Here is a 72,089-nt window from a genome sequence, read left to right as displayed (position 1 = left end):
CATATTTTGAATTGAGGCCTAACCTGTCAGGAACAGAGGCACAGAGAATTATCTTTATTAAGACCTTACTCTCAGGGGATGCTCAGACCTGGGCGTATAATTTAGCGTCAGGGCATGAAGCACTCAGGTCAGTTGAGGAGTTTTTTAAATCCATGGCCATAATTTATGATGATCCAGACATTGCCTCTACCGCTGAATGGAAGTTGAAGACCTTGCGTCAAGGCAAGGATCCAGTGGAGGTTTATGCAGCTGAGTTCAGGAAGTGGTCGGTGTCGGCTAGGTGGGGGGCTTTTGCGTTGCTGGATTGTTTTCTATCATAGTTGTCAGACACAGTCTCTGAATTGATGTTGGGATACCCTGAACCGAAAACCATTGAGAAGGCAATCTCTTTGGCAGTACGGGTTGATCGTCGGGTACGATATCAAAAACAAACCCATGGTAAGGACAGGATCAGATATGTCTCCTATGCCACTCCTCCACCTGCCTCTCCACCACCTGAGCCAATGCAAATAGGTCAGTCTAAATTGACGCGGTCAGAGAGAAATCGCAGGAAGACAGAACAGCTCTGTTTATACTGTGCAGAGGAGGGTCATAGAGTGCAGAATTGTCCCAGGAAGTCGGGAAACGCTGCCGCCTAGGAGTAGTCAGAGGTAATACCCTAGGCGCGCAGTCTTTACCTCTACATAACAATCATCTGCTACTTCCCTGTTCTGTCACATGGGAAGATCAGACTGTCTCCACTGAAGCTTTCATTGATTCCGGTTCAACAGCTAATTTTATGGATTACGAGTTTGCTAAAAGATTGGGAATACCCATGCTCCCCTTGGATCAACCGATCCTGGTCACTGCTGTAGATGACTCTCCTCTGCAGAGTAGACACCCCTTATCCCGTACTCCAAGTTTGCAACTCAGTGTGGGGGTATTACATGGGGAGAATCTGCAATTTCTGGTTTTGCATATGGCAACCTCTACCATCATTCTTGGCATGCCCTGGTTACAAATTCACTCACCTCAGATAGACTGGGTTTCAGGTCAGCTAACGAGCTGGTCATCCTATTGTTATCATCATTGTTTAGCGAAAGAAACCTTGGGTAATACCAACATTCAGGTCAGGGGCGTAACTAGGCCCCACCGGGCCCCCCTGCAGATTTTCTGAGCGCCCCCCCCCCCCCCCCCCCCGGGGCCCGCTCGCGGCCGTTTTGTGGGTGCTGGAGGGGTGGCAGCATGAGGGGAAAGCCTTGCCCGCAGTCGGCGGGGAGAGGGGTAGTTCCCCCCTCTCCCTCACCTCGGGGCTCTCCCCTCTGCGCTCCCCTCCAGCTCGTAAGTGTCTGTGGGGCTGTGGTGGGCAGCGAGCGGCGGGCAGATACATACCTGCTTCCGTGCGTTCCATCGGAGACTTCTCCCTCTAGCGGCTGACATCACTTCCGGAAGTGACGTCAGCCGCTAGAGGGAGAAGTCTCCGATGGAACGCACGGAAGCAGGTATGTATCTGCCCGCCGCTTGCTGCCCACCACAGCCCCACAGACACTTATGAGCTGGAGGGGAGCGCAGAGGGGAGAGCCCCGAGGTGAGGGAGAGGGGGGAACTACTCCTCTCCCCGCCGACTGTGGGCAAGGCTTTCCCCTCATGCTGCCACCCCTCCAGCACCCACAAAACGGCCCCGAGCGGGCCCCAGGGGGGGGGCCGGGCCCCCCCGCGGGCGCAGGGGCTGCAGGGCCTATTCCTACGCCCCTGATTCAGGTTGAAGGTGTACTGAGACAATACGCAGAATTTGCTGGCGTTTTCTGTCCTAAGTCAGCGGACAAACTTCCCCCCCATCGTGCCTTCGATTGTCCCATCGATCTGAGATCTGGTTGTATGCCGCCCAGAGGTCATCTTTATAACCTGTCTGGGCCAGAGAAACTAGCTATGCAGGAATACATCAGGGAAAACTTGGCGAAAGGGTTCATTCGTCCCTCTCGTTCACCAGCAGGGGCAGGTTTCTTTTTTGTAAAGAAAAAAGACGGAGGCCTCCGTCCTTGTATTGATTATCGAGGCCTGAATAAGATCACAGTGAAAAAACGCTACCCTTTGCCATTGATTGACGATTTGTTCACGCAGGTGACCAACGGCAAGATTTTTTCCAAGTTAGATCTCAGGGGTGCATACAATCTAGTCCGTATCAGGGATGGTGACGAATGAAAGACGGCTTCAACACACCCGACGGGAATTACGAGTACCTGGTGATGCCCTTCGGGTTGTGCAATGCACCGGCCGTCTTCCAGGAGTTAATTAATGAGGTGTTCAGGGAAGTGTTGGGGAAGTTTGTTCTGGTCTACTTGGACAACATAATAATCTTTTCGTCCAATCTATCTGAACATCGCCAGCATGTCAGATGGGTATTAAAGAAGTTAAGACAGAATCAACTTTATGTCAAACTGGAGAAATGCCTCTTTGAGGTAGAGTCAGTAGCCTTCTTGAGGTACATTATCTCCACTTCTGGTCTCTCGATGGACCCAGGGGAAGTTTCTGCTGTCCTGGAGTGGCCTCAGCCTGTGGGGCTGAAGGCACTTCAGAGATTCCTGGGGTTTGCCAATTACTACAGAAGGTTCATTAAGGGGTACTCTACCATTATCTCCCCTCTCACCAGTCTCACCAGAAAAGGGGCTGACACTCATCACTGGTCACCGGAGGCTCATGCGGCCTTTTCAACCTTAAAAAAACTGTTTTGTTCTGCCCCGATACTGAGGCATGTTGATGTCGCCTTTCCCTTCATCGTGGAGATTGATGCCTCAGAGGTGGGGGTGGGAGCTGTGTTGTCTCAGAAGCAGGCATGGTCGGAAGAGCCAATTTCCGATTCCGCGGTAATTCCGCATACCGCCACTACCGAAATTCCGCTTCCGCTACATTCCGGTGGAATTCCGCTACATTCCGCGGAATTCCGCGGTATTCCGCCACGTGCACTTTCCGTATTTTTAAACGGACTTCCGTAATTTTTAAACGGATTTCCGTAAATTTAGGAGGAAACACTCAATCGCTCATTTGAAATATCTATTGTTAATAAAGTTGATTTGTATTTTGTAAATTTGGATAAAAAAAATGTTGAAACCGTTATTTTAGCGCAGTAACTCTCCGCTGATTATGATTGGTCAACTCATTCCGCATCTCCTGATTGGTCAATTCATTCCGATTCCGATTTTGCCGGAATTCCGAATTCCGGATTGCAAATTCCGAATTCCGGATTGCAAATTCCGAATTCCGCGGAACCATGCGGAAACCCCAATTCCGGCGGAATTTCGGAATTTTAGCTTCCGCGGAATTCGGAAGCCCATGCCTGCTCAGAAGTCAGGCTTGCAGGGCAAGCTGCACCCATGTGCCTACTTTTCTCGCAGATTTTCACCCGCCGAGAAAAAATATGACATCGGCAACCGGGAGCTCTTGGCCATCAAATTAGCTTTTGAGGAATGGCGACACTGGTTAGAGGGTGCAGAACACATTATCACAGTTTACACAGATCACAAAAATTTGGAGTATATAGAGGGGGCTAAGAGACTTAGCCCTCGCCAGGCCCGGTGGTCCCTGTTTTTTGCAAGATTTAGATTTGTAATCACGTATACTCCCGAAAGTAAGAATGTCAAGGCCGAAGCTCTCTCCAGGTGTTTTGAGCCCGAGTCAGTGCAGCCTGCAGACCCTGAGACCATCCTTCCCCCAAAGGTAGTTTTGGCAGCCACTGAGACATGGAGAGATTGGACAGCCACTTTGAGTCCCTACCAACAGGATGTTCCAGAGGGGAAGCCTGAGGGGGTCATGTTTGTGCCACTGCCTTTCCGCTTACAAATCCTACAATTCTTTCATTCTCACAAAAATGCTGGTCATCTTGGAGCCACCAGAACTCAGGATCTACTAGCTAGATGTGCCTGGTGGCCTACTTTGGCTACAGATTGTAAGGAGTTTGTAAGAGAGTGTGCGGTATGTGCGAGGAGTAAGCCCTCTCGTCAGGCCCCCGTTGGCACTTTACAGTCCTTGCCAGTCCCCAATGAACCCTGGACTCATATTTCCATGGATTTTGTGGGTGAACTCCCTCGGTCTGAAGGCAAGTCGGTCATTTGGTTGGTAGTGGACCGTTTCATTAAGATGGCACACTTTGTCCCTCTGAAAGGACTCCCCTCGGCCCAGGAATTGGCTGATCTCTTCATCCAACACATCTTCCGGCTGCATGACATTCCGGAAAATGTAGTGTCAGATCGGGGAGTCCAATTTGTTTCAAAGTTTTGGAGGGCCTTTTGCCATCAATTAGACATGGAACTTGCGTTCTCATCAGGCTATCACCCACAGACCAACGGTCAGACCGAGAGAGTTAACCAATCTCTGGAACAATTTCTCAGGTATTATGTTGCTGATGCGCAAACCGATTGGGTAAAGTTTTTGCCGTTTGCAGAGTTTGCGCACAACAACCTGAAGAGCTCTTCTTCTGGGTTCTCCCCATTCCAGGTGGTGTCAGGGAGATCACCTAAGTTTGCTCCCTTGCCGGTCGCATCTACTCCGTTTCCAGCTCTGGAGGACTGGCAAAGGGCCCTGAAAGAGATTTGGGAAATGGTTAAGAGGAACCTAGGGAAAGCTTTCCAAACCCAGAAGAAGCAAGCAGATAAACATCGGTCTATAGAGTGGAGTTTCTCTCCAGGAGATTTGGTGTGGGTGTCCACTCGTCACTTGGCCTTAAAGCAATTGTCACCCAAGCTGGGCCCTAAGTTTATAGGACCTTTTCCAGTGGCCAAGAAAATGAATAATGTCACGTATGCTGTTGATCTCCCAGCCAGTATGAAAGGTGTGAGATCATTCCATGTGTCCCTGTTAAAACCAGCAGTACAGGTGGACTCCTCTCCCCCCCCCCCCCCCCCCCCTGTGTTGGTGGACGACCAACCAGAGTATGAGATTGAAAAGATTCTGGATTCTCGCCTGGTGCAGAATTCTGTGCAGTATTTGGTCCACTTGAAGGGATATGGCATAGAGGACAGATCTTGGGTGCCAGATTGTCGCATGCATGCGGAAGAATTAAAGAAAGAGTGACTTACATCCTGGGAAGCCTGGTGGAAAGTGTCCGGAGTCCACTCCTCGGGGGGGTACTGTGATGGATTGCGGAGAAACCGCCGCACGTTCTGGCAGTGAGGCGGCGGAATCCGCGCACAAAGCGGTGGTTTCCCCGCAGCAGCATGCTTCTGGTTTGTCTGGACCTAGTAGTGCACACAGATGGAGAGCTACGCGCGCGCGCCGCAAGACAGGCTCTTTATGCCAATAGGAGAAGGGTCAGCTGATCGAGGCGGTCAGCTGATCCCAGCTCAGCAGGTGATTGGTTGATGGGAGCTGGGCGGCGCTGTGAAACGCTTTACTATATATATATCTCTTGCTGTTCAGTTGCTGGTTGTCTGGATTTGTGAATACCTATGTGTTAGCACTCAGACCTTAGTCAGATCCTTCAGTGTGGTGGAACCAGGAGGACCTGGGAATCCACACTTAGCCAGTTCACTGTATTATCTGTGTCATTTTCTAGCATAGTTCCAGGGTGCAGAGACCATGGACCTCACACCCCAGACTATGAATATTGTATATCATCTGTGTTATTCCTTAGACCAGTTCCAGGGTGTAGAGACCACGGACCTCACACCCCAGACTAGAAATATTGTATATCATCTGTGTTATTCCTTAGACCAGTTCCAGGGTGTAGAGACCACGGACCTCACACCCCAGACTAGGAATATTGTATATCATCTCTGTTATTCCTTAGACCAGTTCCAGGGTGTAGAGACCACGGACCTCACACCCCAGACTAGGAATATTGTATATCATCTGTGTTATTCCTTAGACCAGTCCCTGTGTGTGAGACCACGGACCTCACACTCAAGACTAGGCATTATTGGATATCTGTTTATGAATTGTATCTCTCCTGACTTCTCTTCTGGTTTCTGATTCGGTACCTTCGCACATCTGATCTACTGTTGCCGACCCTGCCTGTCCCTGGTTACCAAATCTGTCTCCTGTCTCTGTACTTTATCTGCCTGTGTGTTGCCGACCCGGCCTGCCCGACCCTTCTGGCTGTCACCCAACCTTTGGGTGCTCAGTCCTCCTGCAGGGGTCCCCTGCTCTTCAGAGGGGGGCCCTGCTGCAAAACCAGTCTGGGATTCTCCCTCCTGGAGCCCTTGACAGCAGTAGAGTCTTTCTCTACTTATTGGACCACCTGCTACCCCGGTGTTTCAATTCCTACTGTTACACAAAACACTTACACGCTTCAGGTGTCTAGAGGTTAGTACTATATCTGTATTATTGGTGATTCTGCAGATCATCCATAATCAGGTATAGATCTGTATTCTTGGTGATACTGCAGATCGCCAATAATCAGATTCTTTCTGGTTGCTGACACCTATCATTACAGTACAGCTAAGAAATAAAACATTAGGAGCAGAGACATAAGTCTAATATTGTTTCCAGTACAGGAAGAGTTAAGAAACTCCAGTTGTTATCTATGCAAAAAAGCCATTGAGCTCCATGACGTTCAAAGTCGCAGAGAGCCCTGTTTTCTGAAGCTTGTTATCTCAACTGTCAGTCCCTGTATTTTTTTTTCCTCTCCAGAGGACTGTCAATAGTTCACAAGACTGCCCTGTAAAAACATTTAGAATGCTGAGTAGTGTGTAAACTGCAAGTATTAGAGAATGATGCAATGTTATAAAAAACACTATATAACTGAAAATAAAAATATGAGAATATTTTTTTTGCTACTAATCTTCGAGTAATTATCCGTACTACACAACCAATTCATTATATCATAATTTTTTTTCCGCTTCAGTGTCTCTTTAAGTACTCTTAATATTTAACGCTCCCTTTCTTTAAAGGGAAGGTTCAGGGTAACCGTTAAAAAAATAAAAATCCATATCCACTTACCTGGGGCTTCCTCCAGCCAGTGGCAGGCAGGAGGTGCCCTCGCCGCCGCTCCAGAGGCTTCCGGTCGTCTTCGGTGGCCGACCCGACCTGGCCAGGCCGGCTGCCAGGTCGGGCTCTTCTGCGCTCCAAGGACGGGCTCTTCTGCGTCCCACGCGGGCGCGCTGACGTCATCGGACGTCCTCCGGGCTGTACTGTGCAGGCGCAGTAGTTCTTATTACTCTGCCATTTTCATATGGAGAGTAAAAAAACAGCAAACCCAGCAGATCTCCAATTTTCAAAGTCCACCAATGGGATTTCCAGAACTTCACAAAACTTTTTTAAATCATCTTTAGACCTCAAAGTTGCTGTTTTTCGATTCCATACAAACTTGCATTTAAACTAAACGGGAAACCCCACTTATACGTTGCACCCGCCTTTTTAAGTTTCTCCAATACTGGCCTCACTGGTTTTCAAATAGACAGACTTCTCCAGGACAAATCCGGAAACAAATTAATCACACTTCCGTCCATTTCTAAAGGACCATTACCTCGGGCCCTGTGCATTATCTCTTCCCTGTCAGGAAAATGCAATAATCTATAAATCACATCTCTTGGTCTTTTAGGGCCCTTTTCCACTAGCGGCGTTTGCGATGCTGTATCGCAAAACCACAAACCGCTAGTGATTTTTTAAATCGCTACGGTTTGCTAAATAACATAGGAATCGCGGTAGGTTATTTCCACTACCGCGATTCGTTTTTGGCTCAAACTCGATCTCGCTGCGGAGCGATATTTGCCGCGATTTTGCTATGCACACTACAGCATCGCAAAATCGTGAACGCAATCGCCGGAACTTTCCTGCATTTTGCGATTCAGCAATTGCTAGCGTTCAGCGTGAACGCTAGCAATTTCTAGTGGAAAAGGGCCCTTAGGATAATTTTTCTTAGGCCCCAGAGATCTATGCACTCTATCAATCTCAATCAGTCTGTCTGTCTGCATCAGAGTGTTAAAAATCTTCAATACCATATTTTTCAAATCCGATTCTCCAACAGATTCAGAAAGGCCTTTTAACCTAATATTTTGCCTGCGGTTTTGATTTAATAATCATCTAATTGGGTCAACAGCAAATCATATTGTTCATCTTGCAGATTAACTTTTGCAGACAAATTAGCAACAGCCTGCTCCACCTCCTCCTCCCTAACCTCCGCTGCTGCCACTCTCTGATCAATGTTTACAACATCACTCCTTAATTCCACCATTTCTTTATTATTATTATTATTATTTAGTATTTATATAGCGCTGTACAGAGAATATAGTCTTGTCACTAACTGTCCCTCAGAGGAGCTCACAATCTAATCCCTATAGCAGAAGATAATAAAAGGCCCTGAAAACAAGAAAAGGAGATCTGAGGACCCAGGAATTCTGTAAACCGTCAGTATCATTCAGGATGTCAGAGGTTGCCCAAGAGACGTATCAGTACCATTGTTACGACTCATGTATTTCCTTCTCCTGCCTACTGGTGGTAGTATTTACTTGGTCTATCCTGAACTTTCACCGTGCCACCAGCAGAGGGCTTTTTGGACATGTAGCAGCCCTGCAGTTCTGCCTTCCTCCAGCGGGTGGCCGTGTGCTACTTATGCAATAGACTTGCAGTTCAATGTCTGGCCTGCAGATGCCTCTAATGAGACTTATGTCAATTATCTCCAGCTGCTTCCTGCTTCAGGGCCTATATAAGTCTGCCCCTTCCTCCTAGTCACCTCTGTTACCTGATTCCTTGTGTTCTGTGATCTGATTACCTGTTGCTGAACCTTTGCTTGTCCTGACTCTGCTTCTGTTTATTCCTCTGTACCTCGTATGTATCTGATTACCCGTTGCTGACTCTGATATTCCGTTTTGACCTGTCTTTGCCTGCTCCCTTTGATACCGCGTTATTGTATATCTTTTTGCTTGTACATATTTGTATATATATATCTCCTACACGCCGTTTGTAAATAGATAGATAGTCAGGGTTTTGGTTATATGTGTGCACACTGTTTTGTTTGGTTTGCGGGAGATTCACTGTATATATTGTTTGCATATGTTATTTGCATGATTTGGTTCTTAATAAACACCTTTTTGCACATTCCTGTTTCAGTGTCAGTGTTTCTGCAAACTGTGGTCATTCCTTGCAATACCTGTTTATTGTTCCGTAACAACCAGGCTTTTCCTCATAAGTCTTATTATAGAAGAGACCAATGACTTCAGAAGTGTGAGGAGCACTCCTGGCTGGTGATGTAGAGCAGTGTTTCTCAACATTTTATAAGTGTGTACCCCTTTTAAAACCCTGTACTCATCGAGTACCCCCTAGCATAGTAAACATGATCACAAGTACCCCTTGACAAATATATATTTAATCGTAGTACATGATAATTGGTTCTAAACAATGTGCAAGCATTTATTATTGTTTTAATTAGCTAAAATACTAATTTGATGATGTTTAAATAAGAATTATAATTTTCTAAATCTCTAAATTTGTTATTCTTGGTTAAGTATATCAAGCCCGAGTACCCCCTGGACCCATCAGAAGTACCCCCTGGGGTACGCGTACCGCATGTTGAGAACCTAGGATGTAGAGCATCTAGTAAAGTGATTTGAGCAGGATCTCCAGAAAATTCTCCAGTGGTTTAGCCCTTGTGACATCCGGTGCTCACCAAATTCTATGGAATTAAGTTTTCCGCGATTGCCGGAATTTGGTGGTTCCGTTTTGTCGCACCGGAACGGAATTGCTATAGCGCTATGGCGGAATTTCCTCGGAGCGATGCGGAATTCCGCCGGAATGCAAATTTTTGTAAGCCAATCACAAGGAAGCCCCTAGAAGAAGCTTAAAGTGAAAACAACAGAATTTCTGCATGAAAATAGGAATTTCTGCACCAATCAGAGGCTTACAAAAACCACCTAAACGGATTTCTGCATGAAAATAGGAATTATTTCAGCAGCAATTACAGTCTTAACAAAAACCAATCAAACCTATGTCAGCAACCAGCTCCCTAGCTATCTTACCTATCCCAACCATTTTGTATAGGTCCCAAAGCTTACGCGACACCTCCTGCGACGCCAAAACCACTGCCAGGTTCCAAAGCTTACGCGACACCTCCTGCGGCGCCAAAACTACCGCCATGGAACCACCGCCAGGTCCCAAAGCTTACGCGACACCTCCTGCGGCACCAAAACCACTGCCATGGGACCACCGCCAGGTCCCATGGCTTAAGTGACACCTCCTGCAGCACAAAAACGGCCACCATGGGACCACCGCTAGGTCCCATGGCTTAAGTGACACCTTCTGCGGTGCCAAAATGACCACCATGGGACCACCGCTAGGTCCCATGGCTTAAGCAACATCTCCTGCTGCAAAATTTAAAAAATGACCGGGGAAACAGCCACTAGGTCCCATGGGCTACCATTTAGCATAAACAAGGTTTCATTTGCGATTATTTTTCTGCCAGAATGCGGAATTCCTTGGAAATCCACAAAATTCCGTGGAAATGTAATGGCAACGGAATTTAGCGCTGGCGGAATTCCGGAATTACGGCGGAACGGAATTTGCTCTTTCCGATCATCCCTAGTCACTGCAGAAGCATCTCCTAGTCCCGGAGTAGTGGAGAAGAGGATGGGGTAGCAGCATATCGCTGCTACCCTATCCTCCTGGATCTTCAGGGGAAGATCCAGGAGCTAAGGTAGATAAGTATCATCCAGCCTCTTTATGGAAAGATCTCTCTAAATGTTCAGTTAACTTCTCCATGTCTGCTAAAGTAGCCAAAGATCTCACCCATTCACGCCAATCCACCTCCTCCTCATCCTCTGAATCAGCTCTGGTCAGCATTTTCCTTATTTTAGCAGACTCCTGGGCAGGCAGATTTTCAATTGCAACACCTTAATCTGCACCAGATAACTCAGCAGGTACCTCCACCATCTACACTGCACCTCCAGCTGAATCTTTTGCCTTCTCTTCCATAAAGCCTCTAATGTCAGCAGCCTGTGAATTGCTGTTACTGTTTCCTTTTGATCTCCCCTGTGGCATAATTCTGTGCCTGACCAATCGCACCAGATTACCCACACTCTGTCCGCTCCAAGTCTTTCAGGGATCCAGCGACCTCCTCACTCCCTGCAGTATGCTAAGGGCTTCCGGGGACACCAGTGATTCAAAACCGCCGCCGCATGCGGCGGCTCTCTGTTACTTCCAGGAGGCGGGGCGGGACTTGGCCAAAGCGCCTCACGTCATCACGCAACCTGTAACTCCCCCATGACGTTCACCAGGGACTTTTCTAATATGTATGTCATGAGGGTATATTACTGTTAATTTTGCAAATAAAGTCTTGTAATAAGTGAAATAGTACTAAAAATCCCTAAACAGAAAAAATACACCTTTATTTCCAGATAAAATATTACCACCATACATTGTACTAGGAACACATTTTAAACGTTGTAATAACCGGGACAAATGGGCAAATAAAATGTGTGGGTTTTATCGAAGCGCATTTTATTTTAAAACTATAATGGCTGAAAACTGAGAAATAATGATTTTTTTCTTTTTTCTCTTATTTTTCCCTTTACAATGCATATAAAATAAAATAATTCTTAGCAAAAAGTACCACCCAAAGAAAGCGTAAATTGCAGCGAAAAAAACAATATATAGATCATTTCAGTGTGATAAGTAACAATAAAGTTATCACTGGATGAATAGTTGGAGCACTGAAATGTGAAAATTGTTTTGGTTTTTAACCTCCTTGGCGGTTAATTTTTTCTGCAAAAATTGCAGAATTCCAAATTTTATTTATTTATTTTTTTTTTTTAATGTTTCATGTAAAGCTACCAGAGTGGTAGCTACATGAAACACCACTAGAGGGCGCATGTGGCCCTCTAGTCCGATCGTCGCCGGCATCTATAGCAAACAGGGGAACGCGTATATAACGCGTTCCCCTGTTTGGCTTCTCCTGTCGCCATGGCGACGATCGGGATGACGTCATGGACGTCAGCCGACGTCCTGACGTCAGGCACACCCGATCCAGCCCATAGCGCTGCCCGGAACTCATTGATCCGGGCAGCGCAGGGCTCTGGCGGGGGGGGGGCCCCTCTTCAGCCGCTGCGTGCGGCCGATCGCCGTAGAGCGGCGGCGATCAAGCTGTGCGCGCGGCTAGCAAAGTGCTGGCTGCGCGCACAGCAATTTACAGAATAATAATCGGGCTTACCGCCAGGGAGGTTAAGGGAAAAAAACAGCGATCCTGAAGTGGTTAAAGATCTTCCGAGGTGACAGATTAAATCTACTGTAGCTTTACTTACCTGGGGCTTCTTCCAGCCTATAGAAATCATTTGTGTCCCTTGTTACAGCTCTGGTCTTCTTTGGGGTACCGCAGGCAGCTTTTAAGGAACGCCAACCCCCGATGGGTCAGCGTCTTCTGCGCATGCGATTGCCCCGTGCGAGAACACGCCCACATCACTGGGAGCGTACTGCGTCTGTGCATGCACTCCTTAGATCCTTAGAAGCTGCCAGTAGGATCCAGGAGAGGACCAGAGCTGCGTCGAGGCACACAACTGACTTCTAGGGGCTGGAGACTTAGAGAAGGACTTGGCAATAATCGTTCATAACAAGTTGAAGAGAACCTGTACTGAGTAAAATTATTTAAAATAAACACATGAGGTAACTTCAAATGAACATTACATAGTTACCTCGCCATCAGTTCCTCTCAGAAGCTCACCATTTTCTTCTTACAGTGATCCCTTCCAGTTCTGACAACATTTTGTCAGAACTGAAAAATATCAGTTGCTGTCAGTTATATATCAGTTGCTGTCAGTTACAGCTGAGAGGAGAACTGATGTGTCCATGCTTCCCTATGGCTTAAGTGGGCGATGTTACAGCTGAGCAGAAAGCTGTTATGGGGTAATAGCCATTTTCAAAATGGAGGACGGAGAATTCCATTGATCACAGTGGACAAGCAGGACGCAATAGAGGAAAAATAGATTGAGGAGTAGACTACACAGGAGGTTAGGATGACTTGTGTATGTTTATTTTGACTTTTAATTTTCAGTTCAGGTTTTCTTTAAGCAACTATATACAATGCTATGCATCAGCAGCTAAAGCAGATACAATTCTGTTTTCACCATCTATTTAGGAAGGGGGTCTTTACATTAAGGGTGGTTAAAATGTAGCATATTTTACCACAGAAAGCAGTTATGGCAAATTCTATATCTGCATTTAAAGTGGTCTTGGATGCTTTCCTTGTATTGAAGGACATCCATGGCTACAGTTACTAGGTAATTCCCAGCAGTGTTGATTCAGGGTTTTTGATCTGACTGTTATGGGTAAGGAAGGATTTTCTATTCCTTTAGGCTGGTTTCACAGTGGGACGTTAAAGTCCCACGTTACAGCAGCCAGTAACGCAGCCTAACTCACAGCACTGTAAAATCAATTGTGCTGTTCACAGTGCACATGTTGCATTAGATAGTAATGCAGCACGTTTAAACAAAGTACTGCATGCTGTACGGTATACTCGGCTAAGCAGCGTTAGACTGCTTTCACGTGCTCAGTAATGTTTGAGGAGGAGGTCTCCTCCCCTCCTCCTCCTCCTCCGCCAGCCACATGGCTAATTAATATTCACTGCACTGCAGAGACTTGTGGTAGGACTGTAGTGTTGTCCGGATCATGAACGAATCATTCATTTGAGCCGGAACTTTTTTGTGAGTCGAATCATCCGGATCATCACAATGAAAGATTCGGTTCACAGTGGATGTCTATCTGGAAGAAACAGGAACATACAGAATGTACAGTGCAGGGACTTTTTTTTTTATTAAACAAAGCTTAGGTAGCATACAAGGAAAATAAATAAGATAAAAGTATGCCAGTAAGTCAAAATAACATCACATAGCATACAGTAATAATAAATAAAATAAAAGTATGCAATACAAATAATAACATAAAGAAAACAGGGAATAGTCTATCCCAAAAATTACATAATTCCATTGGCATATAATATCTTACAATCAACATAATATAAACTGAAACAATGTGTGCCATATAATACTGCACAAAGAAACTTAGGAACAGGCTGTTCCATATGAAACAACAATCAAAAATACCCAAATAGCTGTTGAGGGAGCACCATACATTCACATACAACCAACTGGACAACCAGACAAAAAAGAAAAATAAAACCACATAACATCAACCACCACCCAAAGACATAGGTCAATACCTACATCACAACATCCAAAAATAAAAACAAAACAAAAAAAAACCACCACCTACAAAGTAAAATACAGCACCTACACTACACCATACACTCCCCATGCATACCTCGGGACTTTTACGCCCGTCAAAAAAAAAATAAAAAAAAATAATAATAAACAAACACATAAGGACTAAAGACACTACATAGCCCGAGACTAAAAATGGTGACCCTGGTGTACAGGGATGCTGGCACAATCGCGACATAGCTGACATATAACAATATTGGCACCAGATAGGTTTTAATCAGGTCAACCCTTTCCCTGAAGATCAAACTCCAACCTCTCCAGCGAACTACTTTCCTGTCGACATCAGACAGCTTGCTCTCCCAATTTTGCAGGCCATAATCGCCTGGGCCGAATTTGATGCCAAGAATTTTGATTTCTTCTTGAGGCATGGGAAAAGGTCTGGGAAGTCTAAAGGACTCTCCAACTTTACCCATCCAAAATGTCTCACATTTATCTGGATTGATCTTTGAACCAGACGCCAACGAGTACCTAGTGATCTCTTCAGCAACCACCAACGCCTCCTTTGCATCTGAGACCACCACAGTAACATCGTCGGCGTAGGCCACCACCTTCAAAGATTAGCTACCAGAGATGCCAGCCGGAACCCCACTAAGCACGCTGCCCTCTAGCCTCCTTACGAAGGGGTCGATGGCAAACACGTACAGCAGGGAACATCCCTGGCGGACCCCCAAGCTCACCTCAAAAGGCCGGCCGACCCATCCATTGATCAACATGAAACTTTCTGCCTCCCTGTACAAAGTTCACAGCCAATCAACAAACCTCCCCTGCAAACCATACAAAGTAAGTAGTCGCTATAGGTACTCATGATTGATCCGATCAAAGGCCTTAGACTGGTCCAACGTCAGAAGGTACTTTCCCCAACCTTCAGCCCTGCACCGTTCCAGGACCTCCCGGACAGCCAACAGTGCTGAGGGCGTACTCCTACCCACAACAGAGCAGTGCTGATGGCGAGAAAGTACATCTGTCACCTGGGACAACCGCCAGAACAAAATTTTCGCCAGGATCTTCCTGTCGACGTTGAGAAGGCTGATGGGACGCCAATTCTCAATCATCTCAGGGTCACAACCTTTTGACAGCAGGATCACTGCAGATTGCCTCATGGAGGGTGGTAACTGGCCCTCGGCAAGACAGTCATTAAAAGCACCAGCCAATTGAGGGGCCAAGATGGACACGAAGGCCTTGTAAAACTCGGCCGTCAGTCCATCCGGACCCGGAGTCTTTTTGGGCGCAAAGCCACCAATGGCTCTCGCTACTTCATCTGCAGTGATCTCTGTAGTCAAGTCTATGGCAGAGATATCAACATCTTCCAGACCCGGTGTGGAGACCAAGAAGTCTTCCTTTCTCGTCTGGTCAAGTGGCTTCTCCCCAAACAGGTCAGCGTAAAACCCTCTAGCAATGTCTAGGATCTCTGACCTGGACTTTGCCAGAGACCCCGAGGCATCCCTGAGACCGATGACCGTCTTAAGCGCTGCACTTTGTTTGAAACTCTGGTAGGGATCCGGAGAGCGGTATTTACCATGATCCCTTTCCAGAGCCTAAGAAGCCAGCCGGTCAAACTGCTGCCGCTTAAGGCGAAGTTTGACCTCGGAGATCTCCCCCGGATCCCCGCCCTCAGAGACGAGGACAGTCAACCTCTCCCTTAGACGTTGGTAAGCTAAGTTTCTATCAAGACTCTTATGGGACGCTAGACCCTTGAAACATCTAACAGCACGTTTTTGACCTCCTCCCACCACTCAGACCTATTATCAAAGCAGTCCAGGATGGAGACCTGTGCCTGAAAAAACTCCTCAAAGGATTGTCTCACCTCCTCTTCCAGTAGCAAAGTCGAATTCATCCTCCAAATACCCCGGCCTCTGGGAGGAGCATCTGAAGCATTCAAGCCTACCGACAGAATAAGGTGATCCTAGAACTCCACCGCCAACAACTTGGGAGTTGAAGTGATGAGGCCCTCTGAAACAAAAAATCTATCTATTCTAGACCTAGCACTACCTCTGTAAAAGGGGAACCCCGTGAGATCTGGGGAGTGACGAACGTGCACATCCACCAGATCCGCCTCACTAACTAACTTAACTAAGTACTTACCATCTACACCTATCTGGACCTGGGCCCTTGCCCTGTCCTTGGCCCTAGTGACGGTGTTGAAATCACCACCCAGGATCACAGGATAGGCTGAAAAAAGGAATGGCCTGATCTGCATGAAGAGGCGCTTTCTCTCTCCCCGAGACCCGGGGTTGGCATAGATGTTAATTAGCCTGAGATCCTGCCCCCTCATGCAGACGTCTAAGACCAGACACCCACCCATCTCTACCTCAATTACTCGCCGGCACGTTACCATGTCGGCCCTAAAGAGGACCGCCACACCACTACCAGGCTCTCCCGCAAGAGACCAAAAACTCGGACCAGACACCCAGTTCCTCTTGGCCAACCAGAGGTCAGCCACAGAGGTGAGCCTGGTCTCCTGCAGGAAAAACACATCAGCCTCATGGGCAGCCAAAATCGAGAAAGCCAATTTTCGAGCTCTGGTCATTTTAATGCTGGCAACGTTGATCGTTGCCAACATGAGTGGTGGGGGAACAGCCATCAGAATAATTAAGGTTTCCCTTCATACTTCTTTTGACAAGTTACAAAAACCAAAAGCAAATAAACAACATCAACAAAAAAATAAAACACATAAACACACGGGACAATGCCCCCTCAAACAGTCTCTGTGGCCTCGACTATCATCTCCTCCTCTTCCGGGGAAAGAGGGGAGGTAGCCAAGAGGTCGAATCTATTCGAGAGTTTTAAACCCTCTTATTTCTCCAGTCTCCTCTGGGCAATCTCCTGCCTCAAAGACCCTCTCTCTACCTCAGTGTAGGCACGAGGCAAAGTCTTAGGCCCAGCTTTCTTTTTCTTGGTCTTAAATCTTTCAGCTAAATATTCCCTCTCTTCAGCCGTCAGGTGTTCCCTTCCACGTGAGGTAGAAGCGGCATCCGTTGGCTCGGGGGGGGGGGGGGGCAAAAGCAACCCCAGAGGGAAGGGAAGCATTTCCCCCATCAATGGGAGAAATGAGGGGAGGTATAGGGGAGGGAAGGGAGAGGTCAGGAGGAGGATCACCAGAGGGGGCAGGAGGGGCGGGGAGGGTGGGGAGATGATCAACGGAAGAAAGGGGGGGAGGGGGAAGGACCGGGGCAGGGGAAGAGAGGGAAGAGGGCTTGGCAGCCTTAGAAGGATTTTGCCTCCTGGGCAGAGGAATAGGAGTATTAGTTGGGGGATTTTCTGAAGTAGGCAGAGGGGCCTTAGTTCCCCCACCTCTTCTATACCCCCCAGACCTGGTAGGCCTGGGTCGCTGCTCCTTGGGAGGAGAGTCCCCGCCACGAGCAGCATCCCGAATGTAAGTTGACGACCTGGGTCCAGATTGCCCTACAAGGGCCACGCTGGCTGAAGGAGGAACAGAGGAGGGAGCAACAGAGGATGGGTCGACAGCATACTCTAACACATCAAGGAGAGACATGGACTGGGGGGAAACACTAGGATCAGACACAGAGACATTCTGCCCCTCCTCCATACGAGCCAACATGGCCCTCTTGAGATCCGAGGGCATAGTGTTCCAGGAGAACGGGCACGCCGTGTATGGGTGACCATACTCGAAACAAAAGTTGCACTTTATGCGTTTGCATGTAGAGGCCGTGTGCCCGAACTCCTGGCACCTGCTGCACCTCGGATCCGGGCATCCGCTCGCCAAATGACCCCGCCTGCCACAATTATTACAGGTCCTGGGCTGACCGGTGTAAAAAGTGACCACCTTGTCCCGCCCTATGAGGGTGGAACGGGGAATATGGGTGACGACCCCCTCCTTAATGCGGAGTTTGATCGCCACCTCATACTCCCCCCACCAAATCCCCAGGTCATCCAGGACTCTGTGAGGCGGGGACATGAGGTCCGCGTAGTGCTGGACCCAAGTCATCAAGTCACCTACCGGGATGCTCTCGTTCTGTACCACTATGTGCGCCTTCCTCTCCAACGACTGCCTAGAAAGAGGTACTACAGCAAAACCATGCCAAAGCCCATTTACAGATTCTCCTAACCTCTTTTCCAAAAACGCCTCCATCCATTGTTGGGAAAGGAAGGATACATCATAGTAGGGCGGTGGATCCCCTGGAGCCAGGATTGCGAATAAATCGGCGGACCTAAACCCCAGGGCACACAAACTCCCTCTTGGTGGGAATCGCAGAGGCGTGTTCCCACTTCAGGCGTACCACATTCCGCCGGCCTGGGGTATAGGCCTCCAATTCTGTCTCCAGGGGAGCCAGGACCCTCCTCCCAGAAGCAGCACTCCTGACTGCTCTTGAATAGGAAACCGGCCTAGTAGCAGACACACCCCCAGCTGGGGCCGCCATGGAGGCAAGGGCCTCCGGTCTTGCGGCAGGCCCCAGTCCTGGGAAGCCCACCCTTATGACACTTTCAAGTTCAGGAAGTGCCACTTCACTTCCTCCAGTTTTCTCTGCACCTCCCTCATCCATCCCACCAGCCACCCCCACACACACCTCGGCAGTGGAAACAGGGATGGAAACGGGGGGGGGGGGGGGGAGGAGGCTCACACCTTGGGGGTAGAGTTGGGAGACCTGTTAGTTGAACTGCAGCCGAACTGTGACGTCACACACATGCACAGAGAGTGCCCGGCAACGGGAGCGCGATCTAGGACGCGCTCCGCCGGGCCAGCGCAGACGTACTACTCCGGGTCATTGCGACCCGGAAGTAGTAAGAGCCACAGCGACATGACAGGTTGGGCAGCCGAACAGTTCGGCTGCAGTTCAACTAACAGTTCGCCCAACTCTACTTGGGGGCATTAGGGCCCAATCCAAATATGGTCGCCATGAAATTCTGCCTGCCTTGAAAATCAAAAACTTTGAATAATTCATTTTGCAGGGAAAGTCCTATCCTGCTAGTCATTTCACCCAGTCTGCTTCCCTAGTAAAATGATTCAAATGATTTGTTTTAAAGATCCGGATCTTTTCAATGATCCGATTCAAATAATCCGAATCCTTAAAAAGATCCGGACTTCCTATCACTAACCTGGAGCGGCTGTTTTGAGAGCTGCATAACGCAGCTCAATCTGACGTTCAACTTCAACACCACCATACGTTGCGTTAGGGGCACATTATGCGACCATAACGTCCCCTAAAACGCAACGTCTTGGTGTGTAAGTAGCCTTAAGGCTGGTTTCACAGTGGGACGTTAACAGTGGCGTAGCTAAGGAGCTGTGGGCCCCGATGCAAGTTTTACATGGGGCCCCCCAAGCACTGTATACATGACAATTGATACGGCGCACCAAAACCTGCCAATGGCAACTACAGTGTCAGAATTGCAAGAAGGGGATGGGGAACAGTTTGTTAGTGATTACCACTATTCAATGTATCTATAGAAGTGATTATTGTGAGCACAGGACCAATAGAGAGCTAATACTGTAGTTGAGGCAGGGACCTTCGGGGCCCCTGTGGCCCAAGGGCCCCGATGCGGTCGCTACCCCTGCACCCCCTATTGCTACGCCCCTGGACGTTAAAGTCCCACGTTACAGCAGCCAGTAACGCAGCCTTACTCACAGTACTGTAAAATCAATTGTGCTGTTCACAGTGCGCACGTTGCGTTACATTGTAACGCAGCACGTTTAAAAAAAGTGCTGCATGCTGTACGTTATACTGGGCTAAGCAGCATTAGACTGTTTGCACATGCTCAGTAATGTTGGAGGAGGAGGTCTACCCTCCTCCTCCTCCTCTGCAGCCAGCCACATGGCTAATTAATATTCACTGCACTGCAGAGACTCGTGGTGGGACTTTAGTGTTGTCCGGATCATGAACGAATCATTCATTTGATCCGGATCTTTTTTGTGAGTCGAATCATCCGGATCATCACAATGAAAGATACGGTTCACAGTGGATGTCTGTCTGGAAGAAACAGGAACATACAGAATGTACAGTGCAGGGTCCTGTCCTGCTAGTCATTTCACCCAGTCTGCTTCCCTAGTAAAATGATTCAAATGATTCGGTTCAAAGATCCGGATCTTTTCAATGATCCGATTCAAATGATCCGAATCCTTAAAAAGACCCAGACTTCCTATCACTAACCTGGAGCGGCTGCTTTGAGAGCTGCATAACGCAGCTTAAAGGGATACTGTATGGGGGTCGGGGGAAAATGAGTTGAACTTACCCAGGGCTTCTAATGGTCCCCCGCAGACATCCTGTGCCCGTGCAGCCACTTACTGATGCTCCGGCCCCGCCTCCGGTTCACTTCTGGAACTTCAGACTTTAAAGTCTGAAAACCACTGCGCCTGCGTTGCCGTGTTCTCGCTCCTGCTGATGTCACCAGGAGCGTACTGCACAGTCGCAGACCATACTGGGCCCACGCAGTACGCTCCTGGTGACATCAGTGGGAGCGAGGACATGGCAATGCAGGCACAGTGGTTTTCAGACTTTAAAGTCTGAAATTCCAGAAGTGAACCGGAGGCGGGGCTGGAGCATCGGGGAGTGGCTGCGCAGGCACAGAATGTCTGCGGGGGAACATTAGAAGCCCCGGGTAAGTTCAACTCATTTTCCCCCGACCCCGTACAGTATCCCTTTAATCTGACGTCCAACTTCACCACTACCATACGTTGCGTTAGGGGCACGTTATGCGACCATAACGTCCCCTAAAACGCAACGTCTTGGTGTGTAAGTAGCCTAAAGGATACCTTGGCCCATAAAAGAAACTAAAAGGAAAGGGGAGCAGGCATGTGTGGTGGGCTCTCCTCATGCCCACCACTCCCCCCGTTCTTCTCTGTGACCCCACGTTTTCGTGCATGGACCCTCCGAAGCTACTTCCTGGTCAGGAGGGTCAGGGAACACTGCGCAGGCACTGCCCGGCGAATAAAAACTTTAAAGTGACACTGAAGCGAAAAAGAACTTATGAGATATAATAAATTGTATGTGTAGTATGGATAATTAATAGAGCATTAGTAGCAAATAAAAGAGTCTCATATTTTTATTTTCAGACTCATAGCTTTTTTAAAACATTGCATCATTCTGTCATATTTGCAAATTACACTCACACTTTGTATTTTAAACTGTAAAACAGAGCAGAGCTAATCAGGGCAGTTTCTAGACTAAAATACACCCAAGGCGAGAGTGTAAAAATTGCACCCCCCCCCACGTGGAGCCAGGTATAGGTACCTGCAGTATAGGTTAGCCAGGTCTAGTTAAACTCAGTATAGGTAGCCAGCTATATGTCCCCCCAGTATACGTAGCCAGGCATAGGTGCCCCAGTATAGTTGCCCCCAGTATAGGTTAGCCAGGTATGTGCCTCCAGTATAGGTAGCAAGTATAGTTGCCGCAGTATAGGTTAGATAGGCAGGTGCCCCGGTATAGGTTAGATAGGTAGGTGTCCCCAGTACAGGTTAGCTAGGTGGGTGCCTCCAATATAGGTAGCCAGAATAGTTGTCCCCAGCATAGCTTAGAAAGGTAGGTGCCCCCAGTATAGGTAAGTTAGGTAGGTTCCTCCAATATAGGTAGCCAGTATAGTTGCCACCAGTATAGGTTAGATAGGTAGGTGCCCCCAGTATAAGTTGTATAGGTAGGTGCCCCCAGTATAGGTAAGTTAGGTAGGTTCCTCCAATATAGGTAGCCAGTATAGTTGCCACCAGTATAGGATAGATCGGTAGGTGCCCCCCAGTATAGGTTAGATAGGTAGGTGCCCCCAGTATAGGCTAGATAGGTAGGAGCCCCCAGTAATGGTTAGATTGGTAGGTGCCCCCAGTATAGGTTAGATAGGTAGGTGTCCACAATATAGGTTAGATTGGTAGGTGCCCCCCTGTACAGGTTAGATAGGTAGGTGCCCCAGTATAAGTTGGATAGGTAGGTGCCCCCAGTATATGCTAGATAGGTAGGTACCCCGAGTATAGGTTAGATAGGTAGCTGCCCCCAGTATAGGTTAGATAGGTAGGTGCCTGCAATACAGGTTACATAGCTAGGTTCAACTAGTACAGGTTAGATAGGTAGGTGCCCCCAGTATAGGTTAGATAGATAGCTGCCCCCATTATAGGTTAGATAGGTAGGTGCCCGCAATATAGGTTAGTTAGGTAGGTGCCCCCCCCCCCCCCATAATGGAGGGGGGAGTCAGCCACGGGGAGGAAGTAGAGTGCTAAAGTGCTAAACAGGAAGTAGAGTGTATATACCGCGGCTATGCAGGGGAGGAGACCAGCGGCAAGTGATCGGCGGTTGGAACGCAGGAAGGTGAGTTGCTGTATACAATGCTTCCTGCTGCACTCACTCTGCAGCAGAGGGGGAGCACAGAGGGCGGCCTGGGGAGAGGAAGGGAGGGAGAGGTCGGGCCGCCCTCCCCACCGCTGCAGCCCCCTCCATCACGGCTCCCCCCTCCGTCAGCACTCAGGGCAGCCACACGGGCCGCACGCCCCCAGAAACGGGGCTGGAGGTAATGACCCTGTGAACTTCCCTGTAGTAAAACCTTATCTAAATATGTTCCTGACTCTTTCTTAGATGTTTAATTGCTTCAGAAAACAGCACTGTAGTCACCTCAAGTTGGGTTGGAGAGCTCAGAGAAGCTCTTTTGCATAGATAAAAACTGAAGTCTCTTAACTCTTCCTGTACTGGAAAACAACATGAAAATCATTTCTTTGCTACTAACGCTCTATTTCTTAGCTGTATTGCACATATAATTCATTAAATCATACGTTTATTTTTGCTTGAGGTAGGTTTCACACTATGAATTGGCGTCAACTGTGTGGTGCCAGCTTAGCAGGAAGTGACGCTCACTTCCTGTGGCCAACACGATCACGTTCGCGTAAACGTATTGCTAAAAATACAGTTCCGCGCAGGCGTGACGCATTAAACTTGTGTCGGGTTTTCACACACTCGCGCATTGCCATGACTTACATGACTTGCGGTCTGCCGCACGGCACTGCAGGTTGCCGCAGAACTGTGCGGTAAAGTAGATTTGTCCGAGCGCCAGGGATGCGGCAAAAACGTAATTTCCATTGCATCGCGCCGTACTGCGTAGGTATGAAAGTCCCCATAGACTTTTATTACCTTGCAGTGGGGTGGGGTAAAAATACCGCACCACCTCAGTGTGAAAGGCCCCTCAGGTTTGCTTTAAAGAGACTCTGTAACAAAAATTGCATCCTGTTTTTTATCATCCTACAAAGTTCCAAAAGCTATTCTAATGTGTTGTGGCTTACTGCAGCACTTTCTACTATAACAGTCTCTGTAATAAATCAATGTATCTTTCCCCTGTCAGACTTGTCGGCCTGTGTCTGGAAGGCTGCCAAGTTCTTCAGTGTTGTGGTTCTGTGATGAATCTCCCCCCTCCAGGCCCCTCTCTGCACACTGCCTGTGTGTTATTTAGATTATGGCAGATTCTCTCTTCTCTCTTATCTTTTACAAGCTGGATAAATTGTCCTCTGAGCTGGCTGGGCTTTCACATACTGAGGATTACAGACAAGGGCAAAGCTGTTTGCAAGAAGAAAAGAGCAGCCTGAAACTTCAGTGCATGAGAGCAGAAGGGGGAAAGAAACACACAATGATCTCTTGAGATACAAAAGGAAGGGTGTATACAGCCTGCTTGTGTATGGATGTATTTTCTATGTGTGGACATGCTGTACATCAACCTACTTCCTGTTTTGGTGGCCATTTTGTTTGTTTATAAACAAACTTTTTAAAACTGTTTTTAACCACTTTTAATGCGGCGGGGAGCGGCGAAATTGTGACAGAGGGTAATAGGAGATGTCCCCTAACGCACTGGTATGTTTACTTTTGTGCGATTTTAACAATACAGATTCTCTTTAACCTCCTTGGCGGTATGAAAAATACCGCCAGGAGGGAGCGCAGCAGTTTTTTAAAAAAAATTTTTTTTAATCATGTAGCGAGCCGAGGGCTCGCTACATGATAGCCGCTGCTGAGCGGCATCCCCCCGCCCGCTTCGATCGCCTTCGGCGATCTCCGATCAGGAAATCCCGTTCATAGAACGGGATTTCCTGGAGGGCTTCCCCCGTCGCCATGGCGACGGGGCGGGATGACGTCACCGACGTCACTGACGTCGGGACGTCATTGGGAGTCCCGGGCCACCCCTCGGCGCTGCCTGGCACTGATTGGCCAGGCAGCGCTGGGGTCTGGAGGGGGGGGGGGGGCCCGCGCCGCAGCAGATAGCGGCGTTCGGGCAGGGGCCGGCGGCGATCAGAGTGCTGGCGCAGCTAGCAAAGTGCTAGCTGCGTCCAGCAAAACAAAAATTATGAAAATCGGACCAGCAGGGCCTGAGCGGCACCCTCCGGCGGCTTACCCCGTGTAACACACGGGGTTACCGCCAAGGAGGTTAAGGAGTTTAGAGGACCGCTTGAAAAGCCTTGGCAGGCTGCATTTGGCCTGCAGGCCAGCTTTGGACACCCCTGCACTATGTGGTTACTCTTCAATACTGCATACTACACTCACCTAAAGGATTATTAGGAACACCATACTAATACGGTGTTTGACTCCCTTTCACCTTCAGAACTGCCTTAACCACCTCCCTAGCGGTATGGACAGATATATCCATCCATAAATACATGCTGTGAACAGTATAAACGTGCATACACATCAATACTCTCCTACACTGTATACTAGACCCTTGCTTTACACATGTTGGCAAGTTACAGGAAAAAAAGTTTTAAAAATAAATTGTATCACTTTTTTCACAGAAATCCTGGGAAAATTGAACGACAGGGAGGTTAATTCTATGTGGCATTGATTCAACAAGGTGCTGAAAGCATTGTTTAGAAATGTTGGCCCATATTGATAGGATAGCATCTTGCAGTTGATGGAGATTTGTGGGATGCACATCCAGGGTACGAAACTCCCTTTCCATCACATCCCAAAGATGCTCTATTGGGTTGAGATCTGGTAACTGTGGGCTCCATTTTAGTACAGTGAACTCATTGTCATGTTCAAGAAACCAATTTGAAATGATTTGAGCTTTGTGACATGGTGCATTATCCTGCTGGAAATAGCCATCAGAAGATGGGTACATGGTGGTCATGAAGGGATGGACATGGTCAGAAACAATGCTCAGGTAGCCCGTGGCATTTAAACGATGCCCAATTGGCACTAAGGGGCCTAAAGTGTGCCAAGAAAACATCCCCCACACCATTACACCACCACCCCCCGCCTGCACAGTGGTAACAAGGCATGATGGATCCCTGTTCTCATTCTGTTTACGCCAAATTCTGACCCTATAGAGACTCATCAGACCAGGCAACATTTTTCCAGTCTTCAACTGTCCAATTTTGGTGAGCTCGTGCAAATTGTAGCCTCTTTTTTCTATTTGTAGTGGAGATGAGTGGTACCCGGTGGGGTCTTCTGCTGTTGTAACCCATCCGCCTCAAGTTTGTGCATGTAGTGGCTTCACAAATGCTTTGCTGCATACCTCAATTGTAACGAGTGGTTATTTCAGTCAACGTTGCTCTTCTATCAGCTTGAATCAGTTGGCACATTCTCCTCTGACCTCTAGCATCAACAAGGCATTTTCGTGCACAGGCAGCATACTGGATGTTTTTCCCTTTTCACACCATACTTTGTAAACCCTAGAAATGGTTGTGCATGAAAATCCCAGTAACAAAGCAGATTGTGAAATACTCAGACCGGCCCATCTGGCACCAACAACCATGCCACACTCAAAATTGCTTAAATCACCTTTCTTTCCCATTCTGACATTCAGATGGAGTTCAGGAGATTGTCTTCACCAGGACCACACCCCTAAATGCATTGAAGCAACTGCCATGTGATTGGTTGATTAGATAATTGCATTAATGAGAAATTGAACAGGTGTTCCTAATAATCTTTTAGGTAAGTGTAGTTTCCACATGAAAAGTAATTTACCTTTCCTGTCACTCTGGGCTCAAAGATCCCTTCTGTCACTACCTAGGTCTACCTTGCTAATGACATCACGAATCGTCCTTTTGTAGGAGGTACACATTTAAACAAACCTGAAAACTGTGGGTCATTCTGGATTATCAGCCTATGCTGGTTAACAGCCCTTTTGATCATGTGTGACTGCATAGCTCACAACTGTGCCTCCTTTGGAAGGACAGTCCCTCTTTGAGAACCCTGTCCCTCTGTCCCTCTTTCCCCCTCATTTCTCCCTCTTTCAGGACTGATGTACAGATCTGTGTAACTATATGAAAAATGCATTTAATTGACTCTAAACTTTATGGCCATCCTTTAAATTGATATATTTAATATTTTCAACTGTTAATATGAAGGATAATGAACCAGGATTGAAAGAAGCATTGTGGTTTGAATTATATAACAACATATTTTCCTAATAAACCCTTTATGGTATGCGTGATTAGGGGTGTGCCAGGGGTGTGGCTTAAGTGTCCCTCTTTCTTAACTCAAAACGTTGGGAGGTATATGACTGCTTACTGTACCTCTGTACACGAGAAATTCTCTTCCCACGGACTCTATGATTTGTACTTCTTTCTAGACCTCTCTCACGTATTACACTTTTCTCACCTCAAATATTTGTTCAGGTTTACTTTTTTATAGCCCTTACTTTCAACGTATTGATAAGTTTCTGTCCAGCTACTCTATACCTGTGACTATAGAGGAAATATGATGGGCCCTCAAAAACTGACCCTTAGCAGAGCTGGTGCTCCCATAGGGTAAGACCAGGCAATTGCCCAGGGCCCCAAGCTGCTTAGGGGCACCACAAGCCAGGGACTGTACAGGTCACAAGTTTACTGTAATGAAAATATAAGGGGCCCCACGTTATTTTTTGCTCAGGGCCCCATTTTACCTAAAACTGTCCCTGACCCTTAGGGAAACCCTTCACAACATTGAGTGCATGAATACTGTTGACACACAGTAAATTATTATGATCTGTGGTTTTGTTGTACAAACTGGCAACAAGGGCAGCATTGGCCTTGATTATCGACACATCCAGATAGCTGATAGTATAAAAATACCATTTGGCAGTCCATTTTATAGTGGGACTAGGCCTAAGGCCTAAGGACCTTCGCCATCCCCCCCCCCCCCCCTCGCTCTGCTATCCCTTTCATTAGCACACGCCTGCGCACGCACACATACACACTCCCTTCTGGAGCTGTCTTCCTCTGCTGCGTGTCATTCTCCCCCCCCCCCCCCCCAGCTCTTGGAAGGGTCTCTGCATCCCTGCACATGTACATAACGGAAAAAGCACTGACACAGGGAGATGGGACACTTGCCTATTAGTAGGTAGGATGTATCTCATAGGCTCTTGCACCATCTGATTCAGCAATTCTAGTCTTTTGCTGTAGATGTGTGAAACGGAAAAAGCACTGCCACAGGGACATGGGACACTTGCCTATTAGTAGGTAGGATGTATCTCATAGGCTCTTGCACCATCTGATTCAGCAATTCTAGTCTTTTGCTGTAGATGTGTGAATCCTTCCTAAACCGTACACTGTTTCCATAGATTTCCCTCAGTAATCTCTATAAGCAGCTTTGTGTATGCTAAAAGAAGACAAAGACAAACACTTATATAGCGCTTTTCTCCTGGCAGACTCAAAGCGCCAGAGCTGCAGCCACTAGGACGCGCTCTATAGGCAGTAGCAGTGTTAGGGAGACTTGCCTAAGGTCTCCTGCTGAATAGGTGCTGGCTTACTGAACAGGCAGAGCCAAGATTCGAACCCTGGTCTCCCATGTCAGAGGCAGAGCCCTTAACCATTACGCTGGTAGACTACCTTTGGATAGTAGCTATAGAAAGAGGCCACTGAGGATCCTTTCACACGGTGCATGTTACATTGTTAAGATCGCAACACAATGGTGTTGAATATTTGCATCATGCGTTAGATGTGCAGTGCAACCATACAGTACAGTGTACTTATTCACGCCTGTAAATGCGCATGTTGTGCACAGGCACAGCGCATGTTACATTGCAGTAAGATCACAACACAACCGTGCTGAAAATTTGCATCATACATTATATGTGCAGTGCAACCATACAGTACAATGTAATTATTCACTATGACTGGAAAAGTGCACATTGCCTGGTAAACGCACAGCAGGGGTGTAGCAATAGGTGGTGCAGAGGTAGCAACCGCATTAGGGCCCTTGGGCGAGAGGGACCCCGAAGGACCCTCTCTCAACTACAGTATTAGCTCTCTATTGGTCATGTGCTCATAATAATCACTTCTATAGATACTTTGAATAGTGGTAATCATTAACAAACTGTTCCCCATCCCCTTTTTGCACCTCTGACACGGTAGTTGCCATTGCCAGGTTTTGGTGCACCGTATCAATGGTTATGTATAGAGTGGTTGAGGGGCCCCATTGTAAAACTTGCATCGGGGCCCCCAGCTCCTTAGCTACGCCACTGACGCACAGCATGCTGTGTGTTACTCCGTCGGGACCTGCTGTTCTGCACTCAATGTGAAAGCATCATAGGAAATATCATTAATGATATAGTTTGTTGCAACAGATTATATGCAGTGGCGTAGCTTAAAAGCCGTGGGCCCCAGTCCAAGTTTATCATTGGGGCCCCACTAGCATGCTATAGAAAACAATTTATACGGCACACCAAAACCAATCAAGGACAAGCACAGTGTCAGGCTCCCTGCACACTGCAAATCCGTTTTCCGATTCCGATTCCGATTCCGTTTCCGATTCCGATTCCGTTTCCGATTTTCCTTGAATACATTCAACAGAAAAACGGATCAAAAAACGCAGCATGCAGTTAAGATTAAAAATCTGAATCGGAATCGGATGTAAAAACAGATTAAAAATCTGAATCTGAATCTGATTTGCTTGCAGTGTGCAAGAGGCCTTAATGATCACTACTATTCAAATCACCTATAGAAGAAAATAATATCAGCACAGGACTAATAAAGAGCTAATACTGTGTTTGAGGGGTGGGCCCATTGAGGCCCCTCTTGCCCAAGGGTCCCGATGCGGTCGCTACCTCTGCACCCCCTATTGCTATGCCACTGATTATATGTGAGAGGACCCTAAGGCCAGAAACCCACTAGGAGTGCTTTTCTGAGCGCTTTGTGATTTGAAAAGCTCTTGCTAATGTAATGCTATGGGTGTGATTCCACTTGAGCGATGTTATTTTATAAAAATCCCCCATAGCATTGCATTAGTAAGAGATTTTTCAAATCACTAGCGCTTAGAAAGCGCTCCTAGTGGGTTTCCGGCCTTAATCTGCACATTGTGCTTCCAATTTTCAGGATGTAATAAAAATTATTTCTAACAGTAGGTTATGAGATTTGGCCTCAGAAAGTAATCGTGTCTTATTTTTAGCTGTAGATACACATATGATGTTTTTTTTACGTATTTTATGGTAAATCCTAAACAGCCTCGAATCTCGGAGAGGCCCATAGCGAGAAGTGGAAGTGCCGCCAAGGGGGCGCTGTGTCTCTCCTGCTCGCGGACTCTATGGCTGTGCAGAGGGCAAAGCATAATAAGGAAGTGGAGAGAAGCGGAAGTGGAATCATCACCAACAACAACACGGAACAACACAGAGACAGACGCTACGATCTCAGGCTCACCGGCGGCATGAATAATAAAGGCGAGTACGGTAGGGTGGGCTGCGGGGGTTATAGAGTGTGGGGTGCGGGGAAAGGGCCCCTGTCACTGCGGTCGGTGAAGCCGGCCCGAGGCGGCAATGGCGGGGTAGGGGGGCAGGGACCCCGGGGAGCGGACTGGATGTTGGGCGCAGATGCCATTTCCTTATAAGCGGAGCGTGACTGGCTCTAGCCGTGGAGATCCCAGCATGCTTTGCGGCATCCCCAGCACTGACCCCCCCTGCACCTGCTGTGCGGGCTGGGAAAGGTGGCGGACTGCCTGTCTAGTCATCGGGGTTGCGCACAGTCTGACTACATCTGGCCGCCCAATCCTGTAGGATATTAGCCCGTCTCTGTAGCATGGAGGCCTACGTAACCGTTCTGTGCAAAGTATATAAAGTGTGCTCTTTTATGCCAAATAGAGATGGAGAGATTTAGGAGACGTCATAATGATATAGTTTAGTCGAGATTACAGTGCTTGGATGAAAAGATGTCTGCAGGATATCTGCAGACAGGTGAGCTCATATTCGCTTCACCCAATTTTCATTAATTTACAAACCCATATTAGAGGTGCTGTCATTTTGTTTAGCCCTATGAAAAAATCTGATTCTACCCCACTAATTAAGATGCCATACACTCATGGATTTTAACATTTGAATCCCTGCAAATTTGATTCATGGGTTGGAAATAGATTCCCCAAAAAAGGCAGTTCTATAGAATTTTGACCAAAAATATAGATTGGACAGGATGGAAAATTTAGGTCAATAGGCTCTATTCTCAATCACACATGCGGTAAGAGATTTTTTTTATTTTATTTTTTTTACCGCTAGATTACAGCCAGTGATAATTTCCGCATTTTTTCCACATCCACTAAAAATGTTCCCGCATGTTTCCCGCATGCGGGAACAATGTGTAAAAAGATTTGGGAAACATGCGTAATTACATAGTGAACATCCGGAAACCATGTGAGGAAAAAAGGTGGCATAAAAAAAAAATTGTCCAAAGATTTTTTTAAAGCCCAGCAAACACAGCACTCAAGACTCCAGACTCCATTTAAGTAAATGGGAAGTGAAATATATCACTAAGTACTAGTAGGTGATAAAAAAAAAAATCGGTAGTTAAGTCAGAAATAAGGCGCCCCTTTTTTTTTATGAATTTTGATTTTTTTTGCAGGAACTACCGACTTTTGCGGACTTTTACAGCATTTTTTACGCATGCGGGTAATTAATGAGTAAACTTTTACGCATGCGGTAAATGTTCATGCGTGCAATTTTGTAAATGTAATGTAAATGGTAGATTGCTGGCCCCTAGAGCTGCACAGTGCAACAATGCAGTTTGATTGATTTTTCCATAGATTCCCTGCTGGGATCTATTGGAAATTGATGTGCAGTGTGTGGTAGAAAACGATTCCTTCTGAATCAATTCTTTTCAGAAAGGAATCAATCCTTCTTGAACATTGGGTGGAAATCTATAAGTGTATGGCCAGCTTTAGTCACTGCCAGTGAATGAGATACTCGAGGGGAGTTTGATCTGACTGCATGTTTAAATTGCAGTGCCTGTAGGTAGCATAAGGCCCTGATGACAAATCTGTTAAAAATAAGCACCAATCAAGCATGTCAAACTCCCACTGAGACCTCAATGAACAACAGGTGTGCTTAGTTGCATGATTCACACTTCTACAGCTGGTCATTGCGTTAAGTGGTCAAACCAAAAGGTTTTGCAAAGTGTTGCTCAGAGTCCCTAAAGTGGCATAATGTTTGAAACTGCTTTTTATGTTAAAAACATTTAAGTTATAATCCATCCAAAATATGAGGTCTGGATGTTTGACTCATTTTCTGGCTTTTTGCTGTTTTCGGGCATACTTTGACTACGTTCATGTTTTTTCAGCTGCTTTAGGAATTTTTTTTTTCTAAAACTAGGACCATTGTGCCAACAGTGATAGGTATGAAGACTTGAAAACTTAAACAAGGTCTTGTCATTAGAATCTTTGAGATGTTTCTCACTTTTACCTGCACAGATAGAGCTTTCTACAAATAAAACATTGCCGTATGTAGCTCTTATGTGTTTTTCTGATTGCTATCTGATTTGACTTTTGGCAGTCTTGTGATGGAAAGAAAACGCATTGGAACAAAATTCTGGGCAGTTGCCAATATATAAAATCCAAATCCCTACCATGCCTAATAAAAGTGTATCACACTTTATGCAGCACTGTGCAAAAGTCTTAGGCTCTTACAAAAACATATTGTAAAGTGAGGAGATGCTTTAAGAAATTATGCTTTTCAAAATAGATTTTATGTATCAAATAAAAACCTGCAAATTGCATAAATAGAAAAAAAGAAAAAACAACTGTAAATGAAATCAATATTTAGTAAGGCAGGCCTTGTATCAGTGCTCCCAGGTACAATTGCACACAGATTTTAACCTGCTGAGCGGTCTGGACGAGCTCAGCTCGTCCAACACCGCCAGAGGCTGCCGCTCAGGCCCTGCTGGGCCGATTTGCACCAAATAAAAAGCAGCACACGCAGCCGGCACTTTGCCAGCCGCGTGTGCTGCCTGATCGCCGCTGCAGTGCGGCAATCCGCCGCGTGCAGCGGCGAAAGAGGGTCCCCCCAGCCGCCCGAGCCCAGCGTAGCCGGAACAAACAGTTCCGGCCAGCGCTAAGGGCTGGATCGGAGGCGGCTGACGTCAAGACGTCGGCTGACGTCCATGACGTCACTCCGCTCGTCGCCATGGCGACGAGGGAAGCGAAACACGGAGGGCCGCTCATTGCGGCCTTCCGTGTTATCTCTTGCCGCCGGAGGCGATCGGAAGATCGCCTCCGGAGCGCCCTCTAGTGGGCTTTCATGCAGCCAACTTTCAGTTGGCTGCATGAAATAGTTTTTTTTTAATTTAAAAAAAACCCTCCCGCAGCCACCCTGGCGATTTAATCAGAACGCCAGGGTGGTTAAAGCAATAAAAATAATGTAGGTTGAAACCAGATAATTAAATCATAGAGAATCAGCTGGTTTCTCAACGTGTGGTACTAGTGCCCCAGGAGGTACTTCTGATGGGTCCAGGGGGTACTCGGGTTGGATATAGCCAATTAAGTGTAATACATTTAGAGTCTTAAAGGAAAGGTTCAGGGAGGGTGGAGGAAAAATAAAAATCAATTTCCACTTACCTGGGGCTTCCTCCAGCCCGTGGCAGGCAGGAGGTGCCCTCGCCGCCGCTCCGCAGGCTCCCGGTGGTCTCCGGTGGCCGACCTGGCCAGGCCGGCTGCCAGGTCGGGCTCTTCTGCGCTCCAAGTCCTGGTACTTCTGCGTCCCACGCCGGCGCTCTGACGTCATCGGACGTCCGCCGGGCTGTACTGCGCATGCGCAGAACTACTGCGCATGCGCAGTACAGCCCGGCGGACGTCCGATGACGTCAGAGCGCCGGCGTGGGACGCAGAAGTACCAGGACTTGGAGCGCAGAAGAGCCCGACCTGGCAGCCGGCCAGGTCGGGTCGGCCACCGGAGACCACCGGGAGCCTGCGGAGCGGCGGCGAGGGCACCTCCTGCCTGCCACGGGCTGGAGGAAGCCCCAGGTAAGTGGAAATTGATTTTTATTTTTCCTCCACCCTCCCTGAACCTTCCCTTTAAGGCCCAAACCCACTATGCGATTTTTAGACAACTGCCAATGTTTTTTTTAAGCAATCATTTCTACAATCTCGCGATGTGGGAACAGGCGAGGGAATATTCGAATGACGCCTAGCATTGCATCAGTTCTTTAAGATCGCCGACTACTCCTGCACAAAGTACCATGATCGCTTGAACATTTGTGCTGTTGCGTATACCTGATGGCTGGATCATGGAGTGCTTGTCGCGGGACGTCGCTGTGATCCATCTTCCTGGGTGGGGAGTAGGGTTTTCAGTTTCAGTTCGCTCCAGCTTACATCCACACACCCACCCAGCAACTTCTGAACTGGCAGGCAGGTAGAGATCCAGTATCACTGCAGTCACATGACAATTGGGAGCTCTAGTGGCCAGTTTAGAAGCTGACACAGGGACTGGAGTTGGAGTGAGGATAGATAGTTATCTGGCAAGCTCTAACGTGCCATCTGAATTGGGGGGGGGGGGGGGGGGGAATCAACTAATTGATGGATTGCAGCTTCTGTCCTATTTTTATGCAAAAAATGTGTGTCTCTTATGCTCGGGGATGTATGGTATGTTTATTTTGAACTATTCACTACATTATTTTTGCATTCCAACTGTGCAGCAATTTTTCACAAGTTTCTAAAAACCTATACATTTATTGTGTAAGTGTTCGTGTTCTCCCCAGTAAATTGTCAATCTAGTCTTATGTTGCAATCACAGGTGATCTCTGTATTCCCTGGGGCTGCAGCCTCCACATTCCATGTTAATGACCTGGCACCCTTAGAACCTAATTAAGGGCGTGTGTCCTGGAATCCTCCACGGTGCCACCTCTTACACGGGGGTGTGAGACAGGCAGGAACAGTGTTCCAGTGGTTCCTAGTGACTATACCAGCTAAAGTATAGTGTTTGACTTTATCCATCATATAGGTTATAGGATCTTTATACTGTTGTGAGAGTTATCTTTTATTTAAAAAAAAGTCCATCAAATTTCACAGCACTGTACAGGTAGTCCCTGACTTACGAACGACCCGCCGATACGAACGGCATGGATTCTGTGTTTCCATGGGGACAAGCCAATTTTTTTTTTTTTCAACTTGGACTTGTAGTTTTTGAAAAAGTCGATTTTAAAAAAAATTCAAAGAAAAAAATGGCTTTTAAACATGCATGTACAGAGAGCAGATGTGACACAGAGGGGGACACTGGAGGCACAGAGGAGGTACAGGGGACAGAGATGGCACAGTGCTCCGACGTAAGAACAGATTCAGGTTAAAGGGGAATTTCAGCCTAAACAAACATACTGTCATTAAGTTACATTAGTTATGTTAATTAGAATAGATAGGTAATATGTTTTACCCACCCTGTTTTAAAAGAACAGGCAAATGTTTGTGTTTCATGGGGGCTGCCATCTTTGTCATGATGGCAGCCATCTTTTTGGTTGAAAGGAGGTGACAAGGAGCAGGAGACACAGTTCCAACTGTCCTGTGTCCTGATAACCCCTCCCAGCTGCACACGCTAGGCTTCAAATGTCAAATTCAAAATGTGAAAAAAAAATTTGCACCAAAACAGCAGAACGAGAGCAACAACAACAGAAATCCCATCATGCTTTGCAAAGCATCAGGGGAAAAAAGCCCGGGCAGTTTTCTGCTGTGCAGCTTAAAATGAGGCTTGGATAAGAGAAACAAAGTTCTGATGCTGTGAAACACCAGGCCTTTTCAGTGCTGCTGAGTCGATTTTTAGTCCGGAGGTTCACTTTAAGAACGAACCTACAGTCCCTATCTTATTTGTTAACCGGGGACTACCTGTATACAATTCAGAAGGGGTTCCAACTTTAACTTTTAATACAAAAGCTATGAGTGAGCTCCCCTCAGTCATTTTCACATACATCCATTTTTGTTTACACATCTTGTGCAGCTTTCAAAAGATAATTTTTTTTTTTATTTTTTTTTTGCACTGTTGAAGATATGTGAATGTCAATAGTGCTGACTCACTGCTTTTCCTTGCTTTGCCACTCAAGTCTAAATACTTACTCTCAACAGCGCTTGAAGTGAAATATAACCTTTTAGCGTCTGAAGTAAGCTTCAGGTGTTACTTCGATTTATAAGCCTACAGCAGGGATGTTGAACTCCAGTCCTCAGGGGCTCTGTATGCTTGGCATGTTTATATACAAATGCTACCTTTTTACTCAGAAAATATTCTCTTGATTTGTCTTGATTAGCATTGTGATCTGCCTGACACTGTAAGTAAAGGCCCATACACACGTCGGATTTTTTCAAACGACGGGTCGTTTGGACTCCAAATCGGGCGTGTGTACAGTCTGTCGTTCAGCGGTCTTGAGTGATCCGCCTGGCACAACTTTTCAAAGTTAATGTTCATAATTACTATTATTTTTTATGGGATTTCCAGAAGTCCTCCAGGACAGGACTAATGAGAGAAAGCTCTACCTCATAGGGACATCTGATAAAGAATAGTTTAAAAGGCCTCCCCCAGCTTGCACCTTTTTGGATTCAAATGAGGAAATTTTGCCACAAACTTCTGACAGTCAAATGCACAGTTTTTATTGACTGGTTTCCATCCAAGAAAAATTCTGTCTGCCATAATCAGAATTGGGCTCTGTGTACCCCCTTCCCTGTGAGGGTCTGAAACAAGTCATGTCTAAAAAGACTAATGCTAGGTACACACTGAATTTCTCGTCAGATCGTCGGGTCAAAATTTCCGACATGTCTGTTGTGCTCCTGATCAATTTTGTGCAGTAGTGATCTGAAACTCGATCCCATTATGGGAAGCAGATTGGACATTTTGGGAATTATCGTTTCTACCTGTCAATCTGATGGGAAATTTCTGCCCTCAACCATCGTTTCTGCATTTTGCAGTACCCTGTGAATTGCAAATAAAGTCCTTGCTCCATCATTGACCACAGTCCCTGAAAAATCAGACTCTACATGAGTGCCCCTATCTACAAGACTTGCATCCATGTCGTCACTTACATTTGATGAGGACAAATCGATTCTACCCTCACTCAGGGCTGGTGCACACCAGATCAGTTCTGGAGCGTTTTTTAAAACACTTGCAGGGGGAAAACCGCTTGGCTAATGAAAGTAAATGGGCTGCTGCACACCAGAGTGGGTCGTATTTCCCCAAAACGCAAACTCCTGTCCTGCAGCATTTTTTAGATATCTGAGGCGCTTCTACCTCAATGTTAAGTATAGGAAAGTGGAAAACCGCTCTGAACAACGTTAGATCAGAGCAGTTTTTCAAGCGGTTTGGTTACAGAAGCTGTGCAGTAACAGCTTTACTGTAACAAGATATAAAATCTCTGAATTGCTCTGAAAATCTGCTTCACAAACCTCTAGCGTTTTGCGGATCTGATAGAGGTTTTTGGTGTGCACTGGCCCTAAGATTGTGTCCACCATTCTAGGGTAATTGAAAACATACTAAAACTGTTCTATCCATAGACTCCATTATCATGTCCCATTGGAATAGGATACATTGTAGTGCTCTGCTTCTTGCTTGGGCCCGTTTTATCGGTGGGATGAAAGATATTTTAATTTTCCCAGCAGAGACATGGCCTATCTGAGTTAAGGGTTTTTTTTTTCTCCTGAAAACCAAGAGCTGTCCCCATAACTGCATGTGCACACTATTACCTAGTGGTAAAAATGATGTCTGCTCCACTGAATCAAAAACTATTCCCAGAAAACACTGGTATTTTTCCTATACAAAATGTATATACTGCATGCCATGCCAAGCAGCTGCGCAGAGCTTGTGGTTTGCAGATATTGGCGCTCACTTACAAGAAATTGATTCTGCTGATCATGTGGGTATAGCTGGCCATACACTAGGCCGATTCCCTGCCGATCGACAGCAGATTTGATCACTGGGATCGAATCTGCTGTCACATCGTTCACGCTGCACGCTAAATTTCGATCTATTTCGTCCCGAAATAGATCGATCACTCCGTGCGGTTAATTACCATCGATCGCCCGCGGGTAGGGAGTGCGTCGCTAGCGGCGTTGGAGTGCCCGACGACCAACGCAATAGAGTGGCAATACATTACCTGCTCCGCCGGCGCGACTCACCCCGGTCACCGCTGCTCCGTCTCCGCTCTGGTCTGGTCTCCGGGTCTGGCATGCTTCACTTCTTCTAGCCCGGCAGGAAGTTTAAACAGTAGAGGGCGCTCTACTGTTTAAACTTCCTGCCGCGCAGGAAGAAGTGAAGCATGCCGGGCCCGGAGACCAGAGCGGAGAAGACAGCGGAGACCTGGGGACTGGAGTCGCGCCGGCCAGAGCAGGTAATGTATGCAGCACCACCACCTCCACAGATTGTGAACGGTTCACAATCTGTTTGCAGTAAGGGCAGCCATACGATCCCTCTCTGATCAGATTCGATCAGAAAGGGATCTATCTGTTGGTCGAATCTGATGGCAAATCGACCAGTGTATGGCTACCTTAGGAGTCTATTCCTTGCAGGCAGAGAACTCGGTCAGGCTCCCCAGAGCCATGATAGGATAAGCTGTGTGTCCAGTGAAGTGCTGCTGATGCTTATCATGACAGATCAGGAGGGCTGGCTCCAACAAAAACACTAAATGCCTGACACACATATACAGGACTGTAGAGCTCACATTATACTGCTGCTCTCCTGTATCCAGGCTGTGTATTGAGCGTGACTTGCTGGTGTCATGTGCGCTGCTCTTAGGGCTTACATTCGGGGGGGAATGTCTTATATTTCAAGCATGCTAGGAATTCCTGCTAGGGCTTATTCTCAGGGGATGTCTTAGGGGAAACAAGCTAGGTGTCCTCAAAACTATAAAAATATAAAGGCCCATGTTCAATTACCTTTGCTCCTGATTTCTCTCAAAACTCAAAAACTACTAAAAATAGGGTAAACAATATCAAACTTATTTTGTGTGTTATTGCTCTCTCTCTATGGGCTGGTGCACACCGAGCGGCTTTTTCAGCGTTTCAGCGGATTTGCTTGGTCAATGTATCTCAATGGGGTGGTGCACACCAGAGCGGGAGGCGTTTTGCAGAAACGAAAAATGCAGGAGTGAGGCATTTTTTGGATTTCGGATGCGTTTCTGCCTCAATGTTAAGTATAGGAAAAACGCAAACCGCTCTGAAAAACGCCTGTTCAGAGCGGTTTTGTGCCGGCGTTTTTGTTACAGAAGCTGTTCAGTAACAGCTTTACTGTAACAATATATGAAATGTACTATACTGAAATCCGCTAAGGCAATCCGCAAAACGCTAGCAAAATGCCATAGAAAACTAAGAAAAAGCGTTTCAAAATCTGCTAGCATTTTGCGGATCTGCTAGCGGGTTTTGGTGTGCACCAGGCCTATAAGGTGGAAAAACATCCCTGTGAGAGAACTCCAGGGAAGGACTTAAATAAGGGCCAAAGAATCTCTAAACATTTTAAATGTAACTCTCATTTCATATTGAAATGTTTAGATAATTCTTAAGGGGCCCAAACACTGGTCGATTTCAGCGATTGCAAATCGATGCACGATCGAATGATCAAAATCACCTGCAAATCGATCAATTCATTCTGAAATCTATTGGTAATCTGTTCCTAGTGTGGGGCACACATCAGACAGATTCCTTTCAGATTCGACCTGACAGGCATCTGACAGAAATCTATCTGATGGTCGAATCTGCTGCAAATATAGAAGTGTATGGCCACCTTTAGTGATACAGTACTTCCGTCGTTACTTTATTAGCATAGCCAAGACATAAAGGTTTCAGGTAAGAGAAGGATAAAGTTTTTTTTCCTCACACTCCAACAGCTGGTGCTTATCATTCTGGCATCGGGCAGTTTGGTGCAGGGAGAGCCGAATGACTGCTCTCCCTGCTGCTACTAAACTCGTCGGTGGCGTATTCCCTCCAAGTTGTTGTAGCAACTTGGAGAGAGATGTTATTCGGGGTCTGGCAAATGCCAGAGCCCCAAATTACCATTACACGGGGCAGCATTGCTGCTATGATGGCACTCAGCACCGAAATGAACTTTTTTTTTTTTTTTTTTTTTTTTTTTTTTTTTGGTTTTTTTTAAATTTATTTTTTAACTTTTTGGGGACCGACGTAGGTTGAATCTACGTCCAGCAGGTGGTGCTGCCGTCCTGACTGGACGTTGATTTAACGTCCGCGCTAACGCACTGTCCAGACGCGATCGTGCGCACCGGAGAGGGGAGATTAAGCAGTCATGACAGCTGACCTCTCCCCTCAGTGATCAGCAGCCATCGCATATCTGCTGATCACGTGATCACTATGATCGCCGGCGGATCACAGTGATCACTTTGACAGCTGCAGCGGCAGGGGGGAAAGAAGAGAATCCACTCACCTCCCTGCAGTTCCTGGGACGATTGCCACTCACCACCGCTCTTGCCGGCATCTCTGCTCGTTGTGACGTAAGTCCCGGGCTGCGGCTTGATGACGTCAGTACGAGCGGGGATGTGGGAGAGAGCGGTGGTGTCTGCAGCGGCTCATCGCTGGAGCCTGGAAGGTGAGTCAAAGCTGCTGCTGAAAGGGGGGGACACCTGGCCACAAAGGGGGACACAGCCCAGAAAGCCCAGCAACAGGATCTGGCTGCCTGACCCCAACCCCTCCCCCCCCCCCCAAACGCGCACCCCTCTCTCCCATGGAAAAGTGCCTGGTCCTCAAGGGGGGGGGTGTTAGGCGGCCTGTCCTGAAAGGGTTAATGAACTGCTTTGACAACAACGATGTTTGGTCTTGTGTGGATTTGTTTGGAGCTGTTCCAGTGTCCTAAAAGGGCCCATACACCTAATGATTTTCCCGCCAATATACAGCAGATTCGATCACTGTGGTCAAATCTGCTGTGAAATCGTTGTGCAAATGCTGACTGAATGATCGTTTTCCGTCCGAAACCGATCATTCCCGTCGATCCGTCCATGCGGAAGATATTGCTCGTCTGCCTGTGGGTCGGAAGTGCGTCGATGGCGGCGTTCGAAAGTCCGACGACTGATGCTAGCGGAAATACATTACCTGCTCCGCCGGCGCGTGTCCCCGCTGCTCCTTCTCCGTTGGGTTCCGGCATGCTTCCCTTCTTCCTGTCCCGACAGGAAGTTTAAACAGAGCGCCCTCTACTGTTTAAACTTCCCTGGACAGGAATTGAAGCTGGAGCCGAGCGCGGAGAAGAAGACAGCGGAGACCAGGGGACTCGCGCCGACCGGATCAGGTAATGTATGCAGTGGCGGCAGCTTCACAGATGGTGAATCGATTTCATGCTGAAATCGATTCACAAGCTGTTTGCAGTAAAGACAGCTATACGATCCCTCTCTGATCAGATACGATCAGAGAGGGATCTGTTGGTCGATCTGATGGCAGTGTATGGCCACTTTAAGAAGTAAAACCAAACTGTACTTCCATAAGTAAACAGAGGACAGTAACAGGATTCTCACAAACCTCTCCTTCTGCACTCTGAGGGCCCTTTTACACTTAATGAGTTTTAATGTGTTCTGTTCTTTTGTGTTTTTGCATCCGCAAAAAAGTATGCTGCATGCTTTTTTTTGCAGATACTAAAATCTTTTTCACAATGCACTGCTATGAAAAGTAAAAAAATGCATTAAAACCCAACGGAACACATTAAGTGTAAAAGGGCATTTGAGGGCTGGACCCTGGCCGTAAGTGGGGGGGGGGGGGGGGGGGGAGTGATGCTGCGGTAACACTGGGGTAAGAACGCAAAATATACACACCGTCTATAATATATGCAGTGTTCCTAGCATTTTATATACAGCCTAATATAAAAAGGCAATGTGTCCCTGGCAGGCAGTTCCTTAAATACTAGTGTTCATCACTCACCTGGCAGTCTTTCTATCCCTTTGCCAGAATTCATCTAAAAATCTTTCAAGGATATTGGATGTTTTTACTTTCAGGGTCCTGGATGAGCTGCCGTTAGCTCTAAAGCTAAAGCTCACCTCCAGCAATAGAACGCCATCTAAACTCAGTGCAGAAAGTGTCCTGGCCCACATTTGAACCCGGAGACCTAGCACTGCAAGACCAAAGTGCTATACACTAAGCCAGGTGCATATGTGCCTATTTTTTAATGTATTTTTTTACACTTAACATTCCCTTAAATTGCAAGAGGCAGAATGCGACACAGCTCTTCAACACTCAGGATATCCAAGTCGTGCATAAGTGTCTTCCGAGCTTTTTTTTTTTTTTAAAGATCCAGAATGCTGCTCTTTTTCACTCCCTTGTTTGTGAAACAGATGGGGCATAGTGTACAGCACTTGGCCTCTGTGTGTGTGTGTGTGTGTGACTGTAAACCTGATTAAGACAGTTTCAGCCTATAGCAAGACTGTCCCGAGTGCAGGAAATGGCCATTGGCTGAACTCTGGACCATGTACTTGAAAAGTGATTTATTCGTCAGCTACGCAGACATGAACAAGCTCTGCACCTGAGTTCCTACACAGATGTAGGAAAACACAAGTGCCAGAGCAGGGGTTTAAAGTATGTAGAACCAAATGACTTTGACCTTTTTAAATGAAATATTTATCCACCAGAAAAAGTCACATGCTCGCATCTGGAGAGGGAAGGCTTGGGATCCTATAGAGCAGGGGTCAGGAACCTTTTTGGTTGAGCGCCATACAATATGTTTCAAACTGGGACAGTGCGCATGTGCAGCAGAGGGCCATGTTGCCATGGTGATGTGTACACAGTTGATTCGGCGGGCAGCGGAAGTGTCAGACACGTCTAAATCTTCTCTTGGGTTTCAGCAACATCAGCAATTGAGAGCCAGAGAGGAGAAATGCCAACTAACAGCTTGTACAATTAGCTAGCTGACTTGGGGGTTGATTCACATTGTAGGATGAGATCCCTGCACTTTGGCCCAATAGGCAGCCTATTAGGCCAATCAAAGTACGGGGATCTCTTCCTATAAAGTCACTGGACCTGACAGGGTCCAGAGTGGGACAATTGGAGCAGCCATTCGTTTTGGGGTACCGTGTGTAAGTTAGTAGTGCATGCTAAAGCAGTAGCGTGCCTACTTTGAAAATTTTACTTGCGCTATCACACCAAGCTGTGCTGCTTGAGCAGTGTAGCTTAGTGAATCTACCCCTCTGATTTGTATGTGAGCCAGATGTAGCCATCAAAAGAGCCATATCTGGCTCCCGAGCCATAGGTTCCCTACCCCTGCTCTAGAGCCTTCCTGGTCCTCACTCGGCCCCTCATTTTAGCACTCTCTCTCCTCCTTTGCAGGTATTCGACCAACTAGTCCAATACGCCTTCTGGGATCCTTAGAAGGCTTTGGAAGCGCTTGTGTCCCCAAGTGTTTCCAAAGAAGAGTAGCTCTGTACCGTGCATGTGTGAATGTGCACTTGCACATATACAGTATGGAGCAGCCTGTCTTTGGAAGCACTCTGGGGGACAAGGGCTTCCAAGGACTCCTAGAGGCAGCAAATTTGAATCGGGGACAGCACTGGAACACAGACACAGGCCTGGTGCACACCAAAAAACGCTAGCAGATCCGCAAAATGCTAGCAGATTTTGAAACGCTTTTTGCTATTTTTCTGTAGCGTTTTGCGGTTTTCTGAAGCGTTTTTGGTGTAGTAGATTTCAGATATTGTTACAGTAAAGCTGTTACTGCACAGCTTCTGTAACAAAAACGCCTGGCAAACCGCTCTGAACTACCGTTTTTCTGAGCGGTTTGCGTTTTTCCTATACTTAACATTGAGGCAGAAACGCATCCACAATCCAAAAAAATGCCTCACCCTGGGAGTATGCGTTTCTGCAAAACGCCTCCCACTCTGGTGTGACGTGTGAACCACCCCATTGAGATACATTTACCAAGCGTATCCGCAGCCGCAAGCAGCTGCAGAAACGCTGAAAAAGCCGCTCGGTGTGCACCAGCCCACAGAGAGAGGACAGGGAAGGCTGTATGGGATCCAGAGCCTTCCCTCTCCATAGGTGTTATTGGTCAGCTTTTAAAGTGGACTTGAACTCTTGCACAGGACAGAATTAAAACCGAGAAATGCACCCTGTATGTATTTAGAGTTTAGCCCAGGCATGGGCAAACTTGGCCCTCCAGCTGTTAAGGAACTACAAGTCCCACAATGCATTGCAGGAGTCTGGCAGCTACGGTCATGACTGATAAGCAACTACAAGTCCCACGATGCATTTGCCTGTATCAGTCATGACTGTGGCCGTCAGACTCCTGCAATGCATTGTGTGACTTGTAGTTCCTTAAAAGCTGGAGGGCCAAGTTTGCCCATGCCTGCTTTAGCCTGTCTAATTTCCCCTCATGTGACTAATAACAAGTTGTAATTTGATCTTGCAGCGGTCAGCTGACTGCCATGGAAAAGCAGATAATTGGTAAACACAGGATGTTAACCATATGTCTGCTTCCATGAAAGCAGGAAGTCGACACGCTGCAAATGTATTGCAGGATTTGTATAAGCTGTAACAAAGAAATAGTTTTTTTTTCTTTAAAGGTTATTATGCTGTTGAGTATCTTTTAGAGCAGAGAGGAAGTTCTGAGTTCATGTCTGCCTTAAAGTAAAAGAGCCTGCATACAGCTTAATTTGATTAGACTATTTCTCAACAGGCTTATGGTTAAGCTTTGATCGTTTTTATTACTGTTTTTCGGTAAGTGATCTGACCTCCTCATAGTGTCAGAGAGACATGGAAGGTTCAAACATCATTTTCTGGAGTGCTTTTGTTTTGGCAAACCTTTATCCCTTTAAGTAATATTCCTGTTATTGGCTGTTTGTCACTTGCAGCTGACAGTGTCATTCGAATGCCAGCTTGGCTTGACCAGACTGGCACCACTTTCCAAGTATGTGGGCTTTAACTACAAGAGAGGCCGGTTATTGCCTGCTTCTGCTTGCTATGCCTTTAGAATTTGTTCAGGAGCCTTTGCACAGGATTAGGCTGTAGTCATTTATTTTCCACCTATGTACCTGTCACCATGTTGTCTCATGTAGCCTTGAATGACCTTCGGATAATACTCTTGAGTAATCACTTGTTAGAATTGTCTCGTACACCATACATAGGGCCATATACAGGCCAATTTTTTTTTCTCATATTCGATTTTAAAAGAAACTAAGCAACCAGGCACAATTTTTTTTTTTCTCTTAAAATGAACCTCCCCATAAGGACAATTTGTAATGGAGTATGTCGTTGAAGAGGTGTGGGCTGCGGCACACAAGAGTCACTGCCAGGAAGTTAAAAATACAGCAGCTGTGGACGATGCCATATGGACTGTGGACCAGAGGAGCAGCGCCCCATAGGTAAGTAGTAAGGCTCACCTAACTTCCCCCCCCCCCCCCCCCCCCCAACAGCAGACTCCATTACGGACCTCCCTTATATGGAGGTTTATTTATTTTGTCCCTGGTGCACCGTTGTCTTTAAAGCGTACCTGTAAGGAAGAAAAGTACTTGCTTCAGTAGAGGACAGCTGCTGGATAATCCAGAACTTTCCCCTGTCCCTTCTTCCTCCACCTATTCTGCGCTGGAACCCTCTGAACCCTTTTTGACAACAGCTTGTCAAAAGGTGTCCACAGCTGCGCTCCAGTCCATTAGCAAGCAGGACACCTCGTCTGCGGAGTAGCACAGAACAGTGCAGCCACTTCTCATTCACGGATGGGAGTGCAGCTGCAAACTTCCAGAGGGTACCAGCTCTGGATCAGTGGTCTCCAGGAGGATGTATAAAGCCTCTGGGAAATCCAAAAGCCTCCCTCTGCCAACTATGTGACTTTCACAGGTTTGCTTCAAGTTTCTAAATTGCGTGCACTAGCAGAAGTACGTCAGTCAGGTTGGAAAATTTCCATCTGTTGTATAATTAACTTTGAGTCCTGTTAGTAGATCATTATTGGATCAGATTTTGAAGCGCGATCACATACACCTACCGTGACTGCAGTTTTCTCCTGTTTGAGCAATGAGTACTACAAAGTTAACCATACATTTACTATGTCTGATAGTGTGATCTATTCATTTTCAGTATATTTATCAAACCAATCGGTTAAACTGAAAATTGAGTGAAATTTGTGTATCGGAGACAGTGGTGTGTGAAACAGCAGCCCGTGTAGAGTATAATAGGAGTAAATATACTACCACACATAGTCACTGCTGTCAGGAGAGCGCGGGGGTGGGGGGGGGGGGGGGGGGGGGTCTGCTGACGGTATAGAAAATGCAGCTCCAACAGATCAGAATGTGAAAATGAATTCATGTCGAAAGCATGTGACACAGCTTACAAACTGTGACGTGCCGGCTTTCAGGCATGTATACTGTAAGATATCCTGTGCTGGGCTTGTTGTTTTAATATCTGTGAATGTAAGCTGCATTGCTTTATCTGTTTAGCACTGCCTTCATAGCAGAGCTTTGTTTTATTATAACCGTTTAACGCTTTTCTTTCTGAAACTGAAGGTTGCAGATTTTTTTGGGCAGCAGCTGACCCTTCTCAATAGGGAATGCAAAAAAAAGCAACCAGGCTGGTATGTTTTAACGGAAAAATGCGCATTACTCCCACATTACTGCGAAAGTCCGTAGGGAAGCATTATGTGCGTTATACCATTTTCTTTTTTCTTTTTCTTTTTTGCATTGCGTGAAAACTTCTGTAACTTTTGCAAGCATGACCCCTCCCCAAGTGTTGCTGAAGTGACCTTTGGACTGTATAAACCCAGCATAATTGAGGTCACCATTTTTGCATCAAAATTAGTATTTTCGCCTGACTCAATATTTTCATGAAAATTTAATTGATTTAATATCAAGATATACATTTTTGTAAAAATATGCTTTTTCATGCCCATACACTTCAGTGCATCTGATGAAAATGTGTTTTCTCATGCCCGTATATTATAGTGTGGAGATGTGAAGTTTTTGCCTCAATTGTGACAAATGGAAAATGACCATATTCGCTCATCACAGTCTAAAACTATGTACCCTTGGTAGATTTTCATTGCGGTCAGTGGTTCCAAAACCGCACCTGACTCCCCTCAACCAGCCCACCAACCTCACTCCCAGCAAAGTGTGGGCAGTTACAGGGCAACTGTAGTGAGAAGAATATGGAGCCTGCCATATTTATTTCCTTTTAAACAATACCAGTTGCCTGGCAGCCCTGTTGATCTATTTGGCTGCAGTAGTGTCTGAATCGCACCAGAAAAAGCATGCAGCTTATCTTGTCAGATCTGACAATGATGTCAAACACCTGATCTGCTGCATGCTTGTTCAGGGTCTATGGCTAAAAGTGTTGGAAACAAAGGATCAGCAAGACTGCCAGGCAGCTGGTATTGTCTAAAAGGAAATAAATATGGCAGCCTCCATATCCCTCTCATTACAGTTGTCCTTTAATCATAACACTCATCTGCCCCCCACAGGAAGGATATATCACAAGCCCTTCTCCCCCATAATGCTAAGTTGCTACCCTTACAGAGAACCCCCCTCTGCAGGCATGCAGAGCAGTGTGCAGCAGAGCAGCCATACCCCATCACAGCGGTCTGCGGGGGATGGCATCTCTATTTTGTTTTATTCCTACAGAGCAGCGCACAGCAGAATGTCACCAGATGAGCCATCCTCTCATTACAGCCATCTGCTATGCTGCAGCGTACTTTGTACGGCTCCTGATGCGTGTCAGCATGAGGATGAAGAAGAGGAGAGGTCAATGCACCTGGTGACACTCTGCTGCATACTGCTCTGTGTGAATGAAAAGAGATAGTCCAGGAGGCCGGATCAGGCATTGGGGACCACTGGTGTAAAGTGTTCAAAAGAAACCTTTTGTGAGGCACTACAGACTAGATGTGTCACTTAGCTTTGATTTAGCGTATGGGTGCAAATTATTGCACGCTGTTGTCCCTCCCTAATATGTTTTTGATTATCCTCTCATGAGTGCTGTCTTGAGATGATGTGGGGAAGACAAATATTGAACTGTAATTTATTTTCCAGAAAATCTAAAGGACAGTACCCAAGCAACCTACCCTTTACTGTATGCTATCCTATTTGTCCATCCATAGGCAGTGGGATGGGTTCTGTCTTTTCAGTTCCTGGAAAATATATTGCTGGTAAATCTAAATTTGCCTTTCATTGAATGTTGCCTTTTTTAAAGTACCGGTAATGCAATTGATAAATAATACATTATTTTAAGTATAATTACCAGTTTCAGGAATGCCAGTTCAATGTCTCACGCCCAAAATGATTTCTTATCTGTTTTAATCACTGAGGTTGCAGAAGGTTATTTACTGTTTAAAGAGAACCAGAGAGGAAGCACCCTCATGTATTTTATTACATTTATCAGTGGGAACATGACAGTAAACACCTACCCTGCTTTTAGTTTCATTCTTTTCTGCTTAGTCTATTAGCAGCTGTGATAAGAATCCCTGACTGGCTCAGTCTAGGTTTGACCTGGAATCATTATAGCTGAGTCACTCTTCTGTGGAGTCTTTTCAAGCCCAAGCCTGCCACCTCCTGGCTCAGATCCTGCTTTGCATACTGAGCGCTATGATGACATGGGAGGGGCTGCTCCTGCTGAGAAAGAATCTCTGAAACAGACAAGTGTGGCTACAATATGATCTGTGTGCTTTGTGTGCACTCTGTCTGCATAGATACTGTTGATGACTGCAGTTTCATTCCTATGAGAGACACTTCCTACAGGCAGCTGCACATCATACCAAAATGAAAGCACACAGATGAAAGGCTGCAGCAGCCTTTCTCATATAGCCTAGATAGCAGCATAGTCTCATATAGCCTAGACAGCACATCCAGAACAACTCATAACCCGGAAGCAGAAGGGATATGAGCCGGCGGCCATATTTGATTTTTTTCCTGGAGCAATAATGGATAAAAAAACACTAAAAAGGCACACCAGAGCGGCAAAATTATCAGGTAGAACATTTATTCTTTACAAGCTATTGACTGATATGTTTATTTTGTGTGAAACGTTCTGGTTCCCTTTTTAAAGCAGTTGTTGTAGTTTTATTAATGGATGGGGGTTATGGTCACGTCTAGGCTAATTGGCTAATTTCATTTTACATCTGATTATTTTATGAAGTATTGTTAAGAAATAAGGCAAGGCTGCATATGATTTACCTGGCCAAGTAAATACCTGCTTAATGTAAACCGTAACCTTATACTAACACATTTTCAAACACTGGTTTCTGTCTTAGATTTGTTAGAAAGGGAACTAAAGGCCTGTACACACGCGTGATTGATGTTGCCCGATGGGGATTGGGTCAAATGCCCCACCACTTTCTGCTTCAATATGACCATTAGGACTACTGGCAAAGCACACACACTGCACAGATTAGCATAGGGAAGCTTGTTAGGTCCATACTTGTTATTGGAGGACATGGCCATGTGGTGATGCATCTGTTGCTACGAGGAGGGGAAGATGTGCGGTGCGCAACAGTATGACCTTCAGGAGGAGTGGAACAATGGACTTGGCTGCTTACTGTTTAAAGTTCTGGCACTCTGATGCATTAAGCAACCTTGTGGACACTTGCAGACACTCTAGTTCCTCAGCAGAGACTGCCTCAACTGGCTACCACCACTGTCGAGAACAGTCTAGTGCAGGCATGGGCAAACTTAGCCCTCCAGCTGTTAAGGAACTAAAAGTCCCACAATGTATTGCAGTAGTCTTACAGCCACAGTCATGACTCATAAAGGCAAATGCATTGTGGGACTTGTAGTTCCTTAACAGCTGGAGGGCCAAGTTTGCATGCACTAACAGAACAGCCTGATTAGAACCTCCGTGTTGGGCTTTAATCACAAATACTGACTTGTATTTCCTGCCCGTTGCTCTCTCCTTATTGGTGGATTCAGTTACAGAATGTTTGATTTGTGCGTGCTATATTCTTTCACTCTAAGGGTTGACTGATTAAACGGTCAATCTACTGGCCATAGGCATAACAAAAGATCTAATGAAAGAATCAAGCTCACGTTTGTTGATATAGCATTTCTGTCTGAATTACCAATCAAGACATGTAGCATAAGGATTGAATGATAACCTGTACGATGCCTTACGGCTCATTTCCACTACACGCGGTGCTGTGAGATTGCCGCACCGCAACAAAACTGCATTCAGTGTTAATCAATGGAACCGTTTCGATGCGGCTAAATTTATGGATAGCATGCTGCAGTTTTCTGCAGTTTGCATGTTGGTCCCATTGAGTTTGTATAGACTGCACCGCGTCGCAACTAGCAGTGTGTGCGGTGTGGCGATCGTAATGCGGCCAGTGGAAACTGGCCCTTAAGCATGTGCTTATTTTTCCCCTGAGAGGATTGGAACACTTGTTACAGTGCTGGGGGACGAGAGTGCTGTATGGGCTGTTTCTGAGGAAAAGGAAGGAGGGATGACGACGCAGCAAAATTGGAAGGGGGGGGGGGGGGGCCTGCGCACCTGCGCACCTGCTGGGTCCTTAGTGTATGTAGGTGCCTTTACTTTAGAGTTAGGGAAGGAGCATGGGATAAGGCTGCCACAGGAAAGTTTGGGAGTTTCGGGATCAGGGTAAGATGTGGTGAGGTAGATACAGGAGTGCAAAACATGTACCCTGATTGAGTTACACTGGGTGTTGTGGGTGTTGAGCTGTTAATCATGTTCTGCCTCCTGCAATTAAGTGGTGGTATTTCAAGACCTGACATGTTTGCTTTAAGCAGTGTTCCCCAACCCTGTCCTCAAGGCCCACCAACCGTGCATGTTTTGTGGAAATCCACAGAGGTGGTTTAATTAGTTCTGCTGAGTCACTAATTACCCCACCTGTACATGCTTGTGGTTTTTGCAAAACATGTACTGTTGGTGGGCCTTGAGGACAGGGTTGGGGAACTCTGCGTAAAGGACGTAGGAAAAGCAGGAGCGACTATGCTCTGGTGTGCAAATTATATAACGCGTAATATGACCCTGGGCTACTCTTGACAGCAGCCAACATGAAAGAGCTGGTTGGTTCACTATCTGAGAGTTAACTGTATCGTCATAAGCCAGGAATGGCCTTCAACTGAACTCTGCACTAGTGAGTGTGCCCAACAGAAATTCTTTCACCTATTTATATTCAGTCTTTGCTGTGCAAACTGTAAACATTCTTTACTTGTAACTTCTAGTATTTCTTATTGTACTTGCAGTGTGCTTGTCCTCAGTTAACACTCACAGGAAGCAGTGGGCAGAGCGCCAGTAGGAAAAGCAGGCAGTGTGCCAGTGAAATATATGCCTGCCTTTACTACTTCCTACCCTCACAAATCTACACACATCTTTGTTTGTGGTTGTGACTGTACAGTAGTCACAAGTGCTGGGACTGCAGAACGATATTACTCTGCTACGTCATACTGCAGAAGCTTCTCTGGCTGCTGGCTTCTCTGGCACTGTAGGTTACATACCCTGAAAAATGACTGTATATTTCAGTTCTGCCCCTTGGCAGAAGGGCTGACTTAGCGTTTCCTGACAATTATTTTTGTGCTGTGTTGCTAACCTGAGATGTTGAAAGACTGCGCCAAGCAACACACGTCCCATCTGGGATTTGCTGAAGAGGAAGCCCTTGGGGCAAAGCTGTTCACGTTTCTATACATGCTGCATTCACTCGCTTCACAACTGCCTTGCATTAATATGCTGTGCAGGTGCCACAGGCAAGATTAAACAGAAATAAGCAGTTGCTGTATTTCTCCTGCTGTGCGCATTGTTATAAAATAATTTGTGTATAGCTTGCCTCTGGATATGCCCATCACATATAGGGTAGATTAGCACTGAGCTTCAGCTGCTCTCAGCTACAATCTGTATAGACTGGTCAAAAACTTGATAGCCTTTTGTCAATGTTGGTGGTCAGTGATTCAAAAAGCATTAAGAAAGAAAAATAACAGCTTCCATACGCCTCTTACCTGAGTTCTCTTTTAAAGACACCACTTTGTTTCTTTTAAAGCAGCAGGGACAGCCATACTATCCCAGGGAAAAAACACATACCATTATATAAGTAGATAAATACTTGTTCTACTTTCATAACATTAGAATTTTATATAGTAAATAAAGAGAACTGTTTCAGGCATTTTCCATTTTTACTATTGAAGCCAAACCCGATGTAATTTCCTCCCTTAGGCCAGAAACCCACTAGGAGTGACTTTTCTGAGCGCTTTGTGATCTCACTTGAACAATGTGATTTTATAAAAATCCCCCATAGCATTGCATCAGCAAGAGCTTTTTCAAATAATAAGAAATCGCTCCTAGTGGGTTTCTAGCCTCAGTTTCTAGAAACTGCATAGATTGTATTTCAGCAACTTCACACTGAATTGCCCTCAGCCAATCGGTGAGGAGCAGGAATGTGGGAGGGGGAGATGACCAGCTTCCCTCTCATTGGCAATGTACCAAATAGAGCCAGGCTGGCTGAAATAATATATATTGCAGCATAAAAATGTATGATTAGATTTTAATGCTTGCAGGGTCAGGTTGCAGACTGCATAATAAAGACAGAGCAGTGCGTAAATAGAAGTTAATTTTATGGCTGACAATCCCGCTTCAAGAAAGCGCCATGTTTCCTTCAGGTGCAGAAAAAACTTTGTTACAATAGAAACCAGACCAAAACAAACAGGATAAACTATCTTTGTTTATAGTTGCCAGCAAGGTGTCAACATTCACTTTTTAAATCTGGGCTTGGAAAATATAACCTCACGCTTGACACAACCCCACTATAATACTTCAATATACTATGAAACTGATCTAGAGTTCAGCATTCATGAAGAAGATGGAGAATGCGTAAGCCAATGGAACCATCCAAATCAATACCTTTTATGCATTTTTTTGACTTAAGTTTTTTTCAATCAGCAGCACTTCTGATTATCACATGTAGTAATCATGACATCATGTTTATCCTTCATTTTCCTCTACAGGACAATACCCTAACGCACCAGCCTATCCTTCCCAGACTCCCAACCCACAGTCTGTCTACCCACCAGCCATGCATCTCCAACAAGCTCCTCCTTATACAGATGCTCCTCCTGCTTACTCTGAGGTAACGTAAAACCATCGCAGAATAAGTCTTATTGCATGTATGGTATGAATGTATGGTACAAATGCTTATGCATGTTTCATTTACATCCCCGATGTCTGTTAAGGTAACCACTAATGATCCAATCTTTTTCATCCAATCTTACCATTTCTATGTAATATAAGGGACTTCCTATAGTATCCATTCAATATATTCACTCAGTTTACTCTTCTACTACAGAGATTTGGAAAGATTGGATGAAAAAGATTGGATCGTTAGTGGCCACCTTTAGTGTCTGTGTCCCTGTTGTGAAAATCTGATTTTACTCCATTTTAGTGAGCCATATCATCAAGACATGAAATCAGGCTGTATCGTTGCTGCTGAAATAATGTAGTACTGATCTCTGGCAGACCTTCAGCTTGTAAAACAAGAGAAGGAGATAACCGAGAGTCCAATATAATGTAGTATATTAGTGCACCAGAGGGGTTCAGAAATTATCAAGAGAAAACATACTCACAGGCCAGGGTTACCTCCAAGGCAGCCACTGTAAAGGCAGATGGGGAGAATAGACCCAAGCCCACTCTGGGTAAGAAGTTGTTCTCTGTAGTGAACAAATGGGTAAGGGCCCTTTTACACTTAATGAGTTGGTGTGCGTTAGTACAAATTAGTATGCGTTGGCATGCGTTTTTTCCATAGTGCATTGTGAAAAATATTTCAGGTAAATGCATGTGGTAGGAACTGTGCCATAGGAAAACATGGGCATTACTTTGAAAATCAGTTTTCTTTCAGTAATAACTGAGAGCAACTGATGAAGTGTAAAAGGGGCCTTACACCCTTCCACCACGGGTGGACAAATGGCAGTAAAGGTGCCCATACATGGTACAATGTTTTTTTTTTTCTATGTAGATACCGTAATTTAGTTCGATTATTCCGTTAGATCGAATATAAAGATATTTCCAGCATGGTGATGAGATTTTTCTTGAAATATGGGATAATCGTTCAAATTTCTTGATCGAAAAAAAAACATTTTCAACTTTCATTCGATCATTTAGATCGAATAAACGGGAAAATCGAACGTTTTTATTGTAAAAGAGGCGCCAACAAGTATGACCTGTATTAAAAGCTGGTTTAAAAAAAAAGAGGCCACAGAGCGCACATTGATCCTCTTACAGATACTCCTATTTTTGCTTGAGAAAGCGGGTCGCAGGCAGGAACAGCTTTTTCCTGCAGGCGTTAACCATGCTTAATGCAGAACCACGCTAGAGCCGCTAGGATTGGAAAGCATTCGGCACAGAACTGTAAATGAACAATTCTCGCCCTGTTCACTGCCACTAGAACTTACATACTGTCCTTGACTTGTAATATATATGTTACGGCCAGAACCCGAAGTCTGGCAACTTTGGGTTCTGGCCATTCAAAATTAGAAGTGGCCATTTCACTGCGGCTAATGTGAGAAATGAATTACATTACCGGCGGCAATGTGAGAAATGAAGCCGTCTCCTCTGCTCTGGCTCCTCCCCTACCCACCTCCTATTCCTCTCCTGGGGGAATGAGCGTGTCCCCGGCTGCCAGAGTTGTTCGTCGCAGGAAGGAAGCAGAGCGGGAAGGCTGCAGACATTGCTTCTGCCAGCACCCGCTGTGCAGGAAGGAACGGCAGAATTCCCTGCCGCAACCAATGACTTTGGGGGCCACACGTGTGTCCCCGGCTTGTAGAGCTGAATAGGAGGTGGGCAGGGGGAGGAGCCAGAGCCGAGGAGCCAACTTCATTTCTCACAATGCCACCTGTAATATAATTCATTTCGCACATTGGCTGCAGTGAGACGACCACTTCTTCTTCTAGTTTAGATCAGCCGGAACCCGAAGTGGCCAGACTTTGGGGTTGTGGCTGTAACATGTATACTGTCTGTCCTTGAATGGTTTTGTGCCTGTTAAGCAACTGCCAAGTCAAATTCCTTGTAAGTGCAAACTGACTTGGCCAAATTGATTCTGATCCTGCAAAACGCAACAATTTGGGGGGGAGGGGTTCAAATGGTAAATTTAAAAAATCCTTTTTAGCTAGCAAGCTTGTAATACATTTTACATTTGTTGGTGCCTCTGCTTTGCAGAAATCCAGCTTGTTCCTTCTGTACTTACTGCTTACTGTAGATCGCATGACCTGATTCATTTCAAACGCCCATGATAGAGTGCACTCGAGGGTCTAGAAGTCCAAAACTGCAAAGTGTGAGGGCTTGTTCACTTCTAGGGCGTTTTCGGGCTTTTTGTCAAGCGCAGGTGACTTTCAAAATCGCCCACAAAAAGCTTGTGCAATGATTCTCAATCAGAAGGTTCATATCTGCGCGTTTCGCCCTGTACCATTTTTGGGGCGATTTTGCTTTAATGGAAGGTATAGGAAGAGCGTTAAACACTCACAAAATCGCTTTATGCGGCGATTTACGTTTGCGGATTTAAGAATAAATACATTGTATTATCTGATGTCAGGAAGTGAAAAAACTGGAATCACTCTGCAAAAGTGCTTTGCACAAAATTGTACCGTGCAGTGGAGTGCCAGGAGGGGAAATAATCTGCGCAAAAAATGAAAATCGCTGCCGTCATCTATTTTTTTTATTTTAAAAGTGAACCAGGCCTAAAGGTGCATATACACCTAATTTGATTAGCCAGTTCTACCGCTTCCGCTTCCATGTAGAATGAGAGCTTGCTTACACCATCTGGAAGTTGTAAATTTGGCCAGTCAAGACTTTGATGTGTGTAACCCACCTTTAGTGTTGAGGGAGCACACTCAGTGGCTGCCAGAGACCGGGATACTGTCATTTCAGTAGCATGGATCCCGTGACCGCCTCCTGCTGGGTGAATGACTATTCTTGTTGGTGTTTGTAGCTGATTCGAAACAACCGAATACTTCCACCTGCTGCTGTTCAGTACCCAAGAAGCAGACAGGGTCAGAAGTTCACTGGGTTAGAAGTCATGTTGCATTTAATGTGGCTCCAATGCTTCATTCTTCCAAACTTGAAGGAGGAAGTATCCGAGTCGCGTGAAACACATTACTCATGCTGAACAGCGGCAGGCGGGAGTATTCAGGTGGTTCGATTCGGCTATCTGGAATTGAACACCAAAACTAGAGACTAGTGCACTGCCTCTTTCCTATTGCCTTGCGGCAGACAGCATGACTGGGTAATATGCATAGGCCCGCCCCCTGCTCAGTGATATGTTCCTTGCTGAACAAGAAATGTCACCGGGATACGCATGTGTGCCATGTTACAACGCACCCCATCGTTTACACTTACTGCATAGCCATATACTTACATTACTGCATAATCTGTGTGGTAGGCACGGATCAGGTGGTAATGCGCACATGCGTAGTTCAGTCTTTTGAGAAAAGAGCAGGATGCTTACTCAGACAGGCACAACTTCACGCGAAGTTGGTGGGTTAGTGGAGCCACCAGTGAGACCACGGAGGGGAACCAGAGGATGCCGAAGGAATTCGGGGGCTGGAAGAAGCCCCAGGTAAGTGTAGATATTTTTTTTTTTTTCCTGCCGCTGTTCAGGGTCCCTTTAGTGTGTTAGACCAGAGGTGAAATTTCATATTAAAGCAGTCCTGCAGTCTCCACTTACAGTACATTATACTGTGTGTAAGATGATTCCTCAGTACTTTCAGTTTCATACAATGTATATAGCATTACGAAAGTAGTTTTGTTTAGCAGTGCTATATTTGTTCAGGAAAGCCCCATATAACAGCAGTCACTGCTGCTGAGGTAATAAAGCTGCCTAGTGTGTGGCCTTACTACTAGACATGGAAGCAGTAACACTTTAAAACTCAAAACAAGTTTTGACACTTTACCAAACCTGAAATACCCGATCCGTTCATTTCGGCGTGCGGCTCTGAGTGCCGAGTTTTGAAACTGGGCACCGTCATAGCAGCAATGCTGTGCTGCGCAGGGCAAGTAGCAGTGATTCGGGGCTCTGGCGGCTGCCTGACCCGAATTACATCTCCCCCGAGTTGCGACAACTTGGAGGGGGAATAGTATTTAACGCCGCCTCGAAGTTTAGTGGCAGCGGGGAAAGCCGACATTCGGCTCTCCCCATGCTGAACATTCAGTTGGCGGCGCCAAAATAATATGTACCCCTGAAATACATTTTTGGATGGGCTCTAGCTTTAATAATGAAAGGGCTATTGATTTTTATTTAGTTCAGTGATGAAAGAATTTAGTTGTTCTGATTACAAGCGTATGAGCTTAGCAGTATAATTTAGCTGCTAACGCCTGTTTATGAATTTACTGGCTGCTGTGTTGAGTTTATTATGTAAAGTGGTTGCTGCATCTCCAGTCAGTATTCATGTGCGTAACACGTGTGTGAGTACATGCAACAGATTTAAATCCTACCCCCCAGTGTGCAGTTTTTGAAGTGGGTAAAAATTGACCCTATTTTAATTGGTCCAGGCCCAAAAACGGAGCACGGATACATTTTTAAAACATATGTGAACCGAGCATTATGCGTATACTTAGCCATACAGTGGAAAAAAAATCCAGGCCGTGCAGGATGTAAAAGGCCACTATTACAATTGTACAGTAATAAACCTTAGTTGCAGTAATTTAAGTCTGTACTCCGTCTTAATTTGTATTTACTGTATTTCAACATTAATACAGTGTTTATGGCAGGTATACAGTGTGGGGTATAGCACTGCTTTAGCTAGGCCTATTTTTAACATTGACTTTCAAGCAACCAGAAACTACGCTTATCCGGCATCAGCCTAACCCAGTTCGTGCCAGATAACGGGGGTTTCACTGTATTTATATGTGAGCAGATTACCCCCCCCCCGAGCAAGGAACTCACCAACTTTCGTTCCACCGCACGCCGCGTCACTTCCTGCAATGCCGCCCTCTGTACTTTATTGGGCGGCATTGCAGGAAGTGACACAACGAGCTGTGGAACAAGAAAATCAGCGAGATCCCTGCTGGAGGGGGCGCGGGGAAGGGGGGGTCACAGGTGACTTCAACCCCCCCCCCCCCCCGCTGCTGCGCCCGTTGCCCCCCTTCCTGCCTGTTATCCCCTTCAGCATGGCGGGCCCCTCCCCACCCACAGAGAAACGCATACTCATCTGAAATGTATGCTGCAAAAGGGCAGCATGGATCCGTTTGCGTTCCGGGTTAGAAAACCGGAGCCCGGAACATGGATTACGTGCATAGTGTCAACCGAGCCTTATGCATCTGCTTTGCATAATGTTTGGTTTGTAAATGTACACGTACCCCTACAAACATGCGCACAACCTTGACACATGCCCACAACCTTGACACATGCCCACCTGCTGTAAATGTATTCACTGTATACTTATGCACTGTATGCACCCGCCTATACAGACATGTGCTGCACAATTTGCCTGCCTCTATATTCCCACATGCTAAACACATAAGCAGAGCATTTACTCACATCCTCTGAACACATACACTGTACATTTACACTTGCACTGTATACACATTCACATTCCAGTTACCCATTAACTGTATACACACAATCCTATACACCTGTAATACTCCCACACAGATACTCGCTGTACAATTTCCTAAACCCCTCTACATTTACCCATGCACTGTATCCTTACACATATTCTCTGCATCTTCTACACACTGTACACTTTCCCACTTCTATCTTCCAACTTGCCCCATGTCGGTAGTTTTTACAGATAACCGAGCTAAAGGTAGGCTTATCTGTAAGCCAGTGGGGACTTTACTCGCCTTATGCTGGTCTCATTGCCCTTTATTCTAGGAATATTTATAGAGGTGCTTGGAATTACTCAGAAACGGCTTAAGTCTACACAAAGGGTAGTTTGCACTGATTTGCTGTTTTCCCCTCTTACTCCATAAGGTGAAGCAGTTTATTAATGAATCTTCTTTTTCTTCTTGCCAGCTGTATCGTTCAGGATATGTCCATCCCCAGGCTGCTAATATGCCAACTCTCTCAGCCCATTACCCCGGAACCTCCATGTACGTGCCAATGCCGCAGACCATGCCAGTTGGACCAATGGGTTCCTCTGTTCCCTTGGCTTATTACCCCATTGGAGCGGTCTACCCCCCTGGCTCCACAGTCCTTGTGGATGGAGGATATGATGCTGGTGCAAGGTTTAGCACTGGCAGTAGTGCATCTGTGCCTGTAAGTATTGTTTCTAATGTATTTATGTGATTTTACTTGGTGGTATAATGCCAGAGAATCTTTCCAAGATCTTAAAGTATCAGTACAGAAAAGTACTGATGGTCACAAATAATTCTGACTTGCAGGAAAATTTGTATGCAGATTGGAATTGGGCCTTGTCCGGTTCCTATCCTGCTGAAAGTGAAAATCATTTCTAAGCTGCAGACAGTTCACATGTAATTTGCATTCAAGCCAGAATTATTTTTGACCATCTGTAGATTCTCTTGCCAACCTTAATGCGATTAGAGCTTGCTTTCTTCAGTTTTGTGGTTGGTGATCCAGTAATAATGATGCTGCAGACCAGCCAGCTAATGTGCTGCAATAAGATGTTGGCGGATCCCAGCACATGCGCTGTTACATAATTGTAATGCCAGCAGCTGTCTGAACACTGGCACCTTTACAGTGAAGCAGGTCATTTTGAACACCGGCGTTGCTTCAGTCAAATTGGCACTGCATAATTGAGCACTCATTAGGTAAAAGAGGCGCCCTGGTGTATGATAAAAACGTTTAAAAACAGTTTAAAATCGATAAGGAAATGAGGTAGCTTACCTCAATGATGAAAAATCTTTGTGGTACAAAAGATTTTTAGTGATAGTACAGGCAACGCGTTTCGCGGGTCTGAGCCTGCTTCATCAGGCCAATAACAGTGCCTACGTTTACAGAAGGAAAGGGAAACTCCTCAATACACTGATACCTTCATGTAATATGCATACAAATATAATAAAACCATATGATCATTGTTATTGCATAGCTAAATCAATTGCAAATATGTTATTATAAATTTCATACGTTTGTTGTTGGGGATCACTACTTTTAGTGAATTATAAATAGTAGTGTTTATTAGTATGTGCTTATATTAGATGTAGAGGGTATTTTTATTAATATTTACTTTAATAAGGCTGCTGGTATTTATATGCCATTGAGTATGTATCATAAATATATAAATAATTGGATAAATAAAGAAATGAAATAGGTAGGTGTTGTTAGAAACCATATTCTTAGGGCTTGATTCACAAAGCGGTGCTAACCTAGGTAGCACGCCTAAACATTTTTAGGCGTGATAAGCATTGCACTAAGTAGGTTAGCACCGCTTTGAGGGGAAAACTCGCGCGCAAAGTCCGGTGCGCGCGAAACGTCGCATAGGGTTTAATGGCGTTGCGTGCGTAAAATTTTACGCGCAAAACTTTGTGCGCAAGTTTTTATTTTATCACGCCTAAACTATGTTTAGGCGTGATAATGGGCTTTTCACCAGCGTGCTAACAGTTAGCATGGCTTTGTGAATGAGAGAGAGAGAGAATCTCTTTCTATCTCTATCATCTGTATGCAGATGATATCCAGATCTACAATCCCACCCCCCTGACATATCCACCACTACCATGGACAAGGTCTCCTCCTGCCTATTGGCCATCTCCTCCTGGATGTCCGCTAGGTTCCTGAAACTAAATCTAGACAAAACGGAATTTATGATCTTCCCACCCTGGCCATCCATGAACCTCCCAGATGTGAATGTCACTGTTAACCACACTACCATATTCGCCTTACCTCTCAAGCCCGCTGTCTGGGTGTCACCCTGGACTCCGAACTCTCCTTCACTCCCCACATCCAAAACCTCACAAAGTCCTGCAACTTCCACCTTCGTAACATCTGTAAGATTCGCCCTTTCCACCACCAAACTCCTCATCCATGCCCTCATAAGTTCCCGCTTTGACTACTGCAATGCCCTTCTGTCTGGTCTCCCTGTGACCCGAACAGCCCCACTGCAGTCCATCATGAATGCGGCAACCAAAATTATCCACTGCTCCTATTGCTCCACCACGGCGGATCCCCTCCTTGAATCCCTCAACTGGCTTCCTATCCAGTCCAGAATCCGATTCAAGATACTGTGTCTGACCTACAAATCTGTCCACAAAACCTGTCCAACCTACATTTCCGATCCTAGGCTCAACACACACCATACAATCTTGGTTGTTCAATCTTACCACTTTCATGTAGTAGAAGAGCTTATCCATTTATTCATTCAAGGTATTTTCAATCTGTTGGCCATTATACTACATAGATTTGGTAAATCTGTACAACCAAGATTGTATGGTGTGTGTTGAGCATAACTTAGAGGTACACACCTAGCCGCTCACTCCGCTCTTCCAATGAACTTTGCCTGACCGCCCCCCGCATCACCCAATCCCATGCACGCCTCCAGGACTTCTCAAGAGCTGCTCCAACACTGGAACTCCCTACCTCCACCCATCAGGGCAGCCCCCTCCTTCAACATCTTCAAGAAGCCCTCAAAACTCACCTTTTCACTCTGGCCTACTACCCCTCACAAGTGCTCTAAACCCACAGCTGAACTCTGGTCCCCTACCTTTCGTGTCCCTACCTCTCCCTCTAGATTGTAAGCCTTTGGGAAGGGTTCTCCTCCTTTTGTGTCCTACCTGATCATGCACCTCCATTACTGTGAACCCATGCTATGCAGCTGAGTGAACCTAACTTGTCTAATCTCCATGCTCCCCTCCAGTGACTGACTAAGCATTACCTTGTACGCCTACTGTGCTGCATGGTCTGGTCTTTCTTGTATTCCTGTATTGTCGTATTGCTGTATGTAACACCTAAATATTGTATCTATCTACATTATTGTTATTAATACAAACCTATGTCAAAAATACATGTGTGTCATAGGATGGCATATGATAAACAGAAAAAAGAAAAACTGATAAGGGCTAATAGAATAAAATCTTAATATATAGATAAATAAAAAAATAAAATACAAATATTATGCAGAAAAGGCTTGGTCAGCTACATGATCCCATGTAGCTGGCCAAGTTGTTTCTGCATAATAATTGTATAGATTTATTATATATTTAACTGTAGAAAATTTGAGTTAATGTAAGCCTGTTGTGCAGCATTTCCACGTATTTCTTGTTTCTTTCAGCCACCACCTCCAGGTTGCCCTCCAAACGCAGCTCAGCTGGCCGCCATGCAAGGTGCCAACGTCGTAGTCACACAGAGAAAAGGCAATTACTTCATGGGAGGCTCGGATGGCGGTTACACCATGTGGTGAGGAGGATCCGGAGGCGAGGAAGGGGGACAAAAAGCAGCAAAACAAAAAATATATATAAAAATAAAACTGGCTCTTTTATACAAGGAATGACATCTCACTGCGTGAGCACTTCCCACAATGTTCTGCTTTAGGATATTAACCCAGAATAGAATGCAGGAGTACAGGTAAAAGTGGGATTTCTGCTCTGCGTTGTCAGTACCCCTGTCGTAGGAAATGAGGAAAAGTCCTTTAAAAAGGAAAAAAAAACCATATAAATATACAAGAAAGCTTAGCATCCCCTTTATACCAGTTCCTGCTTCCTACATATAACTTCATCTTTTTATTATAAGTAAACAGGTGTTCTTCAAGGTAACCTGAAGTCTTGTAAGATTGGTGATTCAGGCTGTTTCATGGGACATTTATAGTGACAAAAACGTGGGTGAAATTTCTAATGATGTGCACATACACCAATAGTTACTCTAATTCTGGTACAACTTTCTCAATTCTATAAGGTATTCATTTTCTTTTCAGCACATGTGCTAGTGCTGCCATCCACTGTCGGCACTGCAGTACAGCATTTCACAGACATTTCAGGATACTGCTAACTTAGCAATTCCACTCTATTCAGCCCATATTACAATGTTTGTATCCCTCCACCAATCGAGAAGGAAGATGCAGATAACTTGCCGCATACAATATGAGAGGCAGACTTGTGTTATGACGTATTGTCCAACTTTCAGATCTATCTAATGGGCATGACTTTCTCCATTGGTAGATTACTTTTTTTCTGTTTTTTGTTTTTTTTTTCCTCTTTTTGTACAAACCGAATGTTAGTGCTTGTTGCCGATAATCACAGAAGTAGGTTTCTGTACTGGTTGCCAAGGAGTAAATACATTGTAGAAATGTTTGTATGGGTCAAAGCAAGAATACCATTGTAATGCTGCATGTTTTGTTTGCCAAGCACTGAAGGATGATGAATAAAATGCCTAAGTGCTTTCATCCTTTATTAGATTGTTTTAAGTAATAAATGGCTAATTTGAGAGACCTCGTTAGTTTATTTTTTTGCCAATGACAGAAATGGTGCACTTTCACTGGATAACTGGGATGTAGAGTTCTCAGTTAAGCTATGGAGAACTAGAGCCACGTAGAACCTGTGCGGTGGGCTGAAAAGAGCCTAAATCGTCTCTACTGAAAGCAATGCAAAGTACAGTTCTGCTTACTTAAACTTAAGATCAGCACTTCACCTTTTTGCCCCATGGATCAAGCATGCATCCATAAGTACTGGTTTATAGCACTCTAGCCCTGTTAGAATAAACGACTATCAAATTATACAGTATTCTCCCCAGGCTCCTCCTATGCTGTAAGCAGAGTTGTGCTGGCTCTGCATTTCCCCATTGCGCCCGGCCAGGCCACTTTTTCATGCCACCCGGCAGGAACAAAATTCTGGGGAGAACTCTGCGCTGTAAAGCTGCTCAGAACACTGCTTCTGAATGCATGCTTGGATTGCAAGGTTATGTTCCCTATCCTAAATTCATCCATCATACACCTGCTCTATGGACAAGTGGACTACATGACCTGTAATTGCCTTTTGTCTAAGAAGTCAGTACTGTTGACAACTTGGATGTGTGCCATTTATAGGCCCACACTCCTGGTGCTTTCAAACTTAGCGGCTCACACTCCTGGTGCTCTCAAACCTAACCCAGCTCTGACTGATAGGTTTTGTGTTCAGTGCTGCCATGCCATGTGCATTATGTGTGTGCCAGTGATGAAAGAACATCCTTGACGCATCTTTCTGTACCCAGTGTAAGCTGCTGCATGCAGGGTTTTTGCCAAATCTAGTTCTACAAACTGTAGTTGTTTGTTGATGGTTACGTACTTCACAACTATATAGTGGATGTTTGCACACACTGCACTATAAAGTGCTAAGCACAGAAAGCTTAGGGCATTGCGTCTGATGCCTGTAGTAGGAGTCCACAAATTATCTTATACATGTAGAACCCAACTGCCAATCAAAATGTCCGCCAAGAGGTGTGTGAGTGTGTCAATATGCATGTATTATATTGCCTGCATGCCTATGCACTGAACTGACAGCTGGTTTTGGTTGAATTTTAGTGACCAGCTTGGAAATGTCAGTCCAGGTGGCTGATGGGTTGCTGGGCTTGTCGGATTAAATCTGAAGGTTCATGTAGACTCCGACATGGTCTCTGATTTCAGATGGATTAGGTAACAATCATGTAATGTTTTTGGGCATCTTAACCATGCCATATTAGAGATGTTTTATAACTAAAAAGAAATTCCTCAATTAGAAACAGAAAACCATCCCATTAACATTTACTGTAGGCATAGAAAATCTGTGGTTCCTTTGTAAGACATGCAGAACCTGTGGTTCCTCAACAGCTGCAGAGTTACAAATGAAAAAGGACTGGCTTCACCCTACGATCCATGATGTGTTTTATTTATGGAAAATGGAACCTTTTAAACTTCAGCTTTGCTATTAAGATATTTCAAGTAGTAAGATGGCTCTCTTACATTGAACACTTAGCCATCTTTTGCTCTTAAGACCTGATATGAGCAGTGACAGCATCCACCTAGTCTTGCGTATGCTTGTTGCAAGGGCTTGCAGTGACCTGGGAGCCCCTGAGGAACTTCTAATGGGAAAAGCCCAACATTTTACCTGCATGCAAGTAATCCCTGTGCCGTGTGCCTTGCTATTGGTTTGTCTCTGTTGTGGGCAGCCAACCTAACCAGTGAAGAATCTTGGGTTGTGGTGATGGGCAGGGATTGCTGCTATGGAGATGAAAGTTGGACCAACACTTTCTTTGTTTTTTTTTTCCTTTTAGGAATACTGTAGGGGGGTCGGGGGAAAATGAGTTGAACTTACCCGGGGCTTCTAATGGTCCCCGGCAGACATCCTGTGCCCGCGCAGCCACTCACCGATGCTCCGGCCCCATCTCCAGTTCACTTCTGGAATTTCAGACTTTAAAGTCTGCAAACCACTGCGCCTGCATTGCCATGTCCTCACTCCCGCTGATGTCACCAGGAGCGTACTGCGCAGGCACAGACCTTACTGGGCCTGCACAGTACACTCCTGCTGACATCAGCGGGAAAGTGGACACGGCAACACAGGCGCAGTGGTTTTCAGACTTGTCTGAAATTCCAGAAGTGAACTGGAGACGGGGCCGGAGCATCAGCGAGTGGCTGCGCAGGCACAGGATGTCTGCTGCGGGGGACCATTAGAAGCCCTGGGTAAGTTCAACTCATTTTCCCCAACCACCACACCCCCCCCCCCCCCCCACCCCTTACAGTATTCCTTTAAAGGTCAGTTTAATATTAATCTGGATAATTGCGGAGCTGTTTTTAAAGGAGCAAACTCCAGGGCTGTTGTCATGTTCACTATTTCATCAGTTACTGACCAAGCTGGTTTAGAATAGGCAATACATAAGTGTAGACTTTTCTAACTTCTAACTTCACTGTTGACATGCTTCTTCAAGCAGCTCACTAGCTGGATTGTAAGGGAAGGATGAGGATGACTGCCCCAAAGCTTGCACCTTCAACAGTTTAGCACCAAGCACATTTCTATTTGCAGGTTAACATCAAAGGATAAATGTTCTTATAAATGTATGAAGTCAGCCTTCTTCCTCCTGAATATTGCAGTTATGGTACATTAGTGATTTTTACCTCCCACCCTAGGAGAACCGAGAACTCCTTGTCCGGTGTTCTCAGATCCCCTCAGGAGAGGAAACTCTTATACATTTGAATTGTATCATGGATAACCTTGGTGTGATTTGTTGTATCTATAACTATATTTATCCTTTAATACTATTTAGATATGCTCTAACTATTAGGGATCAAATTGCTGCTGAAAAATATTTGTTATTTCCATTTCAATACATCATGACATCTGCTCCATGAGACAGTTCCATGTTCTTCCATTACTGTCTTTTCCTACATAGGGGCAGCATAAGCCGTACACTCTCTGAATGCAATAACAGTAAAATGTATGTACCTCTGATTAATGGGTAAGTGTTGCTGTCTATTCAGTGGCATACTGAGTGCTTGTAGAGTGAGTCCATTAATTTTATAAACGCCTCAAACTTATTTCTATATTAATATCTCCAAAATGTTCTTTAAAGGGACACTAAAGATCCTGTGTGCATTAGAGTAACATTTAGAGCAGGAGTGTCCAACTCAGTCATGTAAGGGGACAAAATCTAAAAGACAGTCTAAGCCGCAGGCCAAATTGCTTATTAAGATTTAACTTTTCTTTAACAGTCTCAAAGTGGTGTAATTAGAGTGATTGTGGTGGGCCTGGATCCCCGCTCCTCCCTTTTTTAGAGAAGCACATTGGAGCAGTTTAATATTTACCTGCTCCAGGGCTGCTTTGGGTTTCTTCTACTCTTCCTTGATAAACACATACTCTCTATTCTTGTCACGTGATTGGGAGATGGAGGTATGGAAGGAAGTATAGAGCGTACAGCTGCCAGGAAGAACAGAAGAGAAACAACGTATTGCTGGAGCAGGTAAATCTCCCCGGTCCTGGCTCCATGGGTTCAATCTGACAATGTTTCAATCAGAAACACTGTCATCCTCTGGGTGGGAAGGCAGTGTGTTCTTTTACTGCTTACAATGGTGCATGTTTAAGCTCTCAAGGGCCACATGAAATGGCAAGGAGGGGCCGCATTCGGCACGTGGGCGTTGTGCTTGACACCTGTGAATTCTAACACAAAAAGTTGGCATTGGCTTTTTGGTATCGTGTTTCCTTTATACGTTTGCATCCTATTGTTTTGCAGAGTGAGGTGCTGGCCAGTAGGATGCAGAAATGGAGCATAGAGTTAGCATGAGATAGAACAACATCACAGTTGTGGTGTAGGGCTACTGCGACATATCCTAGGATATTGGAACGGCATCCAAGAAGGGCTATAATGCTACTGGTAAATTAACATATTAGGACAGCATCACCATAATAGTATAGTGTTACTGGGATCTAACCCCATGTTACAATGACATCAAAGTGGTGGTATAGTGCTACCAGGACATAATCCTATATTATAACTGCATTACAGAAGAGTTCTAGTGCTGCCAAGACGTCCCGAGACAGTAGTACAGCATTAGAGAACTAGTATAGTTACCATGACCTGTCCCAGGATAGTAGTACAGCATCACAAAACTAGATAGTGTTACCATGACATGTCTCAGGACAGTAGTACACCATTGCAGAACCAGTATAATGTTAATGTGACATGTCCCAGGACAGTAGCACAGCATCACAAAACTAGATGGTCTTACCGTGACTTGTCCCATGACTGTAGTGTTAGTAGTACAGCATCACAGACATGGTATGGTGTTTAACAGTAGTTGTATAGTGTTAGTGGGACATACTGTAGATCTCTCTTCACTTCCTGATGGGGTAACCACACCGAACTGGACAGCTTAAGAGAGTAAAGCTCAACAGAGAAAATGCAATTTTTAATAATTCCTTACTTTATTTAATATAACACTTGGGCTTGCATCCCACTTAAAGGTTGGTGCAAGTACAAATATTAGGCTCCTATTGCCCAAATCAATGATTCATGACTGTGTTGGGTAAAACCCTACTGTCTCCGCAGGTGTCTCTTGTACTTTTTTCTATTGTTTCTTCTGCCACAGACCATACTGGGAGTTATATAGCTGATTGCTGTTGTATCTTCCCAAAGCCAATGCTTCCTGTTTCCCTTCTCCCTATAGGACTGTACATGCTTCTGGGAAGAGAGCTAAGCAAGCATGACTGTACAGGGGTTGCTGTTAAACCGCTACTTGAAGCAATCATGAGAACACATTTTGGATAACCCTATCTATTCTGTACAAAGTTTAGGAATGACTCTTGTTAGAGGTTTATTAGAATATATTAGAATTTATTAGGTATACTTCAGAATGGCAGTTCCCTTATAGTGTGTAGCATGAATGGTCAGTGAGATTCAAGTAAGTTTTCTGATTCAATTTGTTACGTTAATTTATGCAGTTTGAAAATGGACCTATCAAATACACTCACTACTGTATTTGATTTGTCCATTTTCAAGCTAGATAAAATTGGCATTTGGAATTACTGTATTTGCATGCCACTGACCATCTTTATAGGATACCTGAATTGATTTCCTGTACAAAGAGAGGCTCCAGGCATGAATGGGTAGGAGTCCAAGATGGGTAAGTGTGCCAAGTTGGCTAGGTTGCGCACTACTGCATAAGCACTGGCCTGGTAGTGTGCGTTCTTGATCTCGCTGCTGTGGCTGGGTGCGCTCTGAGCATGCTCACTACGAGCTGTTGCTTGTGTAGAGCGCTACCAGCCATGAGAGCGTGATCAAGAAAGCAGGCCAATGCTTGTGCAGTAGTTCATGACCTGGCCTTGACTTATGGGGGGCTTTTACACCGGTACAAGAAATAATAAATGTGCACACTATAGTTTTAGTGATCATAAGAAACGAGTCCATTATAAATGAATTCTGAATAAACCTGTAAGATGCAGCACATCTGTCTTGATGAAAGTAACATCTATGTTCCAGATCATTGGTGTTGTAGAAATTCCTGAAACGAACGTCAGGCCTTTGATGCTAGTGTCCCTTTGAATGACATAAAGGAGAGTTTTCAGGGATCCAGTTCAGTTCCAGTGTTGTGTATGTGATTGGTTATCTTCTTGTGAAGCCACTTTATTCTTCTGCAGGTCCCTGCTCTTCCAAAGATCTTCTATTTGGTTTATATTTTGTGCTGCTCAGAAGCAACATGCTGTGCATCTGAGTTTATTTAAACTCCATGTACGTGAATGAAGCTTAGACATTCTTCAGCACAGGCTGCACCTGTCTTCAAGAAAGGCCTAATCACTCCATACCGTGTGTTAGCTATTATTATGACTGATATGCTAAAGGGCATTTAACAGTCCATGTCTTTAATACACTGTGGTGCACATGTGGATTTTTTACATATATACTAAAAATAAATGTAGAGTGTAAAAATATTTTGAAGATTTGATTAACTTGATGAGACGAAATAAACCTCATTTATGAAAATCTCCAAATCTGTGTATCGCGTCTTATTTTGAACTGTTGTTTGTTTGGAAGCTGGGGACATAGTTAATTTAGCCACTGGCAGTCAACTGTTCTATTACCATAGAAGATGTCAGTTGTTGGGGTTGGGCATCAGGAATTGGTTAGGTTTAAGAAGTTATTGTTATGGGCAGGGGTGTAACTAGGACCCACCGGACCCCCCTGCAGAAATGCTGAGCAGGGCCCACTGTCGTTTTGGGAGGCTGGATGGTTCACAGCATGAGGGGAAAGCCATGCTGCACATCGGTAGGGAGGGGGACATCCCCCCCCCCCCCACTCTTGCCTCAGGCTCTCCCATCCAGCATCAATATGGCTTCTTTTCCACGGACTGGTAATAGGCAGTGAAATGCCTCTCAAACTCTCAACTGCTCACTGCTGCCTAGTTACTGCTTGCTGAGCACACAGCTCAGCTGTGTGTGTGTGTGTGTGTGTGTGTGTGTCTGTCTCTCTAGGCAGCGGCAGATCCACATACTTTCCTTGCAGTCCAGCGCGGATGTTTCTCTGTAGTGTCTGCTACTTCCTGTTTATACTGGAAGTTGCATCAGAGGCTAGAGAGAACATCCACGATGGAATGCAGGAAGGTTGGATTTAGGGATCAAGAGGGGATCGTTAACATTGGTTTGGGAGGTTAGTTTGATGCCTGGAAGGGATTATCATAAACAAGGGAGGTTATAGTACACCTGAGTTGAGAGAGATAAAGGCTGACATATGTATTACCTTTTAAACAGTGGTTTGCAAGGCTGGCCTGCTGATCCTCGGCTTCTAATACTTTTAGCCATAGACTTTGAACAAGCTTACGCCGGTCAAGTATTTCTGACTGACGTCTGACAAGATCAGCTGCAAGCTTGCTTCAGGTGTGCGATTCAGACACTAACAATATTTTTATAGCGCTTTTCTCCCTGGGGACTCAAAGCGCTATAGCAGCTAAAGAGATGAGCAGGACTGCCAGGCAACTGGTATTTTAAAGAGGAAGTGACATCCATGCTAACCTAGAAATTTAAAAAAACAAAAACCTAGTTCTACTTAGATAAAATGTATTGCACTGTCCATGTTATGATTCCTGTGAATTTTATAAAGGAAAAGCAGAGAAACCTATTCTAGACAGTTTCCATCTTGGTTACCTTTTGAATGAAGCTAATCCTGACATTTCCTCCCTCCCTTAGGCCCCGTTCACACTGCACGCGTTTCCAGCCGCGTTCTGGAAACGTGTGCAGGTGGCCGACACGCACGACAGACATTGCATAGAGTGCACTGTCTGATGTTCACACTGCATGCGTTCTGGACCTGTGCGGTCTGGGAACGCATGCTGCACGCATTTTTTGTAAAAACGCATGGCTGTCCCATTCACTTTTCAGTGATGGAATCAGCCACGCAACGCATACGAACGCGGATGGCGTGTGTTCGTACGCGTTGCGGTCCGCATGCATTGCGGTCCACGTTCTGCAGTCTGAACGGGGCCTCACTCTCCTTGTGCTAATTGTGTATTCATTACCCACCCTCCCAGAGTCTTCAGACACTCCCACTGAGGTCTATATTAGAAAGTGCATTGTCTTAGGTCATTAGGAGGGGGAAATAAAGGGAAGAGGAATATTATAGATAAGGACCCCCTCAGCATGAAACTTGTTTGCTTGTCAATGGCAATTAAAGGGCCAGTGCTCCTAAGGCTTGTGATAACTCCAAACCATACAGCAGAAAAAGTTTCTTGAATGCAGGATTAGCATCTTTATCACTTAATACACTGACCAGTTGCTGTTGAAATGTGATTTTTATGGTAACAGTCCCGCTTTAAAGGAAATCAGGCAGCCTTGGTATATCCCTCAGTTCAAGTTTCATTTGAGTGAGAGGGGGTTTTGCTTTGAGGTCACAGGTAACTGAACGATGGATCACCATACTGCCATCCTAATGAAAGGCTTACTGAAGAAATGTATACTTATTTATAAAGCGCCAACATATTCCTTGGCACTGTACATAGTAAGAAACGAACATGGTGCAAAATAAGACAGACACGGTACACAAAATACAGAATTGGTAATTCTGGGTAAAAAAGACCCAAAAGGGTGAGAGAGCCCTGCCCTATCTAAAAGGAATAAGGGGGGGGGGGGGGGGGGGGAAGGGAGGTGATTTAGTATACAATCACACCTAGAGGCAGTGTGCTTTAGGTTATCTAGTAGGAGTACAACTTGGCCAGAGGACAAAAGGGGAAGGGAACTGACCTAAGGTGGAGCCCAGAAACCATTCTGAACATCAGGGAAAGAAGACATGCAAAAGCAGAGCGGGCACTTCTAATCAAACTTGCACAGTAGACATGTATGTGTTCACAAGTGCTGCTGTAGAAGGGAGTACTGAAAGTAATAGGGATAATGGATTTAACTACACAACATAATCAGAAAGGTTGGGGGGGGGGGGAACTGAAATGGTAGCTTTGAAAAATATCCACCAATCCCGTCATACTAGGCCACAGTTGCCATACAAGTCTCATCCACTAGAGACTTATCCACTGTGAGCACAAACATTTAACACTGGTTGGGGTGCCCATACATGATACAATCTCAATTGTATGTAAAATAATGTTATTTCACAATGGAAATTAAGGGTAATATGCTGCCACCACTGATTTGAAAATTAGGTGAAGCGACCTCAGAAGCTAATTATTCCTAAAAGGAAGAAACTGGTTAATTGCAACCTAACTGGCAAAAGCAACAATTTATAAAAATACAATGTTGGTAGTGTGTCTCAATGTTGAGGACATGCAGTAGATTAGCATGGCCGGCCTTTGACCTGAGCAACCGGAGCGGTCGCTCAGGGCGCAGGCTTCCAGGGGGGGCACACATGATGTGCATTCAACTGGCCCTGGCCACATTTCTACCTGCGGGTCCGTCTGTGGCTGCTGCAAGTGGTAGCTCTGCCCCCTGGCACCGCTGGGTGTGATGGGGCAAAGACTCCAGGAACCTGCCACATCCTCTTGCTGAGTCTATGTGAGCCATGTGTGCCAGTTTCACCGCCCCTCGCTCACAGGCGGTTTGTGCTGCACACTAATCAGAGAGCGACCTGTTTGTCACTCCTGACCATCTTCTGTCCCCAGCTACAAGCAGAAAAGTAAGATTCCCACTACCTCCTGGTTGGGGAAGTGGGGGGTGCCTATATACGCTAAAGCGGGATCTGCTTGTACACTATACATTTGCCTAGCTATATACACTAAAAGGGGGATGTTGTATATACTAAGGAGGGGGAATCTTCCTATGTACACTAAAGGGGGAACTGCCTACATACACTAAAGGGGGGAAATGCCTATATACACTAAAAGGGAGGGACCTGCATCTATATGCATGTGAAGAGGATGAATGGGGAAGCACCAAAATCTTGTTACGCGAAACCTAAGGCCGGCCCTGTAGATTAGTCAGATAAGGGCAAAATAGTAATGATTAAACCGCTAGTTTAACCTCTTCGGGACCAGCACCCTCTGCTCCCTTAAGGACCAGAGGGTGCTGGTCCACTTCAACGAATCGCCGCTAAAATCCGACTGTCACGCCGCAGGCTGCTCTCTCTGCCGTCGGTATGACGGCAGAGCGCTGTGCCGGTCAG

General features: G+C 45.7%; 1 protein-coding gene across 1 annotated transcript; it reads left to right on the top strand.

Annotated features, from left to right (window-relative positions):
• The first annotated feature begins 29,569 nt into the window (after nt 1-29,569).
• On the top strand, nt 29,570-61,542 carry DAZAP2 (DAZ associated protein 2). The gene is made up of 4 exons (XM_068267384.1): nt 29,570-29,717; nt 52,123-52,244; nt 58,119-58,361; nt 61,327-61,542. Exons 1-4 carry the CDS (start codon nt 29,585-29,587, stop codon nt 61,453-61,455), a joined length of 627 nt encoding a protein of 208 aa, XP_068123485.1. The 5' UTR covers nt 29,570-29,584; the 3' UTR covers nt 61,456-61,542.
• Nucleotides 61,543-72,089: the final 10,547 nt, after the last annotated feature.

Source organism: Hyperolius riggenbachi, chromosome 2, assembly GCF_040937935.1.
Source record: "Hyperolius riggenbachi isolate aHypRig1 chromosome 2, aHypRig1.pri, whole genome shotgun sequence".
Taxonomy (NCBI): domain Eukaryota; kingdom Metazoa; phylum Chordata; class Amphibia; order Anura; family Hyperoliidae; genus Hyperolius; species Hyperolius riggenbachi.
This window is presented reverse-complemented; position numbering and strand designations above follow the sequence as displayed.

Excerpts from the sequence above, each read along its gene's own strand:
- DAZAP2 (XM_068267384.1), top strand. The coding sequence starts at position 29,585 with ATGGCTGTGCAGAGGGCAAAGCATAATAAGGAAGTGGAGAGAAGCGGA. Across the intron at positions 52,245-58,118 it reads CTCCTCCTGCTTACTCTGAG|CTGTATCGTTCAGGATATGT; the intron begins GTAACGTAAAAC and ends TCTTCTTGCCAG. Across the intron at positions 58,362-61,326 it reads GCAGTAGTGCATCTGTGCCT|CCACCACCTCCAGGTTGCCC; the intron begins GTAAGTATTGTT and ends TGTTTCTTTCAG.